We start from the raw sequence: 72,089 nt of genomic DNA on the forward strand, positions 1-72,089 counted from the left end.
TAAAATTCCCTTTTGTTTATCTTGATATCAATTTTAAATCATATTTAAAATGAGGGATTTTATTTTTGAAAATTTGTCTCATCATGCAAATATATGTATGCTTGCGGGATTCATACAATTTTGTCTAAACATGCATACATCAATAATATCATATATTATTAAAGGATGATCGATCTCATTAACTATTCGACCCATGGTTGCCAATCACGAGTCTAAGTCCAATCCTAGGTGTTATGCAAGTATGCAATGCAATCCTATTACATTGTGCTTCCAATTTACATTTCTTCGGTCTTCATTGTCTGCTGGGCCCACCATTTCTTCAAATCTTTGTCTCCCACTAAGTCTAATAAATTTACAATAAATTTCGATGACAAATATGGGATACATTTTTAGGGGTGGGAACGGGCCATAAACCAGGCCCACTTTTATTACATATGACAATCATATTGGGCTATAAACCAAGCCCATTAATAAACACCAACAACAATAAGATAAATGTAAATCACCTAACATACACCTAAAACATTGGTCATGGCAATCGATCATCCTTTATCCATTAATTAATCCAATAATTAAATAATTGGATAAGCATGCAATGACATCATAATTTAAAAGATAAAATCATATTTTATCTTATCCATCCATAAGATCATATCTTATCATCAATTGTACCAAAATAATTAATTTTATAAAATTTAATTTAACGGATAAAATTTATAAATTTTCCAAAAATTCAAATTTATCCAAAAATCAATTTTAAAAATTTTGGACTCGAACGATTCGATCCGATGCCTCGTGATCTAATCAAAAACAATTTTCGATCGGATCAAACACAAGAATTTCAAAAATTCAAAATTTTTAAAAAAATTAAAATTTTAATTTTTCGGGCTGCCCGGGACAATCCCGGGCAGCCCGTCGCTGCCCATTGGGCAGCCATGGGCAGCACCGTGCGCTGCCCCGGGCAGCGACAATCGCTGCCCGTGTTTTGCCCATCAAAATTTTGATTTTTTTAAAAATTTGTTTTGTTTCAAAAACGAGGCTTAAAAATTTTGTACAATCGATTAATTTAATCGTTTGATCTGAGCAACCTGGCTCTGATACCACTGTTGGAAAAATTGTGTTCAGATCAATTAGAATTGATACCCGGTGCAGCGGAAGTTTGAAGACTGAATCACACCTAATTTTCAAATCCACTACATGTATTTATAGATAATTTCTAGACTAGGTTAAGTTATAATTGTGTTAGGACTCTAACTCCTTAAAGCCCACAATCCATAACTTAAGCCCAACAAGCCAAGCCCGTTGTTATAGAAATTAATATAAAATTCATCGTGACTCCAATTAATAAACTGATTTTACCAATGTGCACAGAAACCATTTCTGCATCTTTTAGAGTCAAGATAATTTTTCTGAATACGAATTCAGTGATTTCCAAAAATGTTCATCCCTATGTCATTTTAGGAAATCTCACTCCCTTTAGTTAAGAAGTCCAACTTCTCTTTCATTAAATTTAACTCTTTAAATTTAACTATCTCTACGGGGTTTTAGTAATCCATTACTTGTGTAACCCTCAATGGTTCAGGAATACAGCTAGCCGTGGGCTCACAACTCCTTGTGACTCGGAACAACAATTTCCGACTTACCCATCGAATCATGGTAAGAGCGTCTAGCAACATCGCCCCATGATTCCCTAGGTATTACTGATAGTGCCTGCAAGAACCAATAGATTTTGGTTAGCGTACAGTACGGTCCCTTCAACCAAATATCCCGATCGAATCAACAACCATTGGTGCATCGAGAGTCGTTCGAGATTTGATAACTATGCACAACATCTTGGAGATCTATTAGTGACATCGCATGTGTTACTAGGATAACCAATTAACCTAAAACACATCATGTACTCTGGCCAGAGATTCGTCACACTAATATCTCCTCAGATCGCATAGGATATCCACACTCGCAAGTATGTGGTGAATCCTTGACAACAAAGCATCGACTCCTATATGTGTCGTAACTTTACCCAATCCCGACACCTGATGACCCCAATAGAGTCGGTAAACGAGTCAAAGTACAGTACTAGCATATAGAGTCTCAATGATGTTTCAAGTAATAAGGACTAATGGTGTACAACCAAAACCGCGGACTTTATCCACTCGATAAGTGATAACCACTTGGAAAGTCCGAATAGGGTAGTTCGATCATTCATCATATGAATATCCATTTGCATGCTTTGAACATCTCTATGTTCCATACCAATGAAACATGGTACTCGGCATCGCAAATGCTAGTCTCAATCTCGAGCGATCCTTATCCCTTTTTGCGGACGGCTCAATTGACTAGGAACAGTTTAGAATATACAGTGACTATAAGATGTGTTTCATGATAACCATCCCCATGGCTACCACATCGTACATACACTATAGTATATTCAAGGTCTTTATCAAAACAACAATATTATATCATAATATAACAATATGAAGAAAGATAAAGTCAATACCATTATAAAAGTGTAAATTATATTAAACAAAAGATTGTTTTACATAGAGTCATAAAAGCCCTTAGCCACAAGTTGGCCAACCGGGTACCCACTCTTTCACTATGATTAATATTTTCTGCTGTTGAATTTGTTAAATCGTAGGAACAACAATTGACTAGGTTAAATACAACCGCTGGTGTTTGTGTTGTCTAGCTTCGTTAGTTTTACTCATTTGAATGCTACCGTGAGTTTAAATCTAAATTGTTGTTATCGGGTTAATTTATTGGTAAGGGTTAACTTAGAACGCTGGTGTCTAGTTAACTAAAATTAAGGTGAAACAGGAATTAAATTTCCAATGATGAATATTCGATGTGAATTAATTATTTTTAGGGAATCGATGATCGAGTGAATGATTTCAAGGGTGTAGTCGATCGATACCAAGTCTCGTTATTTATTTGATCTTTCTTATTTTAATTCTTGCATAGTAGTTTTTAAATTCCCAAATCCCCTTTTATTTATTTCCAGTATTTTTAAGGACACAATTAAATTTATCTTTCCTAGTGGGAATGATCCTTACTCGCACTACTATATTTTTCATTGTTTAATCTGAGTTGGGTTAATTTGGGCGCGACACGACTAAGCGCAACCAAATTTTGTATCACGAACCATATTTTTCAATAGTTCAAACCTAAATTCTTTTAACTGAGTTTCTCTTAAATAAAATCATCCTTAATTAGTTTACCCTTAGCTAAACACACAAGATATTGTGTGGGAGATCTATGAAATAAAATTCTCATTTTGGTGATAAGCTTAGTATGTTGCACTTCAGGCATGTCTACTTTTGTCCCATAACGCATTCAAGGACAAAACTGAAGTTTATTCTAGCATCCGATTAGTCTCAACAAATCTATTCCATCAGTCAGCTATTTTGTATTATTAGATTCTTTCTCTCCCAACTGTTCTATTGTCCCAGTTGGTCTATCTGAACTAGGACTGCTTCACAACTGAAATTAATTTCAGCAAGAAGCTCTTCCCATTCGGATTATGGAACCTGGCGGCTTTGATACCACTTAAGTGTCACGCCCCAAAATCGGGCCTAGTTGACATCGGCGTTGTTAACAATTTAACATTGAAACAACAAGCCTCGTAGTACAAATCTTGCCAAAAACCAGTCTATTTCATAAATCATAACTGTTTTTACAGAGAAAAACACAAGTGCGGAAGCAATAACGTAGTAAGAAATAAGACTGAAATAAATTCTTAAATTTTCATATCTTGAACTGGATCACCAACCCCAAAATGCGTGTTGTTCATCATCTTCCAACTGATCTTCGCCCGTATCTGGGGAGGAAAGTAAGGGGGTGAGTGTTTTGGGAAACACTCAGCAAGTGGCAGCCAATCGTATACACAAATACAGAATATATATATACATTATACAAATTCAAAAGGAGACATGTTCCAGAACATGTCGCAACAGGAGTCAAGACAGGAGAAAAATAGAATACGAAGCAAGGAATCAAGATATATCATAACCGAATCATAGCTTATACATGACACTATTATTCATCTCGTTAATCATGGCTACTGATCAGTCCCTAATTGTTATTTCTCTAAGGGGACGAGGCCTTAAACGGTTATTATAACCCACCGTATCAGGGCCTTATCACATCTTATCATGTTTTCGGAATTTCCTTACCACTTCTTAATTCGAATCCTAACAGTGCATTTCAAGATCTCATAGCATAATAGATGAATCATACCGAATGACCCATGAAACGAAATCAAAGGATATGAAACGAGGAATGTACGATCGAGATTTTGAAATCAAGAACATCATTATTTTAAAACATATATATAAGCCCACTTACCTCTAATGCTTAAATATGTTTCGGTAGTCTTTTAAATTGCTCAACTGGATTAAAAACGTGAATGAAACTTGCTGACATGATCGAACATGAAAGCTTTTAAATCCACGAACTTGTGCAGAATCTGGTGCTTTGAATTTGTAGTATCTAATCGGTCTTGGGTAGCAGCTCCTTGTGTGATTCTTGGATAGAACTTAGGCACTTGTTTTGCTTTGAAATTGGTCAGAAAAGGGTACGAGATCTGCTGCATTTCTTGCTCGAAAATAGGAGAGCTCTCGGATTTGCATATGCTTGATGAGCAGTAAACTTTCAGAAGCGTTTGAGACATGTTGAACCGTCGGATCAACCTAAAATTTGAGAATAACATTCCTCAAGTTGTGATATCTATTGTGAATGGTGAGATTGGATTTGGTTGCCATTTGTATTGGTTCCTGGACGTCACACTGAAGCTGATCTCTTCTCGCATAAAAGCTATGCAGGTTTCTTGAGAAGACATTTTACGGAAATCTAACCGTTGTATTGTGTTGAAATTTAGACAGAACATGTATAACATACATAGGTACATTTTGAACAATGGAGATTGGATTTAGAGATCATTCGGGGAGACTAAAAAAATCTAGACAATGGACTTAAAAATGCTAGCCTGGATGTGATTTCCTTCACAAATTGAGGGGGTATTTATAGGCTGCTTGGATCAGCTGAAAAGCCATGATTTTAAGGCCATTACAGCCCCTTTTTAATGACATAATGTCCCATGAATGGGATGTTACAAGCTGTTACAATTCACCCTTGAAGGTTAGTAAATATTGATTAATTTCTATATTGATGTTGGCCTTTCAATTGCTTGTAATGTTGTAAAAAAACTGAATCTTCACAATTATAAACTCTCTTTTTTAGGAAGAAAGGAAGGAGCAAGATGAATGCAATGAATGTCTTTCAATAATATGATAATCTTATTATTAAAATAATGTTTGATTGTCATATTTATATTGTTTTTGTGTAAAGACCAAACTTTTCAATCATGTGATGTGTCTTTTGATCCAAAAAACTGATCATAACCATCCAAACTTGGAAAAAAAATGAATTTTTTCATGAAAAAGTGTCACCGGAGCCTGAGAAATTTCCCAGCCAGAAGCAACGAGCGCCCCTGCGCCATCCCAAGCACCTAGGCTCCCTCTGCTCTCCTGGGCAAATGCCCAGGCAGCAGGGCCAGTGCAGGGGCGCAATATTTATTGCCCCTGCGCAACAATTTTTTTTAATTTTTTTAATTTTTTTCTTTTTTCATTTCATTGCCTTTTTCCGAGCTTCTCATTGCTTAATTTCAATTCATTAAGAACAAATAAAATTTCCAATAATATATATATATATATATATATATATGCAAATAAATAATTCACAATTTTATTCACAATTTTATTTTCAAAATTATATTAGACTGTGAATTGAAATATGGTTACCACCCACCCCACGAAAACTTTGAACCTTTCGATACCATCCGTTGATTGTAACAACTAATTTTCAGCTGATCAAATCAATGCTAATCCTCAATGATTAACGCATAAAGTCCACTTAGAATATGTGCCTTGGGCATATTTATCGATCGCTTACAAATTAAAGTGAAGTTTCGCACTTTTTTTTCTTGGAAATGGATTTCATAAAATAATTCAATTTGACTTTCATCTCTTTGTTTGGATGTTATTTTTATGCCGTTTAAATAGTACTAAAATCATATAATATGTATTGGTCTGATCTGAATTTTATATGGAATCAATATAGGGAGTTCTTCAGAATCCAACTGTTATAAAATGATTAGAAATTTACTAAATATTTCCATTTACATAACTCAATAAATACAAAATCCATTCAAATACATCCATCCAAGTATATATAATCTAATAGAGTTATTCTATGTATATTAGTTTGAATGGATTCTCAATATTCAAATTGATATTGTCCGCTCTTGCTAGCTTATGTTAGTTCTCAGGGTTCAAACAAGCTAAATCAACAATATAATCGAATATTATTATTTATTAGTCTTCGAATTCGACTTGAAAATTTTAAACGAACTCATATCAAAGCTCGAGGAACGAATTATGCTAGGCTCGAGATCAGTATTAAAATTTGAATTCAAGCTTGATTTGTCTGGTTCCAACTTAATCATCAAAACTTTATCAAGCAAATAATCGAAGTGGGAAACGAGCTTGTATGAGCCCTTTTCATTTTTTTTTAAAAAAACTAATATGATTTTAAAAATGAAAAAAACAACGTTGGGGAAAGCGAAAAAAATGTTAAAGAAATGTATAGTTGGTGGGACTTGCACTTGGAGTCTTCAGTTTTTAATCTCAATGACGTTGGAGTATGCGTTGTATGTCGGGACGTGTGAACTCATTTGATTGGAGGCTACCATTAATTTACCTAACGAATTCTTGGACTTTTGTGTGACGGTACAAGAGGATACCTGTTTTGCTATATTATAAGACCAAAAATTGTTATTAATTCTCTCCATTTTAATTATATAGTCTATTTTATCTTTTCAGAAATTTATTGTGAAAGAGACTATATTGACATTCTTGATGCACTCTTATTCAATGATCTCAAAACAGATTGGACTATATATATATACACAATTGTAACTTTTAAAAATAATTGATTATGAATTTTTTTAACAAATTTGTAAAAACAAAAATCTATAATCACTTATATTTAGATGTTGCAAACACTATCAAAATAGAAGTATATCAGTAAAATGGTTTATTAAATGTGAAAAATGATAAACTATATATTTAGACCAAACGAAAAATAAAACGTGGATGTAGATTGTGGGAGTAGTAAATATGGTTTGGTAAACGAATCTAAATTAATTTGATTTTGATCTTATTGACCGAAATAAGGTATTAGAACAATATGTGATGTCATTTTTCATTGTAATGCTGAAATGTCTAAGTATTGAAGTATCAAAATGAATGTGTGTTTTTGCATGCTTTTTACTTTACATTTTTTTTAAAAAGACTTAATTAAGATGGGATCACATCGGATGTTAACTAGCAATATTTGGTGTCATGTTGATCATGTCATATAAAAAATATTTGATACTGTGAGTACTCATCTATACTATTCTATAATATTTGAGGAGTATATAATAACCGTATTTGGTATGACAAGAGGACACCATATTTTTTTCCCATTTTACCCTCACTTTAACTCTTTTCAAACGTTTTACATTCATCTCCCTATTTCATTCTCTCTCCCACCTTCCCATGTCTCCATAACAATTTTTTTCCTCAAAGTAGAAAATAATTCAATCGTCCAATTCTGAGAGCCAAAATATCAAGCAAAGATAGGAAGTTTATTCTCCAATGCAAGGGTGTGTTGCTACTGTTTTTCTTTTTTCTCTTCCATATCTCGGTCAAATTTTTATGCTTCATTATAGTGAATTTCTTTGATTTCTTATCATCTATCTAATTTTTTTCTACAATTGCTACTATCACATTTTATTAGTTACACACACATAGCGTGTGCCACTGTAGCTAGTATTAATAAACAAATGATGCCGATGAGGCCTTAGCCTAATGGTTAAGACTGAGGTCTTGAGATCTTTTGCTCTTAGGTTCGATTTTCGCTGATTGCGGGTAGTTTTTCTAATTTATTTAGTTAGATTTAGAAGTGTTCTTTGTAATTCTTCTGCTCGAGATAAGCACGTCTCGAGTCCACGCTCAAGTCTCGTCTGTAGTGCGGATAGATACTTTATACGTATGGTTGTAATTTGGATCAATATTGTACTTGTGCTTTTAAAAAAAAAAAAAAAAGGGCTACAAGCACTAAGATCCATCTATGACATACTAATCAAAAGACCAAAATCAATTTTGGGAGAATATAGAGAACATAAATCGCTATATTTCCATTTTTTAATTATTTTTTTAAAAAAAATATTAAAGAGTTAAAAGAGAACTTTTACGTTTTGTTTATATTTTCAGAAAGAAGGATCTCAATAATAAAGACTCGGTATACATGAAATATGTTGTTAGGTTCGGTTTGTCACTCTTAGGGAATGTTTGCAATTACTAAAAAAAGTGATTGTTAGATTTTGACTTAAAAAAATCATTTTTGTATGTTTTTAAACCCAAATTATGTGTTAGATTATGCTTAAGTTAATTAAAATCCAAAAGCTAATCATATGGTGATTATGATTCTCCAAAAGTGATTCTAATAAAAAGTTCAATGTTAAAATCACTCTAATCACTTATTTATCAAACACTACTCAACTTTGATTTTTAGATTTTTACATTTTTTTTTTCAAACACTACCAACTTTTGATTTTTCTTAATTTTTATATAATCTTTAAATTTAATCACTTCTCAAAAGCATAATATTTTGCAAACACTCCCTTCAAAATGTCTTCGAGTTGGTTAGAAATGGATAAAGTGATTATAGATCTAAACTAATGTATTGCTTGCAACTTCTAAAAATAAATGATTATTAATTTTTTTCTTAACACATTTGTAAAAAAAAAATCCATAATCACTTACTTTTAAAGGTTGCACACACTTACTACCTAATTCGTTGTGTAAATTTTGTATAAAAATATGAAAATAACTCGAACTGATGTTGTGAATATTTAGCCAACTGATAAATGGAAGAAACTCTTGTTAACCGATAATATAATAAGTGTGTGCAAAACTGATTGTTTAAAGCGGATAAACGAATGCACTATTTGTCTATGGAAGGTTTGATACTCAAATCTTTCTACATCTTCATTCTTTTATTGTTGGAAAAATTCCACTAGAAGAATTTGATTATACAATTATGTACAAACCCGATTTAATGGAAGTAAAATTCTCAGTTAGAACTCCAAACATACTCTCAATCTGTTGAAAAACAAACTTTAATTGATCTACAACGATCATTATCAAGGCGGAAAGCCTTGAGATTCACTCTAGTCATTCTACTTCATTTTCTCTTAATATCACTGGTTAGAAAGTGCTTGAAGTGTTTGAAGTGTTTTTAGCATTATTGATGATCCTTAACGATCTGATCTAGAAATTATCTAGTACTCTGATGCTCGAAATTTCTCCTGGATGAGCTGATTATCATGAATTGATTTGCGAGCATTTGGGTTTTTTTTTTTTTTGGTCTGAGTGCTTACATAACGTTGAAAAATACTGACACACAGTAGAAAATTTTGATGTGGCTTCAGGTATTACTAACATATCCGACGCCACATCTACACTCCTAAAAAAAAAAGCTAACATGCACGTGATTCATGGTGTTTTGATTATTAGTATTATATTGTATGTGGCTCAGTTATTTAATTTCTAAGTTTGGTTGTGTTCTTAATTTGACTCACAAATGCTGACCAATTTTTATCATAATTTTTATAAACCAAATAATAGATTTTAAATTTGGATTATGAATAATGACATATTCATGTGTTATATTTCATTTGTTGTTTATGTACAAACAGATTTTTTATTATAATATATTTAGAGAAAAATATAAATAATTGTCACACTCATGAGATTCGGAATTATATTGATGTATCCTGATTTTTATTCTGATGAAATGAAACATTCGAATTTGTAAAGTTTCAAATGTTTAAATTCGAGGAAAAAAATAAACTTAGAGATTGTAATATTGATAAATAACCCAAGGAGGATTTACATACTTTGGGGTTTGTGTATACATCAAAGTTAATTGTATTGCTGCTGCCTCAACATAGTATGGGCATGCACGTCCATATATATGCCAAGGAGGAAGAGTTACATTATTGAATCAATCAAATAAATTATAACTCTGTCCAAATTTCTATAGCCATTTTGATATCTCCGAAAAATAAACATCCATTTTTAAGGAAAAGTTTCAAAATTAAATCCCATAAATTAAAATTCGTCTAATTTTGATGTTAGTTCTCTGATTGGTCTTGCAATAACTTTGTTTCTTTTGCAATACATTATAATTGTGATCTTGTAATTTGCACTTCTCTCCTTTGATGCAGTTAATAATAAATTCCTGTCGCACGAAAATTTATTATACCGACCACAGATATTGACATGAGTATTTGTAAAACAATATAATATTATATATATAAAAAAATCACGATGTATATACAAATTTTATTCTAAAAAATTTATATCAGCAATCACGACAATCATGTATATAAGCAATTTCTAGCGGGCATAATGGACTCCGCCGAAAAAAGAATTGAACCCAATAATATTATTATTATAAAATTGGATATATAAAATTAATTAATGTTGCTTTACGGTTGGGGCCATAGAGTAATATGTCGGAACACGAGACAGCGACGTGCTCTCCACCTGCCCACTTGCACGTTACCCACCACTACTAATACTAAACCCCTAATTCTTATGGACAGGGAACACCCAAATTACTGACACATGTAGTTATAATGGTAGCACACTAACGTCACTCAATTACTATTATTTTTATTTTATAATTTTGAGGGAGATTGTTAAATGAGTGAATTGTTCTAAAATTTTTAATATTTTTTTTATTTTTTATTATAATTTTTTAGTACTATCAAACTTGAATATTTTAATGTTTAATTCTTGTAATGGATTTATGCTAATCTATGCTTGAAATCTATAGGTTTTATGCTTAAAATTTAAAGGTTTTATGTTTGAATCTGGAGATTTTGTGCTCATTTACAGTATAAATCATTATCTGCAAAATGGTATCAGAGCTTTAGGTTAATTATTCAGACGTAATATTATTCGTTAATTCATGCTTTTCTTTGTTGAGGAGAATATTTCTACAAAAGATGACTTCAAACGAAGGTCTGAATCAAGAGGATTTTATTTATATGAAATCTCATAAACAAGTTAATCTATTCACAATAGATTACTTACAACAGGTTGTGATTAATGCTCTTAATTTTGAAGAGATAAAGAAAAATTATTTCTAACTCTCAATTTTTAGAGATTACCCCAGATTCCTCTAAACTCTCCGGAGATCTTAAATAAATTCAAAAGACGGTACAATATTACAACAATCAGCTGTATGAAATACCTCGGCAAATTGATGAAATCCTTAAGAAACAAGAAGAAATTCTTGGAACTCTAAAAGATCTTCAAAATAAAATCATAAATCTAGAACACACTTCGGGTTCTAGAAAAGGAAATACAGGAGGAAGGTTACCACTCTCATTTGGTACCGAACCTTTGTTACATCAGAAAGGTAAAACCAAAATGGTTCAAAAACTTTTAACCAATAATGAAATGATGATTAATCTTATAAAAGCAGTATCAGATAAAAAACACTATCTGATGACTACTTTAGAAAGATTAAATCTCGAGGATCTACAAGATCTTGCAGATTCATTTGCGAATCTGAAAATAGTAGATCTAAAAATGAATTTCCCTGAGGGTGAACAACCCATAGGGAATCCCCCAAGATATGTGGTTAAAACAGAAGAAACGCATAGTGAGTTCCAGGTTGGAGAAAATTCACATCCAGTAGGAACCAGATCAAGAAGGAGTAAAATCCCACTCCATCAAACTCCTTACGGAAAAACTGTTTTAGATCCATTACATCCTTACAGGGTTATGTTAAACCTTGATATTTTGGACTTCAAAAATAGAGAAGATCTTATAGATGATTGGACGTCAGCTATGAGAATAGCAACAGGGACATTAGATCTCAATAAAAAAAGATTCAATAAACTTCTAGAAATGAGTCTAATGGGATCTGTTAAGATCGCATGGAAGATGACTATGCCAGAAACTAAGGAATCAATCTTAGCAGGAGAATCCCTCAGCGAGATTGGAGAAAGAATGGCCACCCTATTTAAAGCACAATTCATAGGGGTAGATTATTTCAATAATCAAGATACAGAGAAAAAGAGAAGATATACTCAAGCTCTTTATAGCCTCGAGTTACATGATATCTGTTTAGTTGATGAATACATTATGTTATTCACTAACTACAGATAGAATTCGGGAGTCGAGAAAAATATAGTTATTCAGCTATTTTTCGCAAAAATTCCAAGTCCCTGGAGAGAAATGTTGATCAAAGAATATGTTTCAGGTAATCTTAATACATTGGCAAGAAGTGCCTCCTTTTTGAAAGGAAAATTAGCAGAATAGTGCCATATGACAGCATTACAGAAGAACTACAAGAAAATAAGGGTATAGATAAGCGTACACCTTTGTGTTGTAGAGAAAATGATCTTCTAACGATCATTAGAAACAGATCACAGAGATTTAAAAGAAAGAAATTCAGAAATAATCCCTATAATAAAAGAATGAAAAGTTCTTGGAAACCAAGAATATTTTGGTCCAAACAAAAGGCCAGATCCTATAGATCGTGTAGAAGAAGCGGACCTACAAGAACATCCCCAACAACAAGCTCATCACAAAGCAGGGGAAGAACACCATCAAGAAGAACTTTCAGAAGAACTCATACAAGAGCAAGTGAAAGTTTCAAGGATTGCAATTGCTGGACATGTGGAGCAAGAGGACATATATCTACAAATTTTCCAGAAAACGAGAAAAAAGGAGTTAAACTCTTTGAAGCAACACCAGATATGGATGATGCGGTCTTCTTTCAAGATCTAGTCCAAGTATATCAATTTAAGGATATCCCCTCAGATGAAAGCATATACGAAAAAGAGATATTGTTTAGTCGAGAAGTTTCTGAGGATGAATCAGAATCAAAATCAGAGTAAAGAGGAAGTGTTTCGGCATGAAACACATGAAAGTTTGGCTGGGTTCTTTAGTCAAATCACGATATCTCATAATATGGTCCAAATGATTATGAGAGAAAATCCAACATTACAAAAGTACCAAGGATTTTTGGCAGGACAAGTTGAAAGAGTCTTAGGAAACCTAGGGCTAAGACAAAGAAGACATAATTTGATTTATAAGATATCCAGAAGGGAAATGACGATCCCTATGAAATTAACCAGTAATCAAATTGAGATGCAGTTAATTCCCTTTGAAGAAATTCGAGAGGAATTACAAAAATTAAAAGCAGAAGTAGCAAAGACAATGTCTTGGATTCATATTGGAGCAATCCAGATTATGATCAAAGCTACTTTTAAAGAGGGAATAGATTCACCCATAGATATCGTACTATGCGATAAAAGAATGGGGAATATACAAGATGCGGTTCTAGGAACTATCTCGGGAAATTTGTGTGCAGGAAAAATTGTGGGAGTTATTTAACCAAGAATATCCTACAATTTAGCTGATAGAGATTTTAGTCGAGCCTTGACGTTGCATCAAAACTTCATGGAAAAAAGACTAATGAAGGAAGCTAATAGGCCATATTCTATTACGTATCAAATTTCATATGCTCTTTCTAATACTCACCATTCTGAATTATTTATTAGAAATGAGTTCATTGAAATTCCAGAGATTTTTGGGAAAGTTTCTCAAGCAATATACCCAGAAAGAATCGAGTTTCCTTTAATTCAGGAAACAGACATTCAAATTCAAGACAGACCGGTTCTATACAGAGACCTTAAAATAGAACCCCAAAGGTTATCTTTCCAAGGAGATAGAATGACAAGCAAGAGATGGGACAAATCTCCTATTCAAGAAATTCACCAGAAGAAAAAGAGTTTTCTATAATAGGAAAGCTTAGATCTCCAGAAGGATGGAAAGAAGTGAAAATAGTATTTGAAATTACAAGTCATCGGAACCAGTTTCCTTGTAACTCGATTTACTATTTGGAACAACAGGAAAAAGAAACTTACCAAGGAGTGATAAATATTGGAGAATTGGAAGTTCAAATCTGGGAAATTCCAGGAAAAGAAATAGATCAGCTCATTCTTGGTCTAGAATTTCTGGAGGACCATAAACCATGGAAATGCCTTGAAAAGGGAATAGAGTTCATGGAAAAAGAAAAGACTTGGAGGATTCAATAAGAATTCTACGAAATGGAAAATCAAGAGAATTGGATAAGGGATAATCCCTTAATCAGATTCGAAAACTCTGTTCACAAACAGAGGAAGAAGCAACTGCTGAAATTAGTAAGTCATGAACATGATTTACTAGAACGCATTGAAGAAGTAGAAATGTGTAACCATACTCTACCTTCTAAGGCCTTAGAAAAACTAAAGGTAAATAGTCTTAATCGGATTACTGAATTACAACACAGTCTGTTAAAAATGACGGGACCATTTAGTAATCCCTTTAAAAAATGACAACAAGTCCTTTCTCCATATACATTCCGATAGGGATGTTGTATGAACAATATAAGGCTGAGTACTTTGCAGCTTATATTGACTCGGGAGCAGGAATTTATACAGCAAAAAGAGGAGTCTTTCCTGAAGAATGTGAAGAAGAATTGCCAAAAATTGCTGGACGAGATTTCTCTCGAAGAATTTTAATTCTTTGCAAAGGAATAAAACAAGCAGAGATCCTTATGGGAGGTGCAGGTCAAACACCTTGGTACAAGGTAAAAACACCACCAATATATTTCCATGATACAGGAGCTGATATCCTGTTATGAAATAACTTCTTACAAATGTTTAAGAAGTACACACAAGACAATGAGTCAAGAAAACTTATGTTCACTACAATTTGTGATCATAAAATTATAGTTCAAAGACTCAATGTTGCTTTTTATCGACAATTGCCGATAATATTTTGCAGCCAGCGTGGTGATAAAGGACAACTTTTTTCACCCGAAAATGAAAGATCCAAGAAGGTTTGGAGAAACCATGTTGAAAATAACAACAGAACAAGAACTCCAAACAGAGGATATGGAGCTTCTCAAGGTAACCCTAAATCACAGAGATATAGAGTTAGAAAATAATTTATCCCTTGAAGATGTCAAAAAAAGACTAAAAAAAAGTTACAACGAGCATCCTTTGGCATGGTGGGATAGAAATCAACTCAAAGCCAGTCTTACTCTAAAGGAAGGCAAAGAGTATGAATTCGTCAGATATAAGTCTATCCCGATGAACATAACAGATCAAAAGGATATGATAATGATTATCAAGGAACATTTGGACCTTGGTTTAATCAAAGAAGGAGTTTCACCATATAGCAGCCCAGGTTTTCTGGTTAGAAATCATGGTGAAATAAAAAGAGGGAAACCCAGGCTAGTTATTAACTACCAAGGAATTAATAAAATCCTGGAGTTTGATGGGTACTTCATACCAAGTAGAGAACACCTAATTAGTTGTGTACAAAATGCTAGAGTGTTCTCAAAATTTGATTGTAAGTCTGGATTTTACCAGATTCGAATGGAAGAAGGCAGTAAGAAATTCACAGCCTTCTCCACTCCACAAGGACACTATATTTGGGAAGTTATGCCTATGAGATTGGCTAATGCACCCCAAATATTTCAAAGAAAGATGGATAACCTTTTTAAAGATTATTTCAACTTTATGTTTGTTTATATTGATGATATTCTGATAGCATCAAAAAACATAGACGAACACGTTAAACACTTAGAGATTTTTTCTAAAATTTGTAAACAAGAAGGGCTGGTCTTATCTGAAAAGAAAGCAGTCATAGCAACAAGGAAATTGAATTCCTTGGTATTGAGATTGATGAAACTGGAATAATTCTGCAACCCCATATTATGGAAAAGGTAAAGAATTTTCCAGACAAACTCAAAGACGTAAAACAACTCCAGAGTTTTCTTGGAGTAGTTAATTTTGCAGGGATGTTCATTAACAACCTAGCAATGTACATAAAAGTATTCAGACCTTTGTTAAAAAAGGATGCTAGGTTTATATGGACCGATGACCATACTAAAGGGGTAAACCAATTAAAAGAGATATGCAAGAATCTTCCAAAAATGGCTATACCCTTAGATGAAGATGATCTGGTATTATTTACGGATGCCAGTGACGATTGGTGGGCAGCAGTCCTTACCAAGATCACTCCAGATGGGGAAATACCATGCAGATACTGTAGCGGTCTTTTTTCAAAATCAGAGGCCATCAGATGGCATATCAACGAAAAGAAATTTTATGCAGTTAAAATGGCTTTTGAAAAATGGCCATTATTTTTAATTGCTAAAAAATTCACTCTGAAGGTTGATAACACCCAGATAAAAGTTTTCCTAAGAAATAAAATTGAATCTAAACCTGAGAAAGCTAGGTTATTAAGATGTCAAGAATTATGTCAAAATTATATTTTTGATATTGTTATTATTAAATCTCATGAAAATATTCTTGCAGATTTCTTAACAAGAGATGGAAGGCAGTGACGTGGATTCCATCATGAAAATGCAGAGACATCTCAGGGAACACCTTGGGTTGCTTCAAACCGAGTTCAACCAGTTAGCCATTAATGCTGAAATGGCCGGCAGGTTACAACAAGCTGATCGGATCAAAGTATCTAATCGAATTACAGGATGTATGCAAGCTCAAACACAACTATGGGCTGCTATTCAAGGGCCAATTGTGAAGGCTATAGAGAAACCATTGGTTTCTCATAAACAAGATATGATAAAACCATTGGTTTTATAAAAACAAGAAATACAACCACCGGTTGGGAAACAAGATGTTGAGGAATCTAAAACTCAAGAAACAAGTGCTAATCTATCATCAGCTTTTGATGATCTAGATGAAGAAACAATTGATGAGGATTTTCCATCAAGTCAACCCTCCGCCTCTGGGGTAAAAGTGGAAGAGATCAATCTTAGGCCCAACACTGACAAGGGCAAATCTAAGATCGATACTAACCCAACTATTATTTCTCCATTTTAGGTTTATCAACAAAGGTGGGAGAAATTAAGTACAAGAAGTGAAATTAACCCTAACACTTGTAGGGTTGATGTGGCAGGGATATATCCAAGGGTTTGGCTAAAAAACAATGTCAATCCTAAGGATGTAAAACTCTGGTATGAATTTGGAGCCTTGGCATCAGTTTATACAACGTCACCAAGCTTCCCGGAGATATCACAGTTACCAAAATGGATTCAGGAAGCAGTCCAAGAAACATGGGCAAATAACGACCATTTGTCCAGAGGAGATGTGCTTGAGTTATACTTTTTCAGTGCAGCTCCGGAACCAACAGTGAAAGGATCACACGAACCCTTTCATTTCATCAAGCTAAGGAGACCTGATATAAATAGTCATAAATTTATCAAGGATCCTAAAACTGAAGAAATACCCTTAGTGTCCACTTTCGGGGAAAATGAGATCTCAACCGGAAGGGCATGGGGTATTTGGGTCTGTCTTACTGAGATGGACAAAGTCAAGTTTCCATTTAAATTTTATCAGAATTCAGTGAATGGATCGTTCCTGTTAAACACAATGACAGGGAAAACTACAGCCTTTGCGGAAGAACTCTTTGAAAAGAAGAGAAATCTTTTGTGGAACAACAAGCTACCGGGGAGTAAAGAAACTCGCCAAAAATTTTGTAACATGACTCATATTGGACGATGGTCAGAGAATATCTGCTCAGAATGCCCAAATGAGAAGGAGCCAGAATTTGGAAAAACCTTTAGACCCCGAACGGATCGAAAGGATTTTTCCGAGACAAGCAAAGGTGGACAAGGACCACTGAAGATGCGTTTTCACAAGGGCCTACTTCAAAAGCAAAAGATGCCCCGACAACAATAAATCAAACATGTGAGGAGAATAAAGTCAAAAGAAAGTGGCAGACATGTGATTCCTCCACTAGTAAAAGATGCCATCAATAATGGCATAAAGAATACAAGACAGCTGCCTCCTCCACTAGTAAAAGAAGTCATCAATAATGACATAAAGAAATACAAGACAACTGTAAGATTCCCTGAAGTTTCTCGGTGAAACGAGTGAAACCTCAGCTATAAATACAAGCGTTCAAGGAAGCTGAAGATATCGATCATTCTCTTCAGTTTTCTTACAAAAATAATTATTGTAATATTTCTCTTTCTATTGTGAGCTACTATAAGTAGCTAAACAAGTTATCTTTTCCTCTTCAAAGGAGTTGATTTATGTAATAATATTATGTCTGAATAATTTCTTTAAAGCCTCTTGTTCTTTCATGCTAATATTTTATAATTAAATTTATATATCATACGAATTAAGGTAGAAAACGAATTAAGGCTGTGCTGGGTATCGTTGAAGGAGCTTGTGCAGAAACCATCTGTTGCGACTGCGTGGTTGGAGTGTGAGGAGCACTTCGTAAAACTCAGCAGGTATGACCCGACGACATTTTGTTCAAAGAGATATTTGAATTTAATTCATCTTACGGAAGCATGTTGGACCCTAATTCGGAGTATATCGGCTGGAAACCTTGCGTAACTGATAGTCTTGCATGGCCGGGACTGGTTCGATAGGTTAACAATGCCACGTACAAATGATTAGTTACTAAATAATATTTAATTCAAAAATGGGGACCACTAGGGAGTTGAAATAAAGAAAATTGTGGTTAGGGAGTTAAGATAAAGTTTGAAGGGTTGGTAGGGATTTTTAAATCATTTACTTTTTTAAATTGAGTCTGACATCCGAGAATTCGTCTCATAGTTCGAACATTGATATCAAATAAGCTATACATCATCGATATACAATATTTTTTAAGATTTGTTTTTGTTAGAATCTTTGAGAGTTAATGTTTATTTTTATCTAAACTAATATTTATGTTTTCCCTTACAACTTATTACTCATGATTTAACACTGAGATCTCCAATTTTTTTTAATCAGGTCTCATTATTATTATTTTTTATCTAAACTCAATCGTACATTATAAACCTCGACTCCATCTAAAAATAAAATAATAATTAGATATCTTATTCTATCCCCTCTGTATGCGGAGGCGGCTTTGGATTTTGATAATTTAATTAATCCTTGCTTTTTGTCACGCTTTGGGTCCAGTCCCGCGTCTGCATACAATGAATACTTATACCAACTACTTCGTATTTTTCATCGCTTTACGAAAATGATTAACCCAAGTTGATATAGAAGTTCATTGTAGCCCATTATAAACTCATTTTACATCCTTAATTTTTTCCCATGGGGGACAGGGGTATCACAATCACCCCTCCTTCAGAACGCGACGTCCTCATCGCGACCTGAACTCTCGATCCACCAGCACCGGGAATCTAGAGGTGGCTCCTACGGGTTCAAGATATGGCTCCCTTCATGTAGCACTTTGTCCCGCATGTTCAAGAGGTGGCTACCACGTACGTAACACTTTGCCCCGCATAACACTTATTTCCCGGGGTCTGTCGGCTGTTGACCGTCTCTGATACCATTTTGTCATGCCTCGGACCCAGGCCCGCGCCTGCGCGACTGTACACAATGGGCCCCTATAGCAACTACTTCGTATTCGTCCTCGCTTTACGAAAATGATTAACCCAATTAGTTGCTATAGAAGTCTATTTTAGCCCATTATAAACTTATTTTAAATCCTTAATTTTTTCTCATGTGAAACAAGGGTATCACAGCTTTGATTATAACAAAGTTTATGGAAGTGAATATTTTGATGTCATCATTGATTTGTTATCCAAATAGCATAAATTTAAGGTGTTTTGGCAAAACATTTTTTTAATAAGTGATTAATTTATATATCTATTATTATTATTATTATTATTATTATTATTATTATTATTATTATTATTATTATTATTATTATTAGCTATCTGAAAGTGTGAATAAAAGGGTAAAAGTATGAATAAAAGGGTAAAGATTTACAATTGTGAATCAATAACTTTGCTCTTTTACTCTGCAAAAATTTATGTAAAAATAAATACATATAAGGATATAAATGTAAAATTTAAATATTGGCTAGGACATAAAAGTAATATATTATATTACTTATCTATATCAATCAATTATAAAAGTGTGAATCAAGGTCAATGTTTTTCATTGTATATTTTCAACTTTGTCCTCGGTTAGTACACACTTGATAAATTCTATGTGGATATTTTTGTAAAATCAATTATTATGATATGTGAATACTTTTGTAAAATCAATTATTATGATAATGCCAAAATTGACAATGTGTGGATATTAGATAAGGTTTCAGTTTTCAAAAAGATTGAAATACCAAAATACGTTAGTTTTTATTTTCTTGTAGATAAAGTGAACATATTTTTTCCACAAAAATTTTAATTAAATTAAATACTTATCTAGTTTTCTAAGAGATTGAAACATCAAAATACTTTAGTTTTTATTTGTTTGTAGATGTAATGACATATTTTTTCAACAAAAATAATACACACTTGATAAATTCCATGTGGATACTTTTGTAAAAGCAATTATTAAGATAAGGTCAAAATTGACAATGTGTGATATTAGATAAGGTTCCAATTTCCAAAAAGATTGAAATATCAAAATAATTTAGTTTTTATTTTCTTGTAGATAAAGTGAACATATTTTTTCCACAAAAATTTTAATTAAATTAAATAATTATCCAGTTTACTAAAAGATTAAAACACCAAAATATTGTAGTTTTTATTTGTTTGTAGATGGAATGACATATTTTTTCAACAAAAAATCTTATGTATGTTAATTTGCGTAAGGATCTATTAAACTAAATAATTATATCACGAGTTCATAAATATAACAAAATATCAGATTTTAAACGTTATTCATATATATATATATATATAAATTAAATTACACGCCGGTGTTGAAATAAATCAATTCATGTGTAGTCAAGTTTTAATCCAAAATAATAAATAAAGAACAAACCAACACACAAATATCATATATATGTAATTAAATTTAAAAAATTAACTATTTTTCCTTTCCAAAAAATCTAAAAATTATAACAATTATTTTATGAGATGATGTTACAATTAACGAAGAAATATTTTTACAAGAGTTGGAGATGAATATCTTCAATTTTTTTTAGAAAAAATATAATATTGATATTATTTAAATATTATTGAAGTCTGTAAATATATCTATGTTAATCAATCTATTACGGGTTAGTTAATAAATCAAAAAAAAAATCTAGAAAAATTATGGATGACACTTCTCACATTAAATTAATTAAAGATCCTATAAAAATTACATTGATTCAAATTTTCAATCAGATGAATAAATAAAGAAAAATATGCAACAAAACGGTTGAGATAAAATATGGAATGTTAACATTTGTAATTAAAGACATTCAAAATTCAATAAAAAGTTATCAGCAATGAGAGTATTGTAAGAAAAAAAAATCAGTAGATTTTGAAAAACCAGAAATCAAAAAAAAGTATGTCCAACAAATACATTGATCGTTAACGATACTGACATACAAGTAATGGAAAACGATATCATACCAGAATGCAGATGAGATTGATGAAATTATTGTTATTCTTTGCAAATAAATATTTTTAGCATAAAAAAAATACTGTATGATTAAATAATAAAGATAGAAAAATGCAAATGATTTATGAAGATAGTATCACAAGAATTGTTATTAAATATGATGATAATAATGATTATTTCATGGAGAATAAAAAACATATGATATGAAAAATCTTTAAAGAGAGAATAATCCTAAATATAAAATAAAAAAATATTTGACGCAATAATTTAAATTAAGGTTTAGATTGCATTATCTATACCAATTTTTTTTCCATAAATAAATAGTGATCAACATATAACATAGAAAATTACAAAATCATATTTAATATAATTTGATTAACATATCTCACTTATTAACAAATAGAGAATAAATCATACATACATGAGATAGAAAATAAAACAAATTCATGGTACGAAGCATGTCATAATTTTTCAAGATTAATAAAAAAATAGAATACTCGATCGAGCTGTAATAATTACATAAGTTTCAATATCAATATTATGTTAATGTAAAACTAACGTAACACTTATATTTATAAGCTTACATGAATTATTGATAATGTCTTATTCTAAACTGTTAATGTGGATGTAAAATAATCATGACCGTAAATAATACAAACATTGAAACTGCAAGTGTTAAATTATTCGAAAATATTGCAAATATTTTTATTACTTGCGATATCGAAGATTAGATTGATTACATCACTAAGACATGTAATAGTTTTTTTTTCAAAAAATATATATTATTACCATGAAAATCATTTTAATTGCTTGTTAATATCTTCTCATCTCAATTAATTTATTTAACAATGTATATCCACAACAAAATATGTTCTCACGTGCATCGCATGTGACTTTTACTAGTTATTATAAAAATAAGAAGGGAGTAGTTTTTGAAAAATAAAATGAAAAACTAAAATTTTTAGGGTAGAACGTTTGATAAATAAATAAGTTTCATAAAAAATGGAAACAAAAAATCATGTTCGGTGTTTGAGTAACTCCTCGTACAAAATCGAAAATTGAAGCTTTGTCTAAATTAATAAGAATCGACAATGCAAAGTGCATGGAAAATTTTATATTAACTTTAGGCTCTATTTAGACAATTATTTATAATACGTTTTTATAAAAGTCTTACAAATTTTTTAAAAAAATTTTAAAAGTTTTTTTATAATAAATATGTGTTTTAAAAAATTATTCTATAAAAAATTTTTACAATTAAAAAGTAATATATTTTGATTCTATGATTGCATTCAATTCTAAAAAAATTTAAAAAAACCACATCTACATTATTTTTTTAAAAGACTATATTTGTATAACATTTTTTAAAAATATTTTTCAAAACGTGTAACAAAAATCTTATCTGTGAGAACCCGAAAAATTACAGTTCAGTCAGAAAAATTTAGTTCCGTTAGACAAATTCAGTTCAGTTAGACAACTTCAATTTAGTAATGTTAGGTCAGTTGGACCAGTTCAGTTTGACTAACGAGATCAGTTAGACTGAATTTCAACAGATCAACTGATCTAAAGTTGTAACTAATGTATTAACTCAAAATTATGGAGAATAATGACATTAAATTAGAGCATAACAATCATATTTCTCCCTATAAATAGCACTCGGAATTCTGAGAGAATAGTACACAATTCTTTGCATCAAAACACTTTGAAACTCGAGTGAAATAAAGCATATTTCAAGTAAAAGGAGACCAGTTTCGAGCAGTCAGTTAAGCCGTTCGAGCAGTCAGTTGAGCAACAGTCCAGTAGTGACCCACCGAAATATATTTTAGAAAATTTACGGTAAGTGGGCTTTCAGTTTTAACCTGATAATATGTTTTAAAATTGTTTCGGCATATATGCTTTTTATATATATTCAAAGAATTACTATCCGTCCAAAGGGATTACAATTACTAAACCATCTGCTCAAAATATGGGTAACAAAACCATAATCAATCTTCTAGACAAAGGCAAAGAAGTTCTTCTACCTCCATCCAAGACGCCTTCCGTTTCCAAAGTTGAAGCATTGCTCATTATTTCCGGCATTCTCAGAGCTGTATGATTCCGCCTACGATAATTTGATGAGTGGTTCACCTACCGAACACAAATCTCATATTCTCAAATTCTTCACGAGAAAAATTTGGAATACTTAGCCATATTGGAGGACAAGATTTTTGTTCTTACTGCTACTTCTCATCTTGAAACGGCTCTCAGTAGATTCAAACTTTTTGATGTTCAACTTCGCGATAGCCTAGCCCGATATGTTCTTTTTCAAAGAGAACAACATTTCAATCCAATGAGAAAGACTGGCAAAGATGATTATGAAGTCATTTTGCGTTTCAAACAATCGATTGATGTCATTGGTACATTTTTGAATGAATATCGGTTGAAACATCACATACCTCAACCGTCCGATGAGTATATTAATATGTATCTTGAAGAAACTAAGGCCATGCTACTCACCATGAAATCCCATGATGACTCTGATGCACATGAACCCATATTCACGGCCGAAGAACAAGAGTTTCTAGTAGCACAAGATGAATCTCTGATATACTATTCCACATTTTCCACAGGATTTGCAACTACATCAAAAGAATCACCAACAACACATCATTCTGGAACTTCCGATAGCAGACCAACAACTATGGACACAGTTGCTGCTGATGATTCATTACCTGAAATTCCACATACTTACTTCTGTTTCAGAAGTTCTGTAGTCGTTGTCTGATTTTGATGTAGCTCAGCACACATCATATCTTACTGAGACAAATTTAGCTGAATCATCTCCAGAAACCATCTTTGAAGAGACTCTTCCCACATATCATACAATAAATACAGACCAAATCACCAGAACAGTTGAACCTCCATCAAAAGACACGAAAATCTTGGCAGAAACCTATGATTATGCTACCATCTTATCTACTGTCAAAACCACAATTTCTATTCAAGCAATCACCAATCCTCTCTCCGGCACTGACAACTTTAGTATGACAGCCAAGCCTACGTCAACATATCTAGTTGCCATGGAGTATCCCGAATGTGATCTGGAAATTATCATTGAAAATCTTTGTCTTACTATGAAGAGTCTTGACAATCACATTCACGGACAAGATACCGCTATTGCCGACTCTCGCTCTCCTATCATGTCTCAATTGAACGGTTTATCATCTGAACTCACCAAGTGTTTCACTGAATTGAAGAACTATAAAGAACGAAATCTCCATGCTATGGAAACTGTTGCAGATAAAGTGACTCAAACTGTGCGTCACACAAATGATCATACCACTGCGAAGATTTCTGTTCTTCAAGCTGACCTGACTGATCATATTGACTCCCACATTGGCTCATTCCAAGCCACTGCAGGTGCTCAAATTAGAGATATCATTTCTCATCTTACTCATGCTGATGTCAAAAAGAGGAAAGAACCTAGAATACCAGTTGATATAGACCAACAGAAGTGTGACATTCCACAGCAAAAATGGCAGTAGAAGAAGCAATAATTGGTATAAAAGGTAAAATTTTTATTTTATCTCACCACAGTAGGTGTAATAGGATTTTTTTTTTGCATTTTATTAATTGTTGCATGTAACAACTATGTATCAATGCAATTCATTTTCGCAATGAATTCATCACCATGTGTTATTTGTTATGATTATCGGGGCATAAGTTTTGTCATCACCAAAAAGGGGAAAAATTGTTGAATCCTGAATTTTGGTGATAATAAAATAATATATCATTGTTATAGTATGGCCGTCATTCATATGCAAAATAGGAAAAACGTCTACAAGAAGATGTCAGTCGATCTAATCATGTCAAACGACAAGAAGACATCAACTGAATTACAGATATCAGCTGAACTCTTGGATATCAACTGATTCTAAGATATCAGCTGACCCCATAATGTATATCAGTTGGTCCTCATACTTCAGCCGATCCTAGTTATCAGAATGAATGTCAACCGGAATACAAGTCTCAAGGATTTCTACCGTCTTCATAAAGACACGAATGCTTAGTAATGGATCTTTGACAAGACAACTTAAATGAGAAAGTACAAATCATTTAAGAAGCCGTCTGACAAATCTCGAAAGGACATTAATAGCATTTATTATGAAGATGTATTGAATGAACATTAAAGAAGTTTCAAGTACAGATATTTTGAAGACGAACAGACTTAATTTACTCCACAAAAAGAGAAATATTGTCTACTATATATCTGCTTGAAAAGACGTTTCTTACCGTTGACAAAAATATACGTGAAAGATTTAGATATAAATAATCATACGAAGAAAAGAAAGAGAAAATAGACGCCATCAAATTATCAAAGCATCCGAGCACTCAAAATTATTTTCAACACTCTACTGCTGATTCAACTCTTCTCTCAAACAGAAGCACATATGATCTTCTATGTAGTAGCCCGTACCCGAAATCAGTGATTAAGTGTTAATCAATTCATTAATCTTACTAGTTAAGAGTAAACGTGATTAAGGGAACTCTTAATGGGTTAACGGAGTCCGGAATTGGATTCAGAACACTTGAAAATGGTTTGAGGGTCATCGAGTTCGGAGGCTCCAAAGTCAAGGTTCGGACGGTCCGAAGTCAGGGTTCGGACGATTCGAAGAGTGGTTCGGACGCTCCGAACGTGGTGCCGACAGTCGTCATGGATGACGTCATTGTGCTGACATAAGCAATGATGTATTATTGGGTTCGGATGACCCGAAGTCGAGATCGGATAGTCCGATCGTGTTCGGATGCTCCGAAGTCCAGTTCGGATGATCCGAACTCCGTCTATAAATAGGAGGGCCGATATTCAGATTTAGACGCACCAATCACTTCTTCTCTCTCGATTCCTTAGCCTTCTAACTCAGATCTAGGGAATTCTAGGTGTCCCATCGGGAATCCGGAAGTGGCATAGCGATCCAGGCGTCGTAGCAGAGCTGTGGCCTAGTTTTGAGGCAATTGACAGCAAAGGGCTAACGACGGACGAAGGTATAGCTTTTGCTTCCAAAAATATTTAGGAGTATGCTTTAGCTTAGTTAAGGCTTTTAGAGCGCTATAATGATAGTAGTATCATTTGACAGTGTAGCGCGGATTATAAGCGTGGACCTAGGGCTGATAGCACTTGCCTAGTATTTGAGGTATAAAAGTACTGTTCGAGATATCCTGACTGAGTATGCATGTATTATGTGACTGCATGACTTATATGTCATTGATTTATGCTGCATTCATTTGTATACTGAGCTATCTCCTTCGAGATGTCTGTTAGTAGGGTTTTTCCCTATCCTATTAGTGGTTGGACTTCCATCGATTTGGGTCCGGCATATCCACTGGTATTATGGTATGGGAGCCACCCCCTGAAGCGATGGCACAACGTGCTACATACCAGGGCCCGGTCTGTCTCTGTTATCTGATCCTTGACCTCGAGTTTATAGGGAGTTCACTTTGCATGCATGTATACTCATACTCTCGTACTGAGCGTTTTATGCTCACGTCTCGTACTCTATGTTTCTGGACACCCTATTCCATGGGGCAGGTTTGCGATTGGATAAGGCGGGTGTATCCAAGAGGGGCTAGGCAGTTCTTGGCCAGCTGGAGCTTCGCCTAGGTTTTATTCTGTTGTTATTAGCTTGATTCAGCTGTTCGATCTGGTTGTATAATATTTGGGTATTTACATATTCCTTGCTTTGGGATTGTTTATTGTTTTATGGTTTCCGCAGTTTATTCTGATATCCATTTAATTAAGTTAATTGCATGACTAAGTTCTGTTTAGTAGGTGATCCAGGTAAGGGTCACTAAATTTATGGTATCAGAGCATGTAGAGTATTCTTGGGATTTAGATTCTACAATAATTTTGTAGATGGAAGATCGTGACGACCAGAGTTCTCATGGCAGTATTGGTGGGCGTTGGGGTGATGCCGACCGGGAGCCTCTTCAGGAACGCCGCCATCGTCATCGAGATGAGGACCGTTTCAGTGTACGTCAATTCTTGCAGATGGGGCCTAAGCCCTTGGTTGGAGGTGAGTATCCGGAGGATGCGGAGAACTGGTTAAACTGCATGGAGACGACTTTTCAGACTTTCCACTGCATCGAGGAGCAGAAGATGGAGAACCTGGGTTATCTTCTGGATGGACGTGCGCGCAGGTGGTGGAGGTTTATTTCTGCACCTTTTGTTGCGGCGAGAGGAGTGGCCACCTGGGCCGAGTTCCGCACAGCTTTTCATAAGCTTTATTTTCCTCCTGCACTCCGTCAGTCAAAGGCGGGCGAGCTACTGAGTCTACGACAGGGAGCCATGTCTATTGATGAGTATCAGCAGAAGTTCTTTGATCTGCTATCCTATTGCCCCGAGATTGCTGACAGCTCTGGGATAAAGTATAATCTGTTCCTTCAGGGCCTTAACCCTGAGATCCATGACCGTGTGGCGGTTGGCGACGAAATGTCCTACGAGGGTTTGGTGAGCCGTTGTCACCAGGCGGAGGATAGCATTTGGCAAAACAGGTCTTTCTCTCAGTCGAGACCTGCTAGTTCTTTGGGTCCCCGTGCCCAATCTTTCAAGAAGTCTGGATCTACTTCTTCTTCCTCTGGCTCTGCTGGTGTTGTCCGTTTCGGTAAGAAGGACAAGTGTGATCACTGTGGGAAGAACCATCCATCCGACAAATTCCGTAGAGCTTCTGGAGCTTGTTTCCGTTGTGGAGAGGCTGGTCATATCCGGAGGGATTTTCCACTATCTGGGGGAGGCGGTTCTGGTTCTGGTTCAGGATTTGGTTCTCAGGCCACCGTTCAACAAAGGTCGCAGGGACAGCCTGCTGGGAGTTCTCATTTGAGGCCACGAGCTTTTGGCCAGGTGTTTGCCCTGAGACATGATCAGGCAGTGGAGGAGAATGAGAAAGTCATCGCAGGTACATTTCTGCTTTATGGTATACCTGCTCTTGTACTTATTGACACTGGTGCATCTCATTCCTTCATTTCTGCACGTTTTGTTAAGAGGCATAAGTTACCATGCATTGCACTAGATGTAGTAATGTCTGTTTCTACTCCGACGGGCCAATATGCTTTGGCTAAGAGTCTAGTGATGGGTTGCCCTTTAGAGTTCGAAGGGAACATTCTGTTAGCGAATCTCATGGTTCTTGCGATGGACGACTTTGATTGCATTCTGGGAATAGATATGTTGACTACCTATCGAGCTTCAGTGGACTGCTATCAGAGATTAATACGCTTTCATCCGGAAGGGAGTGAGAGCTGGTTTTTCTATGGAGAGGGAGCGCGACCCCCGATGCCTTTGGTATCAGCTTTGAGAGCCTGTCGAGCTCTAGAGTCTGGCAGGGAAGGTTACCTTATCTATGCAGTTGATTTGTCCGCTGAGAGCATTGGGATAGAGAGTATTCCTGTTGTAGATGAATTCCCAGATGTTTTTCCTGATGAGATTCCGGGTTTTTCTCCTGCTAGGGAAGTCGAGTTTGGCATAGAGTTGATGCCGGGTACTTCGCCTATTTCTCGAGCACCGTATCGTCTGGCTCCGTCAGAGATGCGTGAATTGAAGAATCAACTACAGGATCTTTTGGACAAGGGATATATTCGTCCTAGTGTATCTCTTTGGGGAGCTACTGTTCTTTTTGTAAAGAAGAAGGATGGGTCTATGCAGTTGTGCATTGACTATCGGCAGCTGAATCGAGTCACTGTGAAGAACAAGTATCCGTTGCCTCGTATTGATGACTTGTTTGATCAGCTGCAGGGCACTTCAGTTTACTCCAAGATTGACTTGAGATCTGGATATCATCAGTTGAGAGTCCGAGATCAGGACATAGCCAAGACTGCATTCCGTACTCGCTATGGGCATTACGAGTTTCTAGTGATGCCATTTGGTTTGACTAATGCGCCGGCTATATTCATAGATCTGATGAACCGTGTCTTCAGGGAGTATTTGGACAAGTTTGTCGTGGTTTTCATTGACGACATTCTGGTGTATTCGCGTAATACGGAAGAGCATGTTTCTCACTTGCGGTTGGTACTGCAGACTCTTCGAGATGAGTAGTTGTACGCCAAGCTGAGCAAGTTTGAGTTCTGGATGGATCGAGTGGTCTTTCTTGGCCATATCATATCCAGGGAGGGGATTTCTGTTGATCCAAGAAAGATTGAGGCGGTGCTTAATTGGTCGCGTCCGACGACGGTTGCTGAGATCCGTAGTTTTCTGGGTCTAGCAGGATATTATCGTCGCTTCATTCTGAACTTCTCTCAGCTAGCTCGACCTTTGACGCAGCTTACCCGCAAGGGTGTGGATTTCGAGTGGTCCTCCGAGTGTGAGGAGAACTTCTGTGAGCTTCGACGACGGTTGACTTCTGCGCCGGTGTTGGCATTACCGTCAGGATCTGGAGGGTATGTGGTGTACACCGATGCTTCTCTTCAGGGGTTAGTTTGTGTCCTGACTCAGAATGGGCATGTGATCGCATACGCTTCTAGACAGCTGAAGCTTCATGAGGACAACTACCCAGTCCATGATTTGAAGTTAGCAGCCATTGTGTTCGCTTTGAAGATCTGGCGTCATTATCTGTATGGCGAAAAATTTGAGATCTTCACCGACCATAAGAGTCTCAAGTATTTGTTCACTCAAGTGGAGTTGAACATGAGGCAGAGACGTTGGATGGACTTGCTTAAGGACTATGATTACAAGATTAAGTACCATTTCGGGAGCTGCTAATCTCACTACTGATGCTTTGAGTCGCAAGGTGCGTTTATCCGCACTTCAGACTTGTTCGATGTCTAGTGCGATCAGTGATTGTTGTACTTCAGGTTATACCTTCAAGCATAAGAAAGGTATGCAGAGTATCCAGATGTTTGCGATATTATCTGAGCCAGCTTTGTATTCGCGGATTCGAGATGCTCAGATGTCTGATTCAAAGACCCAGCGTTTGGCTCGTCTAGCTAACGAGGGTAGCTCGTCTGTATTTCATTATCAGTCAGATGACTTTCTGTGTTTGTCTGGTAGACTTGTGATTCAGCAGGATGTAGAGTTGCGAGAGGAGATTTTGTCTCAGGCGCATCGCACTAAGTTGAGTATTCATCCTGGGAGCAACAAGATGTACAAGGATCTACGTACTCGTTTCTGGTGGAAGGGAAGGAAATGTAGTGTTTATCAGTTTGTTTCGAGATGTTTGGTGTGTGAACAGGTCAAGGCAGAGCACCGACGACCTGGAGGATTGCTTCACAGTCTGCCTATTCCTAAATGGAAATGGGAGTTTATCACAATGGACTTTTTGACCCATTTGCCGGTATCCCAGAGGAACTATGATGCTATCTGGGTTGTGGTGGACCGACTCACCAAGTCAGCGCATTTCATTGCCTATAGCCGGGAGTACAATGTGGATCGTATGGCTCGGTTGTACATTCAGAAGATCGTTCGACTTCATGGAGTGCCTGTGAGCATTGTCAGCGATCGAGACCCCAGGTTTACTTCTAGATTCTGGGGGAGTGTTGAGCGTGCGATGGGTACTACTCTCAGTTTGAGTACTGCCTATCATCCGGAGACTGATGGTCAGTCAGAGCACACTATCCGTACTTTGGAGGATATGCTTAGAGCGTGCGTCAAGGATTTTGGTTCAGCCTGGCAGGATCACCCATTGATCGAGTTCGCGTACAACAACAACTATTATACTAGTATTGGGATGGAAACTTTTGAGGCGTTGTACGGGCGACGTTGTCATACTCCACTCTTCTGGGAAGAAGTGGGGGAGAGACAGGCTGAGGGACCGGAGTTTATCCAGCAGGCGATAGACATTGTTGATCAGATCAAGAAACGGATTAATACTGCACAGGATCGTCAGGCCAGATATGCTAACACTAAGCGAGGCCTTTGCAGTTCGATGTCGGGGGGAAAGTGTTTTTGAGAGTGTCACCTTTTCACAAAATTCTCAGATTTGGCCTTAAGGGCAAGTTGTCTCCCAGATTTATCGGTCCGTTTGAGATCTTGGAGAGCATTGGCGATTTGGCTTATCGACTAGCTTTGCCACCGCATCTTTCCAGTATTCACGATGTGTTCCACGTATCTCTGTTGCGATGGTATGTGGCGGATGAGTCTCATATTTTGCAGCGGTCTGAGGTTCAGGTGAACAAGGATTTGACCTATGTTGAGAAACCTATTCGTATCCTGGATTATAAGGATAAGATTTTGCAGAACAAAGTCATTCCTCTGGTTTTAGTTCAGTGGCAGCGCTGAGGCACTGAAGAAGCTACTTGGGAACTTGAGGACAGGATGCGTGAAGAACATCCTGAGTTGTTTTAATTTCGGTTTTAGTTGTATTCAGTTGTAAACTCTGTAAGCGTTTGACTGGAATAAAGAATGTTTCTGATTTCTGTTTTACATTCAGTACTTAAGATCTGTTTTCGAGGATGAAACATCTTAAGTGGGGGAGAATGTAGTAGCCCGTACCCAAAATCAGTGATTAAGTGTTAATCAATTTATTAATCCTACTAGTTAAGAGTAAACATGATTAAGGTAACTCTTAATGGGTTAACGGAGTCCGGAATTGGATTCAAAACACTTGAAAATGGTTTGAGGGTCATCGAGTTCGGAGGCTCCAAAGTCAAGGTTCGGATGGTCTGAAGTCAGGGTTCGGACGATCCGAAGAGTGGTTCGGACGCTCCAAACGTGCTGCTGACAGTCGTCATGGATGACGTCATTGTGCTGACTTAAGCAATGACGTATTATTGGGTTCGGACGACCCGAAGTCGAGATCGGACGGTCCGATCGTGTTCGGACGCTCCGAAGTCCAGTTCGGACGATCCGAACTCCGTCTATAAATAGGAGGGCCAAGATTCAGATTTAGACGCACCAATCACCTCTTCTCTCTCGATTCCTTAGCCTTCTAACTCAGAACTAGGGAATTCTAGGCATCCCATCGGGAATCCGGAAGTGGCATAGCGATCTAGGCGTCGTAGCGGAGCTGTGGCCTAGTTTTTTGGCAATCGACAACAAAGGGCTAACGACGGACGAAGGTATAGCTTTTGCTTCCTAAAAATATTTAGGAGTATGCATTAGCTTAGTTAAGGCTTTTAGAGCGCTATAATGATAGTAGTATCATTTGACAGTGTAGCGCGGATTATAGGCGTGGACCTAGGGCTGATAGCACTTGCCTAGTATTTGAGGTATGAAAGTACTGTTCGAGATATCCTGACTGAGTATGCATGTATTATGTGACTGCATGATTTATATGTCATTGATTTATGCTGCATTCATTTGCATACTGAGCTATCTCCTTCAAGATGTCTGTTAGTAGGTTTTTTCCCTATCCTGTTAGTGGTTGGACTTCCATCGATTTGAGTCCGACATATCCACTGGTATTATGGTATGGGAGCCACCTCCTGAAGCGACGGCACAGCGTGCTACATACCAAGGCCCGGTCTGTCTCTGTTATCTGATCCTTGACCTCGAGTTTATAGGGAGTTCACTTTGCTTGCATGTATACTCATACTCTCGTACTGAGTGTTTTATGCTCACGTCTCGTACTCTGTGTTTCTGGACACCCTATTCCATTGGGCAGGTTTGCGATTGGATGAGGCGGATGGATCCAAGAGGGGCTAGGCAGTTGTTGGCCAGCTGGAGCTTCGCCTAGGTTTTATTCTGTTGTTATTAGCTTGATTCAGCTGTTCGATCTGGTTGTATAATATTTGGGTATTTACAGATTCCTTGCTTTGGGATTGTTTATTGTTTTGTGGTTTCCGCAGTTTATTCTGATATACATTTAATTAAGTTAATTGCATGACTAAGTTTTGTTTAGTAGGTGATCCAGGTAAGGGTCACTACATTCTAAGAGTTCCTTCCAAGGGTTACTCAATTACAAGCTATTGTTTGAAGAATACTTACTACATTCCAAGGATTTGAGATTCTAAGATTTTAAGAAGCTTAGCCATTCATCATCATCTACTGAAGAAGTTTGATAAGAACTTAGAAATCTTATCATTGTAAATCTAGGAGTTCCATTTTAGGCAGTGATAAGTCCTAACTTGGATCGGGTGTATTACAAGACGTTGTAATAACCAAAGTCTTCTAGTCTATCCTTCTCGTGAGGAAGAAGGGTGACGTAGGAGATTGAGCTCCGAACATCTATAAATAAATCTGTGCATATTTGCATTATTACATCATATCATATTTTCACTATTGTCACCTAGTTTAGTGAGAGCCGTTTTCCGTACCATTTTAGTAGCTCTTATTTATCTAGGAAGCTGAAAAAAATGGGTAAGCAAACTAACATTTGCTTAATCTTATTGCGTTAAAGCATAAAATTCTTAGAGTGTGTATTCACCCTCCCTCTACACACACTACTGATCCCCAACACTTTCCGAGCTCCGTTTTCCATCTTTTACATACAAAAAGTCTTAAATATGTGAGTAGATATCATAAAGCTCAAAAACACGAATTTCGGACATAAACACGGAATACTAAAAATCTATGTCGATAATATACCAAATATTATACTCATTTTCATGTAAATTACGACTTTTATCAATAGCTCAGACTTGCACTTAAAAATGTGGTTGTAATTATTGTGCTCTCTATCGATGCCTCCGAAGATACGCATTTTTTGGTGGCATGCATTGCATCACATTATCCCTAGATCGGGCATCCTGTTGTCACATCATGTCCCTACTACTGGAATATGCCCATTAAACCACTTCACCTATGACTAATTGACTCATGCCTTGTTCTTGTGCCTAGTAATCAAAAGTTGAAGAAAAGGAACTAGGTTCGGGCCTAATCTAAATGCGATACGAATGTTGGATGTGTTTGACATTGTTACATGGATGAAGGACAAACTATATATCCAGAAAGGACTTCGAGATCTTCACAGTCCAAACATTTGCATTATGGACTGATCGAGAGACTCAAATTTGTATATTACAAAATAACAAGAAATTGGTGATTAATGCAGACTGGAGAGAGACCATGCTAAGTGACTGACTACAAGGAGGTGAGATCATCTCTATGAACAAATTCGGGCAGTGTAGTGAATCGGTCATCCTCGAGGCTCTAGATTGCACTACTAGTGGACCACTTACGATGACTATAAATCGATGCAACTTATAACATTAATTCAAACAGCTATGAAATCGGAGGAGTTATGAGGAATCATGAGGGCCAGCCCTTGCTAGCTTATGAGAAGAAAATTACCAAGCACATCTGTAGTTGCTGCAGAAATTATATCTATTGAATAACAGATTCAAATAATACAAATCCACCGCTTATAGATCAATTGGGTCATATCGGATTCTTTATTGGCAGTACAAGCAGTCACTTTCCCAGTGAAGAACCTCAATTAATACATCAAAGCCATTGCGACAAACATCATAAATATTTTGACAGCTCAAGGAATGTTAAATATTGAACATGTAATGAGCTTGACGAATAGTGTTGCACACTCTCTAGCCTTTTTTGCTATTTCTTCACCATAATCTTTTGTGTGGAAATATGGGGATTTTCTAGTTGGTTAGTAAATCTAGTAATCAAGGATATTACTTCTCATGAATAAAATTACAAGTTTTCTTAAAAAACAATTTACTCATGGTTAACATGACCGAAATTAGAAAAAAGTGCTAATTGTTGGACCAAAATATAATTTCTTTCTAGAAAATTACCAAGTCACCATCTGTAGTTTCTGCAGAACTTATATCTATTGAATAAGGGATTGAAATGATATATACAAATCCAGCGCTATTAGATCAATGGGTTCATATCGAATTCTTTATTGGAAGTGCAAGCAATCACTTTCTCAATGAGGAACCTCGGATACATCGAAGCCATTGCGACAAACATCATAAATATTTTGACATCTCAAGGAATGTAAAATCTCGAACATGTAATGCGCTCGACGAATGGTGTTGCACACTCGCTAGCCTTTTTTGCTATTTTTTTTTTACCATTAACGTTTTGTGTGGAAATATGAGGATTTTCCTAATTGGTTAGTAAAGCTTGTAATCAAGGATATTACTTCTCATGAATAAAATTACAAGTTTACTTCAAAAGAAAAAAAAATGTACAAGCCCAAAGTCAATTAAATCAACATCACTAGTAGAAAAATCGCGTAAGACTTCGGTTAATAACCGAAGTCGTAGGCACTTAATTACCGAAGTAGTGTTACATGAAGTAATAGGATACTTTTTTACTTCGTTGAATCACCGAAGTCTTATACCTTAAATTACCGAAGTCTTTGGTCATTTTTTGGAGGCAGAATTGGACTAGTGCCGAAGTAAAAACATATATTTTACTTCGCTAATTTCATAAGTTACGAAGTCAAATATATTCTTATACTTTGTCAATTAATGAATTTGCCGAAGTAACAACTATGATTTTACTTCGGGTTTTGGACGAAGTTAAATATTGTCTATTACTTCGTTAATTTCGTATATAACCGAAGTAAAATGTATTCTTTTACTTCGATTTTTAATCAAATTTTCGAAGTTAAATATTGTCTATTACATCAGTAATTTCAATAATATACAAAGTGAAATAATGTCTTTTACTTCGTTAATTTCCTATATTACCATATTAAAATGCATTCTTCGAAGCAATAGAACACATTTTCTAAATTAAGATTTAGATAAAATAATGCCATAAATATATTTTTGAAACTTAAAAATACACTAATAATATTAATTAATCCATCCCAAAACGACACATACATAAATCAACAAGTACTCTATCCACCAAAATACACTAACAATTTGAAATGACATATTCAACCACCAAAACGTGTACACATCCACACGTATTTCGTAAGAATTGCTACCTAACTGAGAATAGGAATGTCATAAACTGGATTCTAGCTTTCCATAGGTCCCCTGAAGTTGCTCTCTGTGACCACTGGTAAAGTCCTGCATAACATAAAGATAACGTCCACCTCATTTTTTATCTTTAGATAACAACAAGGCCATTTGTATGTATAGTAACTTCCTTACGTTTACTACTTCAAGGAAATATTTAAACCAAATTGTTATCAAAATCATATCAACTTAGTTTCTCAGCCCCTATTTGGGGATTTGAACTTTAAGGCCAAAGCACCAAAGTTTATGATCATGAATTCATGATCAGATTAGGAAAAAAACCATTAAAAACCGAAGAGACTTTAACCTGGATAAGTTGCTGGGCTAGTTGAACTTGTGAAGAGGTTCCTTTTATCTCCACGGTGATTTCATCATGCAGACCCCTACTCTCTTGCACAGTTAGAATGGCACCACTAGTGCGTCTAATGTAATCAATATTTGCTCCCTGAACTCCAATTATATCCTCTGCATAAGAAAGTGGTTCTTGCATTGTCTGTGCAACCTGTCATAAGGAATCAACATGGCATATTTATAGGAATAAATAGTGCAAGCAGTAACATCCAACTCCTAAATTCAATGAACAGAAGCAATATTCAAAGTACATGCCCAAACCTGAGTGACAATAGGCCCGCCAGAATGTCCTATTGCTGAAGGGCGACTTCCAAGTCCATGATATACTCCATACACTGAAAGTCTGGACGAACTCAAACGGGATTCTAGCTCTCTTTCACGGTCAAGGAAGAGTGAATCCCGCTTTGGAGAAACAGAGTAATCGGAACCTAGTGACGTTTGTGGGGTAGTATGCAGTGATGTTTTCTCAGCCCAAGCTTCTACTTGTCGTTCTTGCGTCGCCGGAGCATTATACTGCAAAAATGAGTAACATTCTCACGATAGTCTCGTGATCGCATGAAACCAAAAAACCTATACCAGGAACTTACACTCTTCTCAAATAAAGGAAGAACTGTGTGATCCACCAAAAACTTTCTCAGGTGACCCACCACAGCTTCCAAGCCTTTTAGGACTTTGACAGCTTCTCCTTGTAAATCAACAACCCTTTCATCGGAACTAGCATGATTTGCAGATCGAAGGCAGATTTGCAAACTAAAATGTCAAAAAAAAAGACGCAACAACCTATTTTGCAAACAAAGAATTGGACAAGCATGAGTTGCAAATTAATTTCCATAAAAACACATAAAACCAACTGTACTATTAGTTATTTGGTTTTTCAAAACCAAAAAGAGTTTTTAAAAATGGAAGGCTTACAACCACCTCTGTCACGCAAAAGATCAATGTGACTCTAGAAATTAAATCAATTAATAACATGAAAAGTTAATTTGCATGACAGAAAGTGCTTATATTAAAAGACCAAAAAGGTTTAAAATAATCATCTGCAGTTTTCAATCTCTAGGAATAGTTCCACAAAACAATTGTAAACTCAAAAATGATTTACCCAAGCTCAAATACAGGAAACTGTTTTCAGAGCCCACTTCACCACCACCAAAGACTCCTAAGGAACCAAATTCTCCTATTTCACCTCCTAGTGTGAAACCACCAAGCGTCCAATGACTATTGACTTATATTAGCCCTCCCAATCCAAGCCAACCAATGGCTATCAGCCCACCACCTAATAGAGCATCATATGCATAATCTCCACTACCTGATACTTCGAGTATATCCCCATCACACTATCAACTCACGTCAACATCCACCAAGCTACTCATTCCCTCCACCACCTCCTTTGCATTCGCTCTCGGAGTTTGTGTTGCCACTTTAGTTGAAAACTAGCTAGTTATTTTTATGTAATAAATTTATTCACAATGTCATCTAATTTGAGTTCCATAGCTAAATTGCATTTGGAACGCTTTCTAGTTTATTTTTTCATTCAATTCAACTATAGTTTCAGAAAATAAAAGAGAAAAAAGCATTTCAGTTGCCGCTGGCGAATTTCTCAGCTTATTTCATGTAAATTGGTCGTATGAAGCACGAAATTTTTATAAAAATAAGTAAATAATGGCGTTGTCGATACAGTCACATTTAGAAGAAGAATCAAAGAAGATGCGCACCAAATCAAAGAAAAATTACCTTAAATCATAGTGGAGTTGCGTCTTTGAATTCAAGCATTTCAAACTCCAAAACACCTTAAAAATGCTTGATAAAATGTTCTGTGAGCTTACTCTCACTTTAAATTCGGGAAAAAAAAAATCAAAGAACACAAAAAATCAATGTGAATTATTATGATATGGGAAAAAAAATCAAAAGAGGTTAGGCCATTAGAGCTATTCCTGGAATTTGGAGGGGAAATTGGGATTTATTATTATTAAAATAACAAATGGAATTTAATGGTGCGAAGAACTTTCCCTATATTCAAACCCCAAAAATTGAAAATTGAAATTAAGGAACTCAATAAGTAAATACATGAATATGAACTTCGATCATTCAAGCTAAGCGCCCCTAAATTAATTCATTTTTTTGTGTCTTTTCCCAAATCTCATATATACCATGTTTACTCCTATCCATATGTTTATCCCTATAATAAACCGAAAATTGTAAGTAACATAAATTATTTTATTCAAAACAAAATAATAAGAATAAAATAATAACACCAAGCAAAATGAAATGAAAAGAACGAGAACACATAATAGGTTTTGGTGCAACAACATTATCCAAGAACGATTAATACCAAAAAAAAGTCACAAAAGTAGAGAATAAACAAAATATGACTTGAAAGATAACTCCAATAACCAAAGTAACTAGACGTGCAGAATAGTAGAGATATTCCAAAGACCACGAAACTTAAAAATCAATGAAAAATCTAAGCATAAGTTGAAACTTGAAAAGAACAAGAATAACAAGAACATTAATAGATTATGACATACCCTAAAATTTGAACTTCGAGATGAAGGGAAAGCTTGAGAATGGTTCTCTAATGTTGGTAGGGAGCAGTAGAATGATTACCTAGAATTTAGGAGAGAAATCATAGACAAAACAACATAATGGACCAATTATTTACAAAAAATTAACCCCAACAGCAACTGACTCGGGAAGATAAAAATTCTCACTAGAATACAATAATATATGTCAAATGAAAAAAATATGAATATGAAAGAAAATGATCAATATTTACAGGGTAGCGGCAGCAGCGACATTAGCTCCAAGTTGCTCGCAAGGGTTTCAAATCTAAAATTAGGGAGGAGAATATATATAAACATAAGCATGACAAAAAATAATAACAAGAAGTCAATATATGTGCGTGTATATAATTTACCAGACACGCTTCAAAACTAACATGAACACACTTGTTGAAAAACTACATCAGTTCAATACAAAAAATCAGTTGAGCACTCACCAGTAAAAAAACCAAAACAAAAAACATGGATGTTAAAAAATGAATGTTCTGAGCAATAAATTAATATATACAATCATAGAAACTTTAAACTAAACATGAACTCACCTAAGAGCTACTCCAAAAACTGCTGCTCCGGCCAAAATCACCAGCTAATGTAAACAAATTGGGCGACTTGGTTCAGCGCCTGACCTTCCTATCCTAAGAAATTTGAAAGAATGTATAGATGGATTTTGCAGTACTCTTTCGATAAGGGCCTTCGAGAATTATATGTTGTATATTGCCACCACCCTACAACAAATGTTCTGTACTCGATGACTGCTAAAAGAATGCGAAACAAGGAAATATCTTACAAATCAAAGCAAAAATCACCAACTTCTTGGTTTGAATCACCAACTTTGAGCAGAGTCACATAGTCCCCGCAACGTAATGCACCACCAGAAAATTCAACCTAACAATATAGCATATGTTAAACCACGTGAAAATCTAAAAAAAATAAAAAAAAATTAAAACAAAGCAGACTAGTAGAGTGCCTAAGGCCAATCAAAATTTTGCCACCCAGTCAAATGAAACAATAATAAAAAGGCAAGCACAACGGTAGATTGGCAGCAGCGTAACTAGTGAAATAAGTATAAAAAGTAAAAACAGATGAACTAATGTGAGAATCAAACAACAAGAACAAAACATCTCGCCAAACATGTAAAATACAAATAAAAGGGAAAATTCGAATTCATGTAGAAAAAAATGGAACCCGATCTTCATGTAAAAAGAGATAAACATCTTTCAAAACATCTAAAACCCAAATTGATACCAAAATAGAAGTATTCAGACCTTGGGCTTTCGAATTATGGCGTTGGAGAGACGTTCCTGGCGGTGGTGGATGCTGGAGATTTAAATCGGCGGCCTCTAGGTTGAAGAAGAAAGGGATCGCGAGCTGAAGACGATTAAGGTGAGTTTCTTTTTTTTTTACTTAGTGATAAAACTTGGAAGAAACATAAGTAATATAGGGATCCGATTCATCTTTTTTACTTCAGCATTTATAATTAAAAATTTTATTTTTTTACTTTTTACTTCAGCAAAAATAATATGCCGAAGTAAAATTCTACCAAATATTATTAGTGAAGCCCGGGTTTTTTAAGTACCGAAGTAGAAAGTGCACTTTTACTTCGCATGTGTTATTGCCGAAGTTGATTGTTACATTTTACTTCGTAATTACTAATTGCCGAAGTAATTAGTGGCGAAGTAAAATGCAGAAATTCTACTAGTGCATTAAAATTTCCTTAGTTTGGAAAAGTACTTTACAAAAGTATTTGGTATTTATAAACGCAAAAAAACTTAAAATATGTGTTTGGACAAAATTTTTGTAAAATATGTTTGAAAAATATTTTTAAAAATATTTATCCATGTATAGTTTTAAAAAAAAAATTGAGATATGTTTTTTGATGTTTTTAGAATGGAAGAAAATAATGTAAATCAAGTCATACTATTTTTTTTAACTTTAGTAACATTTTTATAGAATATAGTTGGGCAAATATATATTTCTCATTAAACAACTTTTAAAACATTTATAAAAACTTTTAACACTTATATAATAAACGTTTTGTCAGTAACTGTCAAAAAAAAAAAACTTTAATGTGGTTGATAATCCACTTTAAATTGGAAATTGTTTCTTTTTCTTATTTTAGTGCTTCAAATTTTCAATCTGTTAATCTACAATTCCATTCATCCTCTTGATCAACATGTAAGAGTTAATCAAGATATTTGAATGATGACCAGTTATACAAGATTTAAGAGTCGAATAACATAAGTCTCAATTCAAGACAAAAGGGCTCAAGTTAAGATATTTTCACTACAAAAACCTGATCAAATGAAAAATAGGACTCGACCACGATGAGTATTAGAAGGAAGCTGCAGTTTTACTTCATAGCTATATATAGCTATGTAAACATACATCTACTTAAAAAAAAATAAATAAATAAACTAAAGTAAAATAAAAGCTATCGAAATAAGTATTCTAACATTTTTTTTTTTTTTTTTATTTTGAAAAGCTAGAATAGCTTGTTAATTAGTTTTAAATTGCACTCTTTTTAATGGCTCGTTCTAACACTCCCAGGCAGCGGATGTTTATACATGATTTTCTTATAATTATTTGAATTCAAAACCACAAAACACGTGGGCTCAATTGAGATGATCATTTATATAAAATCACAAAAACTTTAATGAGATGATCTCAGAAATCAATTTTAATAAGCGAATCTATCATTCGATCTCAGTCACCTGACTATTGAAAAAATTTATTTTTATGTCAAATTAAAGTATTAATTTTCATTACAAATATAAATCAAGTCGGCTTCTTACGGATATAAATCCATGAGATCGTTTATAAAAAAAAGTACTCATAGATAGAAATACATCAAGTATAACCCTATATATATATATATATATTATAATACAACTATATATAACATTTTTGGTGTAACATATGTAACCAGAATCGTTTTTAAGGCCCTTGCAAAATACGAGAAGAGTCAATATATATTATTTTGGGAAATGATATAAAATAAAATATAAGAGAAGACACGACAACCACAGCAGAGATGACACTGCAGAGAGTTCTATAAAATAAGCGCACAAACCTACCTGGTCAGGGCATTCATCATATCACAAGACAAGCATATTAAACATAGAAAAAGTCGCAGCTTTATTTATTCATTTTCAAATGATTTATTAAAGTTATACTCTCTGTAATAGTTTATATTAAAATCACAATCTTCCAATCTTTTCCTTCTTTTTTTTTTTCCCCTCTCATCTTCATCCTTTGTTCTTCTTGATTGATTCTTGCTTTTTTATCCTCCATCAACTAGAATTTAGATCTTGATTTGTTTTGCTATATATTTTCATGAAGAAATATGTGTAATTATGCCAAGAAGCAAACTAGGGTTTTGAATAGTTTTGATGATTAGTGAATCATCATCGATCAAGATAGTCAAACAAGTCATTTTATCGATCTTGATGGCGAATATTCCATGGTGGACCGGCGGCCAGATGGGGTTGCAAGGAGTTGATGAGCAAGCATCTATGATGGGCAATAATAAGCGTGAAATGAACCTTTCGATCAACGAGAAGATCAGCGGCGGCGGCGGAGACGAAGACGACGAAGACGACAAGGACAACAGCGACGAGCCGAGGGAAGGAGCCGTCGAGGTGGGCAACCGCCGCCCCCGCGGCAGGCCTCCGGGATCCAAGAACAAGCCCAAGCCACCGATTTTCGTGACACGCGACAGCCCCAACGCGCTCCGCAGCCACATCATGGAGGTTTCCGGCGGCACCGACGTGGCGGAGAGCATAGCTCAGTTCGCTCGCCGCCGGCAGCGTGGCGTTTGCGTGCTCAGCGGCAGCGGTTGCGTCGCCAACGTTACTATACGTCAGCCCTCCGCCACCTCGGCGGCCGTCGCTCTCCAAGGCCGCTTCGAAATCCTTTCTCTGACGGGGGCTTTTCTTCCCGGTCCAGCTCCGCCCGGGGCCACCGGTCTGACGGTTTATCTGTCCGGCGGGCAGGGCCAGGTGGTGGGCGGAAGCGTTGTCGGTCCTCTGGTGGCGGCAGGTCCTGTTATGGTGGTTGCGGCCACGTTTACAAACGCTACTTATGAAAGATTACCTCTTGAAGAAGATGATGAAGCTGGTGGCTCAGCTCAGGCGCCGCCTCCCAGCGGCGGAGGAGGCGGTGTTTCTCCTCCGGGGATCGGGGCGCAGCAGCAGCATGGGATGGCTGACCATTCTATATCTTTGCCCATCTACAATTTGACCCCAAATTTACTGCCAAATAATGGACAACTGAATCATGATTCATATGCCTGGAATCATCCTAGGCCACCATATTAAGAGAGGTAAATTTTTGAAAATAAAATAATATTCTGCCTTGTATTATTAAAAAAAAAAAAAAAGTTAGAAGAAATTAAGGTTTGAAATAATATTTATATATGATCTTAGTATAAAGGGAATTGTAGTTGTGTGTGTAATAAATTATACTTTTTAATCTTCTTATATATATTCCATGCAGCAGCTTGCACTTAATAAAAATAATGGTTTGTTTAAAATATTTCTTGCTTATATATAATTTATATTTTCAGTGAAACATGGTTTCTTTTTTCCTTTATGTTTTTAATTTTTATCTTTTCCCGCTGTTTGAATTAATAATTAGAAACAAATGCATATATACACTATATATAATATGTGTCATGAAAAGATAGAATGGATTTAATATGTGTGTTATAATATTATATGATTTGAAAATAGATATTGAAATCAAAATATTAAGGCAAAATCATTGATGATGATTTTGTGATAACGGATGATTGTGAATGTTTCTACCAGATCGGTTCTATATATTCTGCTCTCCTTCCCTCGATCGTATATATGTTAATCTGTCGTAACGCCTCACTCGATCGTACATTCATAAAAAAAAAAAACCTCCTCGGATTAATTTTATTGATTTAAGGATCGTTTAATATCGAAGAATTCTGCTATAAACCTACTGCAGGCTACGGCCTCCTACCTTAATTTTGACTATGATCATCATATCTCCTGGAAACTAGCTAGGTTTTAAAATATTTATGATTGATGAAGTTCCTGTTCTGTTCATTTTGAACTCAGATGTATTGGAAAGGAACCAATATGAAAGTATACTTCTTAATGCGTGACAGGGATTACATAATAATATTTAATTAATATTTAAATAGAATTGAACAATCTTGTCTTGCGTAATAGTATTGGACGAGACAGAATTACATAGGCACAATGCATCGAGTGTAGATATTCTCTTTACAATTAATTTAACTTCATTTAGTGGGAAACTATATTTTCAGTATTGTAATTTGAATATTTTCTACGTTTGATCTCGTTAAATATGAATTTGTATTTTTTAATCTTGTAATCTTTATGTTTTTTTTTTGTTTTGTTAACAATGAATTTGCATTTTTAATCCGGTTATCGACATGTTTTTTTTTTTTCTATTTATTTCATGTTAAAAGTTAATTTGCATTTTTAGTCCTTTAATTTGCATGTTTTTTTCTTTTTTAATACGTTTCTTTTTTTTTTACCCAAATCCATCATGTTTTTACCCAAATCCATCATGTCTGCTTGAGTGACGAATGTGGATGCTGACATTGATTTTTGGAGGAAAACTTGAATACATGTCATCGTTTTTTTTAGAATATCATTTGGAAGAAAACACAACGAACTTTAGTAAAAAAATGACCAAAGTGGAAAAAAAAGGAGAAAAAGAGAAAAAAATAAAGAAAATACAAGTTACAAAGCAGAAATACAAATTCACCGTTATAAATAAAAAAATTGAACAATGGAAGATTGGAAGTTACGGAACTAAAAATGGAAATAAATTATACATCGTTAACAATAACCAAAGTGGAAAAGCATGCATTTTTATTTATCCAAACATAGCGTTAATAATCCATATTACAAACTGAAATATCAGAACATAAATATTTACACAACCAAATCAAAATACATTATCTATCCCGTAAATAACAACTCAAAATAACGTATAAAATCTCTTCTCCCAGAATTTGATCTCGTCTAGTTACATAAATATATGGAAAATTGAAAATTAGAGAACTTAAAATTTAATATCTACTCGTGTTACAAAATTTCAGATAAAAGTGTGATCTTTTAAATAAAATTTAAAACAATGTAATAGCCACTTATCATTGTTTTGAATCTAACCAGGACCTAACATATATTCAAGTTCCTCGTTATTAGAATACATGATGTTGTCACAAAACTAAGTCCGCACAAGTGTGACTACATAATGAGCTCTTATAAAAACTATATCGATGATATCCACAATTTTCTTTTTACAGAATTTTTTTTTGACAATTTCTTTTTACAGAAATTACTAATTCAAGTTGCTTAGAAGTCAATCATATCTCGTTGTAAACTCCTTCAAACCTTAAATCTTTTTTTTCCATATTTGATGGATTACTACAACTTGTCTTTCGAAACACGATGTTCTCGTCATGGTCTGACCAATCATTCCAACGGTGCTAGAAATATAGAGGTGGTCACTCTTATAAGTTCAAGAGGTTACCTGGTGTAGTAGATATAGCAATATCCCATAGGTTCAAAAGGTGGTTTCCATGACCGTAACACTTTGCCCCGCATAACATTTATTTATCCATGTTTCTGCTAGCGAATATCTCGGATACCATTTTTTCATACTTCGGACCGAAATTTTCCAAGCACGACTGCACAATAAACTCTTGTAACTACTATTTTATATCCTTCTATGCTTGATGCAAATAGTTAATCAAGTTATCAAAGGAGTTATTTGAATCTCATTCAAACATCCAACACTTTTTTTTTATTGGGACGTACGGGGCACTTTACATGCCATTGAATTAAAAAAAAATTAAACTTTAGAATAGTTTGATTCAAATGTGTATATTGCTAGCTAGCATATATATTCTGCATATAATTAGAGGAAATTGGTTCGATTTGTCCAATTATTTATGAGGGCTATATGTTATATTAAATTAGGAATAAATTGATTGAATAATCAATGAATTTTGGAAGAAAATAAATAATTAGTTTATAAAGTGGCGAAAAATTGTCCCACAATAGATATATCAGGATAATTTCCATCGTCATTTAATGTGATGCATATGCATTTCCATGAAATAACAATTTATGAAACTGAGCTCCCATGAACATTTCTACAATAGATAAATTCTTAAAGAAACGATCGTATTCTATATTAGATTGGTTTTTTTTTTTTGTGTACTTTTAAAAAATTACAATAACTTTCTCAAATAATTTCGGTTGACATGTAGAATTTTTTATATGAATTTTCTCAAATTCCAAAAAAATTTTCTCAAACCTACGTGTCAGCCTAAATTTACTGAAATATGTTTAATAAATTTTTTTATTAAACAAAAATAGAATATTATGTAATTTGAGAAAACGAATTTTTGATTTATAAAAAAACATAGCAGGATATCAAAATTTTAGTCCAAATCCCTCAACTTTAATATTACGTATAAATAATTATATGTTGAAAAAAATTTCTTATTTTCTAATTTCTCTTCCGATCCAATTTATTGTTATATTATTTTTATATATAACAAAAAAGTCAAAATAATATGTTATTCAACGAAGTTGTGGGCTACACGATTTTAAAATATAAAATTTATCTATAATAGAATCTTTATATATCTATATCTTAGTTAAATCTCGATGGCTCAATATAGAGTGTCAAACAATCGTTAAGAAAGTCATCTTCCATTTTATTGCGAAGTACCTTCTTCACATGTTTCATTGCTAAAAATGCTTGCTCTGTAGTGGCGGTAGAAATATGTAATGTCAAAAAAAGATGAATCGATCTAGTCAACATAACGTAAACCTTTGACCGTCCACTCTCAGTCAATTGCTAACACAACTCAACAAGTGTAGAGAAACCTTCAAATGATCTTCATCACATCAAGTTTATAATGTACCAATTTATACTCCAAAGCAACAATGTCTTGACCTTTAAAATCATTGGGATAAAACTTTGTTGCAAGCCTGCAAATATCATCACAAATGAGTCAAATGAATTTTTAGGATATAAAACTATACCATCACAAATGAGTCAAATGAATTTTTAGGATATAAAACTATACCATCACAAATGAGTCAAATAAATTTTTAGGATATAAAACTATACTTTGAGAAAGAAGTTCCACTGGTCACTCATTGAACATAATATTTAACTACATCAATATGAAATCTATTGTTGTATTAAAACATCTAAGTGGATGGTCAACTGTAGTTTTCTGACGTGAACGACTAATCTTATATAGACACTCAAGGTCAGGCACATCAATTCATTTCTAAAAAAAACTCTCACTTCGTGAAACAATTCTTCCCACCCGAATTCTGTAAGTTCTTGAAAGATATTTTTGGTGGTAGAGACAAATGTAATAGAATCAAGTGCAAAATGAACACACATTAATTCAAAGCTTATATAAATTCCCCCAACTTTAGTCCTAGCTATTCCATTTGGAGAATGGTCACTAAGAACTTCAAAAACTTTTCAAGTTGCAGCGTACATAACTATCAAGATTTTTATCGATTCATAGTGAGAACTCCAACTATTAGCTCCTACTCGCTTCAAATTACCAATCTGGTTGGCTCTACTTTGAGAATCACGTTCTCCCATTGCCAACATATGCTCAAATCATTTCTTTGTACAATATGTAACTCGGCAATGCACTTAGTAGAAAAAGTAACAATATTGATAATATTGCCAAAATGAGAAAAGAATTCCGAAATAACACTGACATCATTAGCTGTAGAAATCAATGTCAGTTGTAATTGATGGGCAAAATAGTGGAAATAATACGCATAGGGACAATCCTGAGAAATAATTCTTGAACTCCATTTCATTCGCCACTCATATTACTAGTACCATCATATCCTTGACATCTGATTTTCTTAACCTGGAGGTCATAATGAACAAAAACATTTGATATCTTTTTTTTTTTTTCAGATTCAATGAGGTTGTGTCGTCGACACTTTTAATGACAAAAAATATTTCAGTCAAAATCTTATGATTGTTCGCTATCCTCAAAGATAATGGTCATTATTCCCATTTAGATATATCTCGTACTTCATCAACAAGCTCAATTAAGATAAAATCGGGAGTTACAATTCTCCCCTCTAAGAAGAGATTTCGTGCTCAAAATTAATAAGAATCACAAATCATAAGATATAATAAAGAACTAAAGACAGTAAGAAGAACTCACGTCATCCGAATAACTAAGGAAAATGATGTCTCATGTCAAATTCTATCTCCAAAGTCGCTTCCTCGACACCGTGACGGCTCCACTGCACCTTCACCAAAGGAATCAACTTGGTTCTGAGTTGTTTTTCCTTCCGATCAAGGATCTGAATCGGTCGGTCAAAGTAGCTTAGAGTCTCGTCAAGCTCGGCTTTGTCAGGCTGAAGAATATGAGAAGGATCTGGATGATACTTCCGCAACATAGAGACGTGAAAAACGTCGTAAATACCAAATAAAGATGGAGGAAGTGCAAGTCTGTAGGCAAGATCGCCTAACTTCTCTAGAATTTCATATGGTCCGATGAATATCGGGGATAACTTTCCTCTCTTACCAAATCTGATAGTGCCTCTGAAAGGAGAAATCTTCAAGAAAACTCGGTCTCCCTGCTCAAAACTCAGAAGTCTACGTCTGATATTTGCATAATTTGCCTGTCTATCCTGAGCCGGTTTCATTCTCGACTGAATGATCTTTACTTGCTCCGCCATATCTCGAAGCATATCCGGTCCCAAATCAGGTGACTCGGATAAATCATCCCAAGACAACGGAGATCGACACTTCTTTCCGTACAAAGCCTCAAAAGGCGCCATACCGATACTCGCTTGAAAGCTGTTGTTGTAAGAAAACTCGACAAGAGGCAAAAAATCTTGTCAACTAGTGCCAAAGTCTAGCACTACTGCTCGAAGCATATCCTCTAACATCTGGATAGTTCGCTCTGACTATCCATCGGTCTGAGGATGATAATTTGTACTCAAATGCAATCGAGTACCAAGTTCCTCCTGAAGACTGTGCCAAAAGTGCGAAGTGAATCTAGGGTCTCGGTCTGAAACGATCAACTTTGGCACACCATGCAATCTCACAACGTTGCTAACATACAACTCAGCCATCTGATCGTGACGATACGTCATCTTGTACGGAATAAAACAAGCAGACTTCGTCAATCTGTCAATCCCTACCTAAATAACATCGCATCCTTGAACAGATCGCGGTAGCTTCGTGACGAAATCCATCGAAATGTGATCCCATTTCCATTTAGGAACAGATAGACTGTGCAACATACCACCCAGTCGCTTTTTCTCTGTTTTCACCTGCTGACAGTTCAAACATCGAGATACAAACCTCGCAATGTCTCTCTTCATTATCTTCCACCAAAACTGATTCTTCAGATCGTTATACATCTTACGGCCTCCAGGATGAATACTGAACCGACTGCAAAGAGCCTCTCGGAGAATACGCTGCCTCAACTCCGAAATATCAGGCACAATTTCTCTACTGAAATCTGAATGCTCGGATCAGACTTCTGTGCTTCTTTGATCAAAATAAACAACTCCGGCTTGACTTGAATAGCAAATACTTTGATAGTCTTCCTATTTGTTTAAAAATCCAAACAAGAAGTGCAACAATCATCGATCAACTGAAAAACACCGATAGTGGAAAGAGATAAAGAACAAAGCTTTTGGCTCAAGGCATCTGCAACTGCATTCGACTTTCCCGGATAATACTTGATTTCACAATAAAAATCCTTCAACAGATCTAACCATCATCTCTGTCTCATGTTTAGCTCTGCCTATGAAAATAAATACTTAAGGCTCTTATGGTCAGAAAAAATCTCGAAAGACTCACCATAAAGATAGTGACGCCAGATCTTCAGAGCAAAGACGATCACAGCGAGTTCAATATCATGAATCGGATAAAGAGTTTCGTGCGGCTTTAGCTGCCTCGATGCATACGCTATCACATGCTTATGCTGCATAAGAACACATCCCAAGCCTCGATTAGAAGCATCACAATACACGGTAAAACCTCCAGTACCTTTTGGAATAGAAAGAATCGGAGCACTGGTCAGTCTCCTCTTCAGATCAACAAAGCTAGCCTCATAATCTGAAGTCCAGATAAAAGGTGCATTATTCTGAGTCAGTTGGATAATTGGCTTGGAAATAGACGAGAATCCCTCGATGAATCGGCGATAATAACCAGCTAAACCCATAAAGCTTCAAATCTCAGGTGCTGATGTCGGTCTAGGCCAATTCATAACCGCTTCAATCTTGTTGGGATCGACAGAAATCCCATCTCCTGAAATAATATGACTTAGGAAGACAACCCGGTCCAACCAGAATTCACACTTAGACAACTTGGCAAACAACTGCTCAACTCACAAAATCTGCAAGACGGTCCTCAAATGCTCTGCATGGTCAGTACGGTTCTTCGAGTAGATAAGAATATCATCGATGAAGATAATAACAAACTCATATAAATAGCGTTGAAAGATACAGTTCATCAAACCCATAAAAACCACTGGAGCGTTAGTCAAACCGAACGACATGACTATAAACTCAAAATGACCATACCTCGTTCTGAATGCGGTCTTAGGAACATATTTCTCTCGCACTCTCAGCTGATGATAACCTGATCTCAGATCAATCTTTGAATAGACAAAAGAACCCTGTAGTTGATCAAAAAGGTCATCTATTCGGGGTAAAGGATACATTTTCTTTACTGTGGCCTGATTCAGTTGACGGTAGTCAATACAAAGCCGCATAGAACCATCCTTCTTCCGAACAAACAGAACAGGAGCACACCAAGGCGACACACTAGGTCTGATGTATCCTTTGGCAATCAAATCCTCAAGTTTCTCCTTCAATTCTCTCAATTAGACCGGTACCATACGATACGGAGCTTTGGAAATAGGTTGAGTACCTGACACTAAATCAATGCTGAATTCAATCTCTCAAATAGGCGGCAATCCAGGAATTTATTCCGAAAACACATCAGCAAACTCTTTAACCACGGGTATATCAACCAATTCTGGGCTAGATTTCAGTACATCAACTGCATAAAGCAAAAATCCCTCTGTACCTCTCTGTAACAAACGAGTCATAGATAACACTGAAATCAAAGGAATTCTAGATCGAGAACCCTTACCAAAGAATTTCCACTCGTCTGCCATTTTAGGTCTGAATCTGACAACCTTCAAAAAACAATCGACTGTTGCCCTGTACTTGGTTAAAGAATTTATACCCACAATACAGTCAAAATCTGATAGCTCAAGTACAATACAGTCGAACTCTAAAAAATTTCCCTCAAAAAAAAGTTCACAGTTCCTGACTAATCTGACAGAAACAATTTCTCCACCCAAAGGTGAAGTAACAGCTACTACAGTAGGCAACAACTCAGTTTGCAAAGCATGCATCAACATAAATTTTTCAGAGATAAAGGAATGAGAAGCACCTGTATCTATCAATACTTGAGCAGAATAATCGAAAATCGAACAGTTACCTGCTATAACATAGTCCGGTGCTGCCTGAGCCTGATCCTCTGTCAAAGCAAAGACTCTTGCCTGCTGTCTCGGAGGCTGGTTTGCATTCGGGTTACCTCCCTGTCTGTTCTGCTGCTGAGGCTGGAAGGAGTGAACTACAGAAGACTGCCTCTCAGGCTGAGCTGAAGGTCTAGATGAACTCCCACTCTGAGCTTGATCTCTACCTCGCTGAGGACACACCTTAGAAAAGTGTCCCGATTGCTGACAGTTGTTGCAGTTCCCAAAGACTCCTACACACTGATCCAGGGAGTGTCTACCCCCACACTTGCTGCAGAACAAAGATGAAGATCCAGAGCTCTGTCCTGAACCGAACTGCTTGGAACCACTGAAACTAAAAGAACTGTTCCCCTACTTCTTGAAATGTTTCCCTCTTGATTTGTAATGATCCTTTCTATTACTGCTACTGCTTCCTCCTTCGAACCTCTGTGGTTGGTTCTGATACTGTGATGGCTGATTTTGATACTAAGACGATTGGTTCTGAGACTGTCTCGGCTGCTGAGGTACCATTTGATTTCCTCTTTGCCTCCACAAACCTGCTTCAGCTCCCTTTGCATGATTCATGGCATCCGCAAAGTTATCGGGCGTGGCAGTGTTTACCAACGTGAAGATGTCGGGGTTCAAGCCGTTGATGAACTGATCGGCTTTTGATTCTTCGTTGTCGGCAATTTGTGGTGCAAATCTCAGCAAGCTATCAAACTTAGCTACATACTCCTCGATGTTCAAGTTTCCTTGTCTCATATTGGCAAACTCGGCTCCCTTGTCCTTTCGGTACGAAATAGGAAAAAACCGCTTATAAAACTCAAATTTGAAAAGAGTCCAATTAACAACTGTACCTCGATTCTCCATGGATCTCTTTGTCGTGATCCACCAGTTCTTAGCAACACCTCGAATCTGATGAATGACTAACCTGGTTCGGCGGTCGTCAGAGTAATAAAGGGAATCAAACAACTGATCAATGTCGTCCAACCAGCTCTCACAGTCAACAGGATTTTATTTACCTAACAAAACAGGCGGATTAAACGACTGAAACCTTTTCAGCAATGTTTCCATAGGTGTCGCTGTAGCATCCATTTGAACAGTTTCTGTACTAGCTTGCTCATTCGGAGGAGTAACTGGCGGTGGATTTCTGTTAATAACTCGACGAGGACCCATCTGATAATCAAAGATTAGGACACAAGATATCTCAATTGCTACAAATTGGTGCCCTTTCAACCTCTCAGAAAATCGGATACCAGTCGATAAACAAAACATTTATATCTCAAGTAGATCATGCTTTATAAATTAAGTCACAAAATCATGTAATTTAAATACTTTTGAAACAATAAAGCATGATCGCATGGAATTAAATAAACAATTAAATAACTCAAACACATGCGAGGAGCCAATACATGCGGACTCGAACTACCCTGCTCACTCTAGTTCAACCAAGAACTTATCTCTCTGATACCACTTAATGTGAGAACTCAGTTCTAAACATCTAATCTCGGATTAAACAACAATAGAGCATACAAGATCCAAAATTAAAAGCAAAGAAAGAAGAAGAAATTTTTTTTCAAAAAAGCATGCCCGGACCCCGTGCACACATCCGTGCACGGGTCCATGCATTTAACTGAAGCACACACGGACCCCGGACCACCTCCGTGTTCGGGTCCATGCTTAAACATTGCACTAAAAACCTGAGTTTCTGTCCAGCTACACGGACCCTCACTCGGAGGTGGCACGGGGTCCGTGCACTTGAACAAAGGCAAACTCCAAGCTTGCGAGGGGACACAAACCCTTGCACGGACGTGGCACGAGGTCCGTGCCCTGCTGCACCAAAAAAGGAAAAGGCATGACAGATACAAAAACCATGATAACACAATCAAATTCTTCTATTTCACAATGCTACAAACTCATTACAACATGCATAAAGAGTACAAGGTAGGTCTAGAGTTGTACACTATTCAAACCAGTAGAACATGCATCGGTTCTAGATTAAAATCAAATACAAAACAAGTTCGAATTACAATTCGAATTCTAAAACACCGAGTCCTCACTTCTACTTAACTCAACCCCTAGCATGCTGCCTCTGACTTGATCCTGCCCCACCTGTCGCCAAGTACACATACAAAACAGAGCAACAACCGGATAACTCCGGTGAAAATGATATTCTCAGTAAAAGCAACATAAAGAGCAATGAAAGAAATATATCAACAACATGCTTCAAGACAACATAATCAAGTTAAGATGAATGAAATGTATGTCTTTAAAAACGGGATATCAACTCTGATAAACAAGAGATTACTGCAAAGCTTTTGGGATCCCGAGGATGAGATCACGTAACAACTCACCGACTCTCCCAATCGAGGTGGTGCCATGTATTCCACTCCCCAGACTTTGGTGCGACTATAAGGAGTATGCTGACACTAGGTGAACCTCTACACCAGGCCACTCGCAGTATAGCCCCCAAAACGTCTTAAAAAAAAGGGTCGTTCTGCCTGCTGAAATCAAAGGTTTGGCTCAAGATGAATGCATAGGAAAACATAAAGAATTTAAGCGATATAGTAAAACTCAAACAACAAAATACATGCTCCACATTCTAGAACAATTATTGATGCAAGTATGTGATTTTAAGGGAAAACTCAAGAACCAACTGTCCCGAGTATGCTATCCCGCTAAATGATGACTGCTTGTACATTTCGATACGATTAGCTCCAAATCTGGATAAGTTACAATAAAAGGTTATATCAGAAACTATACAACCTAACAACAACAACGGCTCAAGGTAATATCTTTACCGTTCTTCCTCCAATTCTTCGATAATCGACTGCTGCTAACTCTGGTTTCGACAACTCCAAATGAATCCGTACGGAGACAAAATATGATCAACAACTACGATCAAACTAAATAGCCAAAATTCCACGATTCAAATGGTTCAAAATCTCAAAACTCAAACCGACGACATAACGGCTATAAACTGATCAAACCGAAAACGTAGACAGTAGTACAGCAATGCAACTAACACAAATCAATGCTAATACAACAATAACAACCCAAATCCTTCAAATCTCAAAACTCAATTTTCAAAAATAGGATTCCAAAAATCATAACAAATTCGAACGACGCTCTAATTCAAAACCGACTAAGAATAAACGATCAGAACTCAGTCAAGAACAACATAACCGAAACTCAATCGCCTCTAACCACATCCAAAAATAGAAGTCTAGCTGATCGAATAGAAACTTACGATAGAACGAAGCTCTCGCTGTTGTGATCGCTAATCTGCCTTCAGAAATAAATTCCAACGGACGGATCGAGCTCGAAAAGAATCTAAAAACTTGAAAAACTCAAATGGGCGCTTCAATGGAGGGGAGACGGCTTGGGGAAGGTGATGAAGTGAGAGACCAAGTCAACCCAATCTAGATAATATATTAAACTCCAATTTTGTACTTTAGTCCCTGAAATTTACAAAATTTGCAAAATAGACCCTTATAAAAAACAAGTCGACTCTTGAACTCTATAATCTCCAATTAACTCAATTAAGCTCAATTAAGATAAAATCCGGGCTTTACCAGAAGCTTCATGCTCAAAAAATAAAGACTAGTACGATGATTTTAAATACTGTATTGTTGTAGTTGTAAATAGTATATCAGTTGAAATAAATCATCATACTCTGGTAGTATCATTTCTAGTTATTGATTGTACATTTTCTATTGTATTTTGGATACTGAATTAGTATTACATGGGATTTTAATAAAGAAATTATACATAACTTGAAGTAATAATACGTGTAATATTTATCCAGTAATTCGTGGATGATTGCAATGTTTTGCTGAGGATTGACATGGTTTTAGTTGATTAGTGTTCAACTATTGTACTCATAGGTCTGGGTGGACCAATTTTACTGCTTGGCTTGTGATTAGTCTAGGCATTTTCCTAGGATTGACCTAGATAGCCAGTGGACTATGTGAGTTCCGGCGATGAATTGATTCATTAGTGGGCATGGTTTGTTCTAGGTTGTTTCCTTAGATCAAGAGCCTGTTTAAACCTTCTTAGGTTGAGACTTGTGATGATGGGTATTCATCAGGAACATGGTCAAGTATATGTCGAGAGTTGTGGACTATGACCATGACTATACGTGAGGAGGCACGACCCTATGTCGATGTACTCGAAAGCCCTTGTGCTTCGGGAGGTGGCGTTGGGTAGACTACTCAGTCTAGGGGTTTTGGTAGCAGTCACGATAGGGTATGACCGTGGTTTGGATATCAATTTTAATATCAGTAGTTTAGATATCATCTGAATTTTGTCAGAGATATGGGTTTGAGTGTTCTGCCGTGAGAACCAGTCTTGGAGGGATTTCCTTGACGAGTGTGTTCTCTAAGCGGGTAGGTTTTGACCTATGAGATACTGCAAGATTAGTGGATCTAGTAAGTATTTGAATTCTCTTGTGATAGGACTTATTCAGGAGATGAGATTGTAGACTGCTTGGGACATTGACTCGAAGGTGAGTATTTTCCAGCGATAATTTTTCTCCATGGTGGATTACATCAGATGCTAAGGATTGTACATGACTATTTGAGGCGTGAGGGAAGCGTGACTTATGCTAGTGAACAGTTGGTGGTGTTTCTAGGTGGGACATCATGGTAGGCTACCTCAGTCTTATATTGTTGCACAGTATTAGAGAGAGATATAATAAGGAGCATGTCCGAAGGTTGTGGGAATCTTTGGGATTCATTAGTTATAATTTTTGGACTTGACAAGCCGTGGCGTTCATACTGAGTGGACAGTGAGTCCAATGATTGCGTTTAGAATAGTCTGATGTTTTCAAAATCAAGCACAGGGTTTTCCATAGGATAGAAGTGGTCTAGGTGGATAGATCATGGAAATTTCTTGGGTTTAGTCCGCCCTAATACTCGATTTCAGTGTACGAGGCAGCTGTCAGTAGTAAGGCGCGAGATTGTGCCAATAGACTACTAATAACTATTGTCTGACTGTCGAGTATATGATAACTGCTTACATGAATGATTTGGTTGTAGCAATCAAAAAAATACTTGAGATAGTATTTTGTCGCTGATCGAGCAAATACTACCACAAAAAATCAACTTATATATATATATATATATATATATATATATATATCAATTAGGCTCGAATAAATTTGCAAGTGCACTAGTCAAGTAATAATATAGTGTACAGAGTAGGAGTATCGTCCCACAGAGATTGATTTATGACAAAATTACCTCAAGTATGATTCTTTAATTAATTATAACGATAGATGGAGAATAAATTAATAAACTAAAATAAAAATAAGAATTAAAAGCAAAACAATAAAGTAAGCTCAGAAAATAAATAAACGCTTGTTAGGATCTCGGTTCACCTACCCCTTTATTCTCTAATGATTGAATTTTAATTCTAAAGTCATGCTTTTGACGGAATTCTCTAATCTATCAATATACTCTCTCGAGCTTTATTAATCTAATTAACAAATTGTAATAACCAAATCTCCTTGCGTTATTTAACAATTGCAATTGCATTAACGATTTATGGAATCCTCTAGCTTTCGACCTGGTGGACTATGACTATCAACATGTATCCAACCTCATATCTCTATGCAAGTTGTAGATCCATGGATTATATTACCCTTTCATGTCATAAAATATATTCTCGGTATCAATTATAACACATAAAATCAATAAGAAGTTGATCAAACTCCAAAATTGCAATAAACACAATAATATAATCAAGAACGCTTAGAAACCAAATTCAATCTTCAAGAATAAATCAAAACATTGTTTTGGGGGTAGGATCCCCTAAATCCCAACAAATAAAAGAAAAAATAAAAGAGAAAACTAGTTTTTGCGGTTCTTGAGTTCTTCTAGTTTTTTCCCTCTTTCCGTTCTTCTCCTTGGATGGTCGTCTCCTCCATTCAATCTAATATCTGGAACCCTTAAAACGTCAGAATTTTTCCTATTTATAGTGCCCAAGAGTTATTTCCATGTAAAACACCCGAAAAATATAAATTTCCAACTTCGCGAGGGCGCTCGGTCGGTAAAAAATGACGGACCTAGCGCTGAAAATTATGCCTTCTTTCTGCCTGTTTTTAGATGCAGCGCTCGGTCTGCAATAAATTGCAGATCGGGCGCCCCTGTTTCTTCCCAGCGTGCGACATGTTTGAAAAATTCATAACTTAAGTGCTAACCGTTGGATTGAGCTGCTTAACTCTTGCTCGCCCTCGGGCAAGACATGCAAAAACAATATGCAAACACAGACATAAGCAAGGACGAATCATGAATGTGCACATCCTCCGATAAGTTCAATCACAAAAAAAAAATCACACACGCTCTCAACTTTTCATAATACACCTTTGGTTTAACGTGAACGTGTGTGTGTAAACTGTCATTCCAGTTTTATACAACTTAGACTAAATTTGTCTCAAAACTGCTTAGCGACTTATGACATATCAGTGCAAATTTCACTCTTCAAGTGCACATTCCTTCCAACGACCTCTATACACCCACCTCCCTTGAGATAATGAATTACACACCTCCGGATTTTCCACCCAGTATTGCTTTAGCCCCAATAATTACCCGTTGACTTAGCTATAACTGGATAGGATACGAAAAATCTTTATATTATTTTTCTAATCCCCTCGTCTATAGCTCGGATGAGCATCAACCCCATCTAATCCACATACTTAGCCTTAAATTTGCTCTTTTAGGATTTAAATCCTTTCAAGGTACGGATGGAGTTGTAAAAAATTTTTTTTTTCTAGGTGCGCCCAAGATCATAAGTGTCATACTAGAGTCTCATCAAAATTCATAGAACACAATTAAGATCCCCAAACCACCTATTTCCGTGCAATGGTCAAACAGACAGAAATTTCATCAAATCTTTCGTTACAATCCGCTGTTCTAACACAAGTGCTTATAAATATTCACGGTTCAACCTACAGTTTCTCATGTCAAGTCAAGAGCAAAAAAAATTCAAAAATAAATTTTTTCAAATAAACTTATCATCATTGGCTATTATGACTCATCCTACTCATGCAAGACAAAACAAACAACAAAAACAAACTAGATGCAAACAAACCCAAAACATGACAGATGCAACACAAACATAACAAACAATGCAATAAACTATTCTACCCCCCATACTTATCCAAAGCATTGCCCTCAATGCTTCAGAACAATGAAAAGAATGAGAAACAAACAAATGCAACACAAAAATAAACACAATGAAAACAAAATAACACTACCCTGGTCAATCATCGTGGTGTATATTCATCTGCCGCTGCTGCACCACATTACTTAGGCCATCAATATTCCCATATATTAACCTTGCAAATCAAAAATTTTGAGGGATTAAACATGATCAACTCAATATAAAGCAACAACTAGATAAAAACTAACACTAAAAAAATGAAGTAAAAATCATGGGTTGCCTCCCAAATAGCGCTTGATTTTCAGTCTTCAGCTCGACCCTCAGAAGCACTCATCAAAGAGCGGTTGACACCCAAAGTAAGTGTCATATGACACCACCAATGGGTTCCATGCGCCCTCAATCTTGGCCAGATGTATGCAGCTTAAGCTCGTCACCTCAACAACACTCCATAGCAGCTGATAAACATGGGAAGAGAACATCTTTGTGGGCTCTCGGAGAACAAATTCTTGTGAAACTGGTGTTGGCGGTGTATCTGCATATATTTTCTCCCTTTGAACTCCTTCCGATCGAGGTTCAATGGAAAGAAAATACTCAAACATCTCAAGATCTTCAATATGAATTGATTCGCACTCCAAATCATGGTTCTCAGAGTCATCATCATCGAACCAAATTTGGGATATCACTGTTTGAGCATCTTTCTTCCCTTCATGTTCTTGGTGTTCATGGAGAATTGATATTTTGAGATTCTCTTTCTTCTCCTCAAGGTGGCATCTAGAATTGATTAGATCTTTTATAGCTCGCTCGTTCATGGCCATGTACTTGTCCACCATATCCTTCAGTGAATGTAACTTCAATTGAGAACAACTTACCTCCTCTTCTTGAAGCTCGAATGGTTGGTCTGAAAATTCTGGGTAATGAGCATCTTGTGGGTCTTGGTGGCTCCAAATATGTGGTGTAAGATCCCAATACATGTGGTAGTCAAATTATGCCATATCCTCTAGTATGTATATCGCACTTTCATCACCTCCACAAAATAGTGGACAACAAGTTTGCAAAGCTCCATTAATTACCCATCTCCTTGTCACTGCATCCAAACCATTTAGAAAAAAATTTAAGAAGAGAATAATTGGAGAAATCATGATACCGGAATGTGACAGCCAAATTATTGAATCTCTCCCATGCTGTGCAGAATGGCTCTCCATGTTGCTGGGTAAAACTCGTGAATAATTGTCGATGGAATATCTCAAAGTATTACACCAGATGAATTCCTGCAAAAATAAAATAGAAAATGATAGATCACGCAGAAATAAAATAGAACAAAGAAAAAAAATTAACTAAAGAAAACAAGAAGTAAAAGTTGTCTATTCAATCCCCGGCAACGGTGCCAAAAACTTGATCGAGGAAATACTACCACGAAAAATCAACTTATATATATATATATATATATATATATATATATCAATTAGGCTCGAATAAATTCGCAAGTGCACGAGTCAAGTAATAATATAGTGTACAAAGTACGAGTATCGTCCCACAAAGATTTATTTATGACAAAATTACCTCAAGTATGATTCTTTAATTAATTATAACGATAGATGGAGAATAAATTAATAAACTAAAATAAAAATAAGAATTAAAAGCAAAACAATAAAGTAAGCTCAGAAAATAAATAAACGATTGTTAGGATCTCGGTTCACCTACCCCTTTATTCTCTAATGATTGAATTTTAATTCTAAAGTCATGCTTTTGACGGAATTCCCTAATCTATCAATATACTCTCTCGAGCTTTATTAATCTAATTAACAAATTGTAATAACCAAGTCTCCTTGCGTTATTTAACAATTGCAATTGCATTAACGATTTATGGAATCCTCTAGCTTTCGACCTGGTGGACTATGACTATCAACATGTATCCAACCTCATATCTCTATGCAAGTTGTAGATCCATGGATTATATTACCCTTTCATGTCATAAAATATATTCTCGGTATCAATTATTACACATAAAATCAATAAGAAGTTGATCAAACTCCAAAATTGCAATAAACACAATAATATAATCAAGAACGCTTAAAAACCAAATTCAATCTTCAAGAATAAATCAAAACATTGTTTTGGGGGTAGGATCCCCTAAATCCCAACAAATAAAATAAAAATAAAAGAGAAAACTAGTTTTTGTGGTTCTTGAGTTCTTCTAGTTTTCTCCCTCTTTCCGTTATTCTCCTTGGATGGCCGCCTCCTCCATTCAATCTAATATCTGGAACCCTTAAAACGTCAGAATTTTTCCTATTTATAGTTCCCAAGAGTTCTTTCTATGTAAAACACCCAAAAAATATAAATTTCCAACTTCGCGAGGGCGCTCGGTTGTTAAAAAATTACGAACCGAGCGCTGAAAATTATGCCTGATTTCTGCCTGTTTTTAGATGCGGCGCTCGGTCTGCAATAAATTGTAGATCGGGCGCCCCTGTTTCTTCCCAGCGCGCGACATTTTTGAAAAATTCATAACTTAAATTCTAACTGTCGGATGGAGCTGAAAATTTGACAGCATCTTCAAAACATCCTGAAATTGAATTTGGACGGTAGAGATTTGAGTTTGAGCTTACTAAAATTAAATTTGAATTTTGACCAAGGCTGCTCCGTAATTCATTCTTCAAAAAATCATTTTCCTACAAAATTAACCCGAGGAGTGAAATACACAAGCATGCACTAAAAAAAATAAAAAAACATAAAAAAATATGAAAGCACACAAAATAGACATAAACATATCATGAAATAATGCACACAAAATGCACTTATCAGTCGCGTAGTGCTTAAGGGGATGAGTACTGGTACAATCTCAGAGCAGTCGGCGATTTGGGTAATTTAGAGTCTATAGGATTGCCAGAGATGGATCTTTTGGGATTGTTTCCAATCGAGGACGATTGAAATGTGACTTGTGTGATCAAGTTAGGCGATAACTTGATAGTAGAGACAAGCAAGGGAAATTGTAGTTTCCCAGTATAGTGCCTTCTTGCTAAAAAGAAAACCAAAATTGATACAAGAAATTGCTTAAGGATAGCAACCGTATACTCGGGATGAGTAAGGAAAGATATCAAGTGTTTGCTCCATGTTAGTGGTAGTCATCCACTAACAAAAATATTGAAGTTTGTCAACCAAACATTTCGATGAAGTGTTCATGTGATGACGTCTATGTATACGTTGTGTTTTGGTCCGACGAGTAGTTGGAAACGTTAATGGACATTAGCGAGCAAACATCGGTGGTCGAGTGAAGAGATGTGGCATTAGCTATGATCTAGTTCTTGGGATCTAGCAGGTTGTGTCACTAATCTTCTAGCGTGTGATGCGTGATGTCTCTGAGATGACTGAGATAGTCGATGATCGACGTAGTGGCCAACGAGTTTTGCCTTTGGGTTGAAGACTTTGCAAGAGCGCATGAAACAACTTCGTTCTTTCTAGACAATGAGTCACATCCGTGCGGACTGTTTATCAAGGATATTGCTTTCCAGCAATGGACAATATTCGGAATGTGTGACGTGTAACAAGTTACTACAAGCATGGAATATTCCTTAGAGTAACTTGGTAACTAGTGATGATGGTGGAATCAGATACTCCGAGGTGATTTATACCAGGTGCAAGTGACTGTCGAGTTTCGAGAAAGGATAGAAATCATTTCTATATGCTTGTGTGTACTGTGGAATGTCCCAGTAGAGAATTTTGGGTGGGAGCTTGCCTTAGTCTTGATGTGTGTACAATGATTGCAAGTGTGTATAACTATCAGGAGGATGCCCAAAGTTAACTAAATCTTGTAAAAAGATTTAACTAGCCTATCGATTGAGATTAATGGGCAAGTAATATGTCGTTGAGATGATGTAGTTCATCAGAGGTACTATAATTACCATTGCGGTGTATGCATGGCTTCACAGACCAATGGTTAAGAGAAGATTTTATGACTTGATTGTCAAGTGATGATAGCTTTCATCAGAGCACAATGTTGAATTATACTATGAGACGTGAACTGCGATTAATGCTAAACTTGGTGGTCTGAGTTCCTAGTATTGTGTGTGAAGTTGGTATTGCTTCCAAAGAGCATAGGGAAGATAACCAGTCTGCAAATAGTGAGAAGCGGTTGCGTTAAAGTATAACTTTTTGTCAACTAAGCTCTCTTGAGGAGAGATTTGTGATATGCTGTATCGAGAGCAGAGTCGGGATTGGTGTTTCCTAACTATGGGTGTTCTACACAAAGGCTGTTGGGGAACCTGTCGATAGTTGGATCTGTAAGGTTTCGACTTAAGGTTTCGTCTATATAAGCTTTCTTTGGGATGGCGATCCTAAGAAAACAAGAGTTTGTTCTATTTGCTCGTGGTAAGTTCATACTGGATCAGTACCCAGGGGTTGTGAGTGTCAGCTAGGCAAAAGGAAAATCCCGAAGAGATTGCGCGTTAAGAGCAGAAGTTGTATCAGTATTGTGATACATTAGTTCCAAGGAAGTTTGAAATGTTGTGTGCTAAGTTCCTTTGGGGATCAAAACAAGGAGATCGGAAAATTCATTGGATTTCCTGGGATATAGTTTGCTTGCCAGTGGTAGAAGGTGGGCTTGGCATCAGGAGATTAAAAGATCCGGTTACGGCATTTTCCATCAAATTATGGTATCACTTCAGAACGGTTGACTCTATCTGGAGTCAATTTCTTCATGATAGATACTTTAAGAAGAATTCACATGTGGTTGTTGAGTTAAAACAAACCGTGTCGCCAACTTGGAGAAGAATGTTAAAGATTTTAGATTTAGCTGAAACTGGGATTGGTTGGAGGATTGAAGCTGGAGATTTAAGCTTTTGGTTTGATTCTTGGATCCCGGATGGCCCGATTTCTATCTTGGCCATTCACTTAAATGAGCCTAAAAGGATCGTGAGTTGGTTTATTGTGGATGGGAATTGGAATGTGGATAGACTTTTGTCAGCGGTTCCTCCGGAGATTTTGGAGAAAATTATGAGAGTAGGAATCAGTCCTTTGGTTCAAGATCAGGCGATCTAGAAACATTTTGTTAATGGATTGTTCTCTTCTAAAGTTGCTTGGGAGCTGGTTCGGGCAAAGAAACCGATTAATCAATGGTTTCGAGGAGCTTGGTCGAGGCTTCTTAAACCTTCGATCTCTTTCTTCTGTTGGCGTTGGTTCTACAAACGGTTGCCATTGGATGATATATTACAGTCAAGGGGCATTGCGTTGGCATCAAAATGCCATTGTTGCAGAAATCAGGAGGCTTTTGATCATATTTTCTGTTCGGGTTCTGTGACGTCAGTGGTTTGGGCTTATTATTCCAATTTGTTTGGAGTGCAGTTTCCTAATTCTTTTGCAAATTGGAGGGTTATGGATGACTGGAGGAAAAAAGGTAATGTCCGTGAAATATTTCCATTCCTGGTAATTTGGTTCTTGTGGAAGACCAGAAATGATTTCAAACATAAAGGATCGATGGTTTCAGCAGCTAGTATAATCCGCAAGATTTTTGAACATATTGTGTTACTCTCGAAAGCAGGAATTATCAATTTTCAGCACTGGAACATCATGAGAATGTCGCTGGTCTTTGGGGATTATGTTAACCTGTGTGCGGAGATCGATCATTAAAGTGGTTAAATGGATTCCTCCTCCGATAAACATGTTCAAGCTTAACACTGATGGTTGTTCTAAACAGGGTGGGGTTTCGGACATTGGAGGTATTATGAGAAACCACTTGGGTCTTCCGGTTCGTGCATTCCATGATAGGATTGAAGTGGGTACTAATATCAAAGATGAAATGAAAGCTATTATTCGGGGGCTCATTATTTGCAAGGAGACTAATTATTTTCCTTTATGGCTAGAAGTTGATTCTTTGGTATCTCTGAATATTATTTCTTCAGATCATACTTGCTGGAGTCTCTCAAACATTCTGGCTCAGATTCAGAATATATTGTATAATTTTCAAGTGACCAAATCTCATATTTTTAGGGAAGCTAATGCCACTGTGGATGAGTTTGCTAATATGGGAATTCATATAGGGTCGGATTTATTAAGTCCAGAGCACATTCAAGGTAGATTGAAGGGCATTTGCAGATTAGATAGGACTGGTTTTCCTTATATTAGGATTAGTTCTAAATTGTCTTGAATTGTATTGATTTTTCGAGAGGTCTTGGCCTAGTCCCTCTCTCTTATATTTCCTATTTCTTTTCCTAATAAACAGGTAGGTGTCCGCCAAACCTCCCGCCATAACAGACGGTGTTTTCCAAAAAAAAAAGTGTGACTTTCGGATAATGATGCAGCAACTTTCAGAATCAAACTCAGGAGTTTGAGGAGTACTTAAAATAGTTCGTCGTTAATAAGCTTGCAGGAATTAGACAAGAGTCGGAATGTGTCGAAAGCTATTCGATCAAACATGCAAGAAGAGTTGGGCCTTTAATACGTTCTCGAGATGTTACCTTAGATTTCTAGGACGAAATCTTTTAGAAGGGGGGGGGGGGAGGGAGGAAGAATGTAGTGACCCATATCCATAATTAACGAATAATGAGTAATTAATTGCTTGATCATGTATAAAATAGCCGGGAGGGTTCCGAGTCTTAGACATGATCGGAGGCTCCGAACCTGGGATCGGATGGTCCGAAGTGCCCAAGTTTGGAGGGCTTGTTGCAGTTCGGATAGGAGGAGTTCGGACGATCCAAAGAGGGATCAAAGGGTCCGATCTCCCTAATATAGGATAAGATAAGTAATTACCTGATTGGCCAAGACTAGAGTTCGGATGATCCAAAGTCTCGGATCGAACGGTCCGAACAGTAGTCCAGCCAGGTGTTCGAAGGAGTGACATCATGGATGACATAATATCTGGATCGGACGATCCGAAGTCCTGATCGGATGGTCCAAAGTGCTACCAAGTGACACTTGTCATGCATGTAGAGTTCGGACGGTACGAAGGCAAGATCGGACGGTCTGAACACTCGTCTATAAAATGAGGCTGAGGAGCTCATTTCAGAATCGCACCAACTTCCTCTCCTTCGCCCATGCGGCTCTATTTTAGGGCTTTGAGTAATCTTATTTTAGAGTTGTAGTAAGGAATATATACTTTAGTATAGTCAGATAGTGTCTGACATAGTAGCGGAGCCGTGCTCAAGGCTGTGGAGCTGCAGTAGGGGTGTGCCCCTAACTGCGGGATAGTCGCAATCAGTGGGCTGACGACGGACGCAGGTATAGCTATGGTCTCTTTAAATTATTTGGGAGTATGCAATACTTAGTTAAGGCTTTTAGAGCTTAATGAATGATTCATGTGTATTTGCATTGTAGAGCTGATGATAGGCTTGAGAACCTAGAGTGGGACTGTTAGAAAATGCTTAGAAAGGTACGTAAGTACTGACTGAGATGACCAACAAGATATATATTATATGTGTTTCATGTGTATGTGCTACGTGTTTTATATGTTTTACGCCTTTAGCACATGCATGTTTTTATGGTAGACTGCATCTGGTACGATGTGAGTCATGACAGTTTCCATCGGTGATGAGTTACTCTTTATGGATTCGTGTCTGGGGACACTCATAACTGGTAGAAAAATCGTGTAAGACTTCGGTTAATAACCGAAGTCGTAGGAACTTAATTACCGAAGTAGTGTCACGTGAAGTAATAGGGTACTTTTTTACTTTGCTGAATCGCCGAAGTCTTATACCTTAAATTACCGAAGTCTTGGGTCATTTTTTGGAGGCAGAATTGGACCAGTGCTGAAGTAAAAACATATATTTTACTTTGCTCATTTAATAAGTTACGAAGTCAAACATATGCTTATACTTTGGTAATTAATGAATTTAATGAAGTAACAACTATGATTATACTTCGGTTCGTATACAAAGTGAAAGATTGTGTTTTACTCCGTTAATTTCTTTTATCACCAAAGTAAAATGTAATCTTCTACTTCGCTTATTAATGAAATTACTGAAGCCATAGAATAGCTTTGACTTCATCAATTTCATTAACAGACGAAGTGATATAATATCTTTTACTTCAGATACAAAGCCATAGAATAGCTTTTACTTCATCAATTTATTATTTTGCTTCGTCGATTAGTAAAATTGTCGTTCCACTAAATTAAAATTTAGATACAATAATTACATAATATAAATATATTTTTGAAATTTAAAATAGACTAATAAGGTTCATAAAATATTCATCTCAAAATAACGAACATCCATGAATTCACAAGTATATCCACCAAAATAACCCAAAAATATGAATGTATCCACAAGTATTTCCACAAAACTAAAAGTGCATCTATAAAAAATAATCAAATTCTAACTATATAAACACTAGGGAAAAAAACTATACATTAATCCATCCTTCAACATAGGATCTATCATATTTGTAGTTGTTCCCTCACGCCAATGCCTCCAAACCTGAATCAATCCAGAGACATATATCATTTATCAGTAACTAGTACTTGCAACAAACTTAGAATGAAAATATGAACCCGGAAATACTTCTCAAATACTTTGATGAACCCGAAAAAGTTTTCAACAGCTGAAAAAACAAAAATAAAGGGTCCCATTCATTTGCATGCTTCCATTTCCAGGTCTCATGATTCGATTATTCACAATCAAGGCCAAAGCCACAACAACTTTAAATGCCTCCTCCGAAAACAGCCCCGGCTGATGTAACTTCGGAAAGGTTGGCCGAACTAGAGAAATGGTAGGACCATGATCTCAAGGCCAAATGTTACATGCAAAACTGGACAAGTCTAAAGAAGTTTTCCATCACTGCAAGAAACCCGATTATTGGAAGCGCAAAAGCATTGAATATATCGAGCAGTTACGAATTGCAAAGAATATATTTTATGTTGAAATAAATGTACCACTTAATGCTACTTCTTGGGTATAGGATACCAGATGTGGATCTCACATTTGCAAAGAGTTGCAGATGATGACAAGAAGTCGTAGGCTAAGGTAGGTAAGACCCAGTTGAGGCTCGGGAATGGTTCCATAGTTGAAGCCAAAGCTGTGGGAGACGTTTATTTAATTTTGCAAAAAAATTTTAAGCTATTTTTTAGAGATGTTTCATTTGTGCCAGAATTTAAAACATTATTTCTATTTCTATGCTTGATAGAGATGGTTTTTCTTGAAATTTTGCGAATAGGATTTGCAATATTTACAAGAATGAATGTTTGATTGGAAATGGACAACTTGAAAACAATCTATATAACTTAAAATTAAAAGACGTTCCAATTAATTATGTTGATAAACCAGTAACAACAAATAAAAGGAAAAATGATAGTCAAAACCCGGCAAACCTTTGGCATGCTAAACTAGGTCATATTTCCTCAAGGAGGATGAACAAGCTAGTGGGAGAGGGCATGTTTGATATGTCTGATATTAACTCTCTACCAACTTGTGAGTCCTGCCTAAAAGGAAAAATGACTAAAACTCCTTTCAAAGAAAAACCTGAGCGTAGTCAAAATCTGTTGGATTTGATCCATACAGATGTTTGCGGCCCATTTAGTATTGGTACTAAATTTGGTCACACCTATTTCATTACCTTTACTGATGATTATTCAAGGTATGGGTATTTATATTTGATGAAATATAAGTCTGAATCATTTGAAAAGTTCAAACAATTCAAGGCTGAAGTAGAAAACAAACTAGGTAAGAGTATTAAAGCACTTCGATCGGATCGAGGTGGAGAATACCTAAGTACCGAGTTTTTGAGCTATCTAAAAGAGAATGGGATTCTCTCTCAGTGGACTCCTCCTATGACACCTCAGCTAAATGGTGTTTCGGAGCATCGCAATCGAACTTTGTTGGACATGGTTCGATCCATGATGAGCTTCACTGAGATCCCACCTTCGTTTTGGGGCTATGTTGTTGAAACGGCGGTATTGTTGTTGAACAATGTCCACACCAAAGCAGTGAATAAAACTCCATACGAGTTATGGAATGTCAAAGCTCCTAAGTATTCATACTTAAGGATATGGGGATGTCCTGCTTACGTGAAGCAGACAGTGGGAGATAAGTTGGATAGTCAATCCACCTTATGTTATTTTGTAGGATATCCGAAGAATTCAATCGGATATTATTTCTATCATCCTACTGAAACAAAAGTGTTTGTTTCAAGGAATGCCACCTTCATGGAGAAGGAGTTCTTACTTGATAAGAAAGGCAAGATGATGGAACTCAAAGAAATTCGAGAAGAACCCGAGATACAAAATAACGATCCTACACCTCAGGAACCATTAATCAACATGCCTCTTCCTAGAAGATCCGAGAGGACTTCTAGATCTCCTATTCGATATGGTCTACTTCTTGAAGGGGATCAAAGTGAACCCGACATTGGATGTGATCCAAGAAACCTCAAGGAAGCAATTTCTGATTCGGATTCGAACTTATGGATTGAAGCTATGCAGTCGGAAATAGACTCGATGCATTCAAACCAAGTTTGGTCTTTAGTAGATCCTCCCGATGGAATTGTTCCAATAAGGTGTAAATGGATCTACAAGAGAAAACTTGGGCCTGATGATAAGGTACTGACCTACAAGGCACGATTGGTAGCAAAAGGTTATACTCAAAGACAAGGTGTTGACCATGATGAAACCTTTTCACCAGTCGCAATGTTCAAGTCCATAAGAATCCTTATTGCCATAGCAGCTTGGTATGACTATGAGATATGACAAATGGATGTGAAGACTGCATTTCTTAATGGAAACATTAAGGAAGAAATCTATATGATGCATCCCGAAGGATTCACATCCATGGGAAGCGAGCATAAGGTATGCAAGCTTCAGAGATCAATTTATGGTCTCAAACAGGCATCAAGAAGTTGGAACCAGAAATTTGATGAAACAATAAAAGATTTTGGTTTTATCAAGAACCCGGAGGTACCATGCGTGTACAAGAAAGTAGTTAAGGATGCTGTGACATTCTTAGTACTTTATGTTGATGACATCCTACTCATTGGGAATGATGTAGGGATGTTACAGTCAACAAAGATATGGTTATCAGGTAGATTCTCGATAAAGGATTTGGGTGAGGCGTCCTATATTCTAGGAATACAGATCTATAGAGATAGATCTAAAAGAATGATATGACTCACTCAAGCAACCTACATCGACACCATATTGAAAATGTTTTCTATGGATGAGTCCAAGAGAGGACATGTACCTATGTGTCATGGAGTTTCTTTATCCAAGTCTATGTCTCCCAAGACTGACGAAGAGATAGAGAAAATGACACACATACCATATGCGTCAGCCATATGTAGTATCATGTATGGGATGATATCTACCAGACCGGATGTAGCCTTTGCTCTGAGTGTCACGAGCAGATATCAAGCCAATCCCGGTCAAATGCATTGGAAAGCCGTGAATGATATTCTTAAGTACTTAAGAAGGACTAAGAATATATTCATTGTTTATGGAGGAAGAGAATTGAAATTGGAAGGATATACCGACTCTAGCTTCCAAAGTGATGTGGATGACTCGAAGTCAACCTTTGGATTTGTATTCATGCTCAATGGTGGTGCTGTCTCTTGAAAGAGTTCCAAGCAGGACACCACAGCGGATTCCACCACTGAGGCAGAATACATTGCAGCATCAGCTGCTGCTAAAGAGGCCGTTTGGATGAGGAATTTCGTCCAAGAGTTGGGCTTAATTCCTAAAGCTGTTGGTCCAGTCCCGGTGTACTGTGACAACACTGGTGCCATTGCTCAGGCAAAGGAACCAAGGTCTCATCAAAGATCCAAACACGTACTGAGGAAATACCACATCATTCGGGAGATCGTGGAAAGAGGGGACATCACTGTCGAGAGAGTGGCCTCTGCAGACAATATCGCTGATACACTTACTAAGCCCTTGTCAGGTCCATTATTTGACAAACATCGCGAAGCGATGAGACTACGTAGTATGACTAGTTGACTTTAGGGCAAGTGGGAGATTGAAAGAGTGGGTGCCCGATTAGCCAACTTGTGGCTAAAGGCTTTGATGACTCTATATGTAAATAATCTTTGTTTAATATAATTTACACTTTTAATAATGACATTTACTTTATCTTTTATCATATTATTATGTTGTGACATACTATACGATTTTTAGATGAAGAACTTGAATATACTAGAGTGCATGTAAGATGTGATAGTACATTGGGATGATTATCATGAAACACATCTTATAATCACTGTATATTCTAAACAGTTCCTAGTCAATTGAGCCGTCCGCAAATAAGGATAAGGATCGCTCGAGATTGAGACTAGCATTTGCGATGCCTAGTACCACGTTTCATTGGTATGAAACATAGAGATGTTAAAAGCATGCAAATGGATATTCATATGATGAATGATCGAACTACCCTATCCGAACTTTCCAAGTGGTTATTATTTATTGAGTGGATAAGTCCATGGTTTTAGTTGTACATCATTATTCCTTACTACTTAAAACATCATGGAGACTCTATATGCTAGTACTGTACTTTGACTCGTTTACCGACTCTATGGGGGTCATCAGGTGTCGAGATTGTTTACAGTTACGACACATATAGGGTTCGATGCTTTGTTGTGAAGGATTCACCACACGCTTGCGAGTGTGGATATCCTATGCGATCTGAGGAGATATTAGTGTGACAAATCTGTGGCCAGAGTACATGATGTGTTTTAGGTTACTTGGTTTCCTAGTAGCACATGCGATGTCACTATTTGATTTTCAAGATGCATTGCATAGTTATCGAATCTCGAACGACTCTCGATATACCAATGGTTGTTGATTCGATCGGGATATATGGATGAAGGGACTGTACTGTACGCTAACCAAAACCTACTGGTTTTTGCAGGCACTATCAGTGATACCTAGGGAATCATGGGGCAATGTTACTAGACGCTCTTACCATGATTCGATGGGTAAGTCGGAAATTATTGTTCCGAGTCACAAGGAGTTGTGAGCCCACGAATAGATGTATCCCTGAACCATTGAGGGTCACACAAGTAATGGATTACTAATCCCCGTTGAGATAGTTAAATTTAAAGAGTTGAATTTAACGAAAGAGAAGTTGGACTTCTTAACTAAAGGGAGTGGAATTTCCTAAAATGACATAGGGATGGACATTTTTGGAAATCACTGAATTCGGAT

The 72,089-nt window shown here is 36.1% G+C and overlaps 2 protein-coding genes across 2 annotated transcripts; one reads left to right on the forward strand and one right to left on the reverse strand.

Moving 5' to 3' along the window:
• Nucleotides 1-36,328: 36,328 nt before the first annotated feature.
• LOC140863809 (RNA-binding KH domain-containing protein PEPPER-like) lies at nt 36,329-40,864 on the reverse strand. The gene is made up of 6 exons (XM_073267517.1): nt 40,835-40,864; nt 40,046-40,143; nt 37,288-37,450; nt 36,962-37,213; nt 36,657-36,851; nt 36,329-36,400 (listed from the first exon to the last, which is right to left on the reverse strand). The coding sequence occupies exons 1-6, from the start codon at nt 40,862-40,864 to the stop codon at nt 36,335-36,337; spliced, it is 804 nt and encodes a 267-aa protein (XP_073123618.1). The 3' UTR covers nt 36,329-36,334.
• Nucleotides 40,865-42,360: 1,496 nt separating this feature from the next.
• Nucleotides 42,361-43,783, forward strand: LOC140890159 (AT-hook motif nuclear-localized protein 20-like). The gene has a single exon (XM_073297919.1). The coding sequence runs from the start codon at nt 42,648-42,650 to the stop codon at nt 43,572-43,574; it is 927 nt and encodes a 308-aa protein (XP_073154020.1). The 5' UTR covers nt 42,361-42,647; the 3' UTR covers nt 43,575-43,783.
• The last annotated feature ends 28,306 nt before the right edge of the window (nt 43,784-72,089 follow it).

The sequence above is a fragment of the Henckelia pumila genome, chromosome 1 (assembly GCF_033568475.1).
Source record: "Henckelia pumila isolate YLH828 chromosome 1, ASM3356847v2, whole genome shotgun sequence".
In the NCBI taxonomy this organism is placed as follows: domain Eukaryota; kingdom Viridiplantae; phylum Streptophyta; class Magnoliopsida; order Lamiales; family Gesneriaceae; genus Henckelia; species Henckelia pumila.

Bases quoted from the DNA above. Each gene is read 5' to 3' on its own strand.
- LOC140863809 (XM_073267517.1), bottom strand. From the start codon at position 40,864: ATGCGAAGTAAAAGTGCACTTTCTACTTCG. The intron at 37,214-37,287 runs GTAAGTTCCTGG...TCATTTTTGCAG, and splicing joins TTCCTTTATTTGAGAAGAGT to TATAATGCTCCGGCGACGCA. The intron at 36,852-36,961 runs GTTTGGGCATGT...TCCTTATGACAG, and splicing joins GCGGGCCTATTGTCACTCAG to GTTGCACAGACAATGCAAGA.
- LOC140890159 (XM_073297919.1), top strand. From the start codon at position 42,648: ATGATTAGTGAATCATCATCGATCAAGATAGTCAAACAAGTCATTTTA.